This window comes from Danio aesculapii, chromosome 21, assembly GCF_903798145.1.
Source record: "Danio aesculapii chromosome 21, fDanAes4.1, whole genome shotgun sequence".
NCBI classification, from domain to species: domain Eukaryota; kingdom Metazoa; phylum Chordata; class Actinopteri; order Cypriniformes; family Danionidae; genus Danio; species Danio aesculapii.
In genome coordinates, this window is record NC_079455.1 from 36,132,162 (window position 1) to 36,201,183 (window position 69,022).

Consider the following 69,022-nt stretch of genomic DNA (forward strand, 5'->3'; position numbering starts at 1 on the left):
GCTAAGTACTAACTACCAAGTACAACTGGTGAGAACTGGTTGAAATGCGTGAGACTTGAGACCTTCGTGGTAAAAAGAAAGAATGTTAAACACTGGCTACATTTACATGGACATCGGTAATTGAACTATTTGCCTTAATCTGAATAAGACAATAATATGATTAAGGCGTTTACATGAGTTGCTTTTTGAATGTATATTCATGATTCCATTTCATGTCTTTTCAGAAGTTTCATCTTTAATTTGTCGACTTTAACAGCAGTTTGACACTTTCATTTAGGATTATTTCATGCATGTCCCCCATGACAAACGAGATATTGCATGCAAGCAGGGCTTGACATTAACTTTCTTGATCACCAGCCACTGTGGCTAGTAGTTTTCCAACTTTACTAGCCACTCACCATTTTCACTAGCCACAATTTTGTTGTTGGGGAAATAATTTTATATGCATAAATTTAACTTTACCATGCTAAAATTACTTGGTTTAAATGTTGTGTTATGTCTACATGCCTCCTCGTTAATTAAAAAAAAATGTGTGTGTTGTGACCTTGCTCAGTGAGCATGAGCAAAAGTGCTCTCAAAGTGTCACATTGCAATTAGTTTTATCTCACAGTTCACAGTTTTATTTCACAGTACACACATTTCACAATTCACTTTTTAGGGCTCAACACCTTTTTTTTCTCTGGCCACACCAAACTAATTATTTCCTTGCCACAATCTTTAAATACTGCGTAAAAACAAGCAAAATATAACTTTTTATTCAACAAAAATGTTCTTAAAAAAGCTATTTTAAAACGTATCTAAAACTATACACAATAGTCTGTCCAGGCTAAAGGTCCCAGATCACCAGTTACTTACTAGAGATAAATAGAAAGTTAATCTCCTATTAAAGCTATTAAATGTTATTGTAAAGGATGATAATTAATAATAGCAAGCAAAAGAAAGCTGGTGAAAATATTCTGTTAATGTTGGGCATATTAATAATCTGTTCAAGAAATGGTTTAAACTAAAACGGCAACTGGAAAAAAAAAGAACAATAATAAAAAAAAAAAAAAAAAAAAAAAAAAAAAATATATATATAATATATATATATAATTTTTTTTTAAATAAATAAATGTTTATTTTAAATAAAAGTATTCTTGTTATTATACAATTATTATTCTAAATAATCTTAAATGTAACTGGCAAACAATGTTTAGACACAACTGCAGTGATATGCTAAGATCATTTAAGAAATCTTTTGCATAATATTCATTTCATTAAGAGGGTGCGCGGGTTCTCTACACACACGCTGAGATGTGTCAGTTTGCTTTTTGATTAAACACATTGCTTTCACCAGCGTTGGTTCACTTGCAGATAGAGAGTAATGTCTTTATTTCGGAATTACCACTCTTAATGAATACACTTGCATATGAAGTAAATCAAATCTCAATGCATTTACAGGGGCACTGGAGATTTTTAGTGGGGCACGTGTCCCAGTAAATTAGGTCTAGCGACGCCCCTGGGTCACACTTAATTTTGATGGTCTGTTTGTGAATTTAAGTAACATTGCAACTAATTCTCATTAGATTATAAATAGACTGTTAGGTTGGGGTTAGGGTAAGTTGACATGTACTTGCTAAGTTTCTTATAGTCAGTTACTGTAAATGTCTAGCAGTAGTATCAACAGATATTAAGCAGACAGTCTACTAATATTCAAACGGACCATCAAAATAGTGTTACCAATAGTAGCAACAGAAAACATTATTTTAAACTCGACTGAATATCATTACACCGACGTTTAAAAAAATGTCCTTTACAATAAACCTCCTTTATAGATATTGAATGCATAGCCTATGCATTTGTGTATGAGGTGTTCATTGAGTGCCACCTGTCACATTTTCTTGGTTTTAGGAATTCATCTTGTCGTGTGTTTGGTTTGTTTAGACGTATTGGTCTGTTTTGCATTCACATTTAAGTCTAACTGCATTAAAAATCATTTGATTTCAAGTCCTACTTCTTGTTAGTGTTCTATGAGCAATTTGTGAAGTTTCTTTATAAACCAATTTCGAGAGGATCACGTGACTATGATTGAACACGGCTGATTCCGCATTAGCTATGTATGATCCACCAATCAGGTAATTCCTAACCCACTATAAAGATCCAGGGTTTCTCACTACAGCCATCTTCGATTTGAATAATCCCCCCCTTCCACCCCTACTTCTCCACCTTTCCTTTAGGGTGGCATGGGGGCCCAGTGGTTAGCACTGTTGCCTGACAGCAAGAACGTCACCAGTTCTAGTCCTTTAACAGGCCGGCTGTCGTTTCTGTGCATAGTTTGCATGTTTCTTCCCGTGCTCGCGTGGGTTTTCCTTGTTCTCCGGTTTCCCCCTCCCCACATTCCAAAAAACGCTCTACAAGTGAATTGATCAATCTAAATTTAGCACTACAGTCAAACTGTCATCCAGCACCATATCTCGTTATAGCAATCATTTTAGTCATCAGCTCTTATCAAAGGGGGAGTTGTCGAGATCTACCTGAGTTCAAAGCTCCCCTCTCGCCCTGCCAACGGGAGGGACCCAGGGCTCTCTCCAGGGACAGCATGCCCAATTTGCTTATAATCAATCATCTGCTAAGTGTAAACTCTTGAAATGAACATCAAGGTTTAGACTGAACGGTTCACACTTGAACCAAACAGAACAACTGCACTTTAATTCATTTAAATCTAAACAAACGTGGTTAATGTGACCATACTTTTTTTTGTGTGTGTGTGTTTGTAAAAATGATCATGTATGATAGGTAATCATTTCTTGTTTTAAAGACAAACACAGTGGAGATAAATAACTTTACAATGAACTTCTCCACATTGGGAGCATCTACAAACTCCACTACTCAATCCATTGGACCACAAGAGATTTTGGAATCCTGTTTGCAGTTCACCACATTCCTCTTTGGATTTCCTACACACTGCTATATTACCTGGCTAATCATCACAGGAACAGGGAATGGACTTTCATCAGAACTTTTTAACCTCAATCTCTCAGTTTCCGAGATAGGCAACTGTCTGAATAATTTGTTGATTGCATCAATGATTTGGTTTCCAGGTCTATTACCATTTAAAAACTTTTTAACAGGACTGACTATCACTGCCCGTCCTTTCTTCAGTGTCTGATGTGTGTTGAGCGTTACCTAGCAGTGGTTCATCCTGTAACCTTTCTGAAGTACAAACCTCTCAGATATAGAGTGATCTGCTGCATTGTGGTTTGGATGTTTACTATTGCTTCCTGTTTCGGCTGCTGGGTTATAAATACCTCAGACACAATACTATATGTGGTTCTCTTTTGTTCATTTTCTCTGCGTCCTCTTCGTCCAGTTGTTTTGTCTTGTGGCTGTTCTCAGAGCTCTGAAGCAGTCAGGACCGGGAGAGAGAAAGAGAGAGAAAGAGGAAAACCACATGAAGAAAATGCCATTTATACAATTCTAGTTACAACTGTAAACATGCTTGTCACATACATCCCCTCTGTCTCACAGGACTTTACTCCATTTTGTCAAATAATTTGTCCAGGCAGTTTGGTTTCCTTCTGTTATGTGTTTTATGCTGGCTGGCTTTTTTCATCCTCTTCCTGCACCGCACTGGAAAACTTCCCTACTCGTGTCATCATTTCCATGATTTTGTACTTAAACTTATCATGTAAACTTCAACCTGCTTGCTAGTTTTAAACAACTTTACTTCTCAATTAGTCAAATGTTGGACTTTTAGAAAATAACAGATTTTTGAAGTATTTTCCAACAGTTCAGAAGTTTGAGTCCACAGAAAGCTTAATTTGTCTTATTACATATGACTAAGTTTGTTAGTTATTTTTTTTTCCCCATTCAATCATGTAATACCAAACTTTGTTTTCAATCTCATTATTAAAATCTTGCCTTGTATGAGAAGACCAAACTCAGCATGTATTTTCCATCATATGTAAAACAATGATATGAAGTTCAAGGTCAATGGTGAATTCTAGATTTTGTGTTTACTTTTAATATTTGCATATTTTATGTGACGTGTAGCAGATGAAGTCACCTACACACTTGTGAAGTCAGTCTACAAACACAACACAACAAGAGATTTAAACACATGCACAGAAACTGGACGTCCACTCCTCAGGTGACAAAATCCTCTTTTTGATTTCTTCTTATTTCTTATTTTATTAATATTGGAAAACAAATCACTGTGTTTGCCTGATAATGTCCAGAGGTCTGGGTTGAAGATAATGCTTCAGCTTCAGTATCATAAAAATGGATGTTATTTAATCCCAACAGGCACACAATGTCATAATAAATTAATATTAGGTTAAATTTAGGTCATGATGTCAGGTGACCAGAATTCACTGCACGTTATTTTGACATCCAATAACGAAATCAAGTAACATTGATATTTGGTTGATTTTAGGTTGTGTTGAAAGTAACCAAAATCCACGTCGAGCCAATCTTAAATCAATGTTATATTGACGTCAATACTGACATTTATTTATCAGGTATGACAACCAAAATCCAACATCTGATAGACGTCATAGTGGTAACCTCCACACTGTCGAGCTATAACATCATTAGACATTGATATTTGGTTGTTTTTAGGTTGTATTGGAAAGTGACCAAAATGCAATGTCTGTCCGACGTTGGGCACTGATGCCATAGTCAGTTTTTCTAATTGTATTGCTTATGTTAAGTTGAATACTCCAGTACATTACCAGTATATTTCTCTCTTCCAGTTACAATACATTATTACAACTGAGGAAGAAATGAACTCAATCACAACAACAGCTTCAATCACTTCACGACAATGTACTGGCTAAAGGAAACTGTGCATATTCCTTTGTTTAGCATCAGTCTCTTGCTTGGTCTTCCAACACACTCATATGTTATATGGCTGATCATCACAGGAACAGCAAATGGCTTTACAGCAGAATTCTTCAACCTCAATCACTCTTTTTGTGAGATTGGTACCAGTGTGGATTTTTTCTTCTTTAATTGTCTATTTGTGTTCCAGGTCTCTTTCCATTAGCTCTGTTTTTACAAGGATTTTCTATCACCGGTCGTCCTCTGTTTCAGTGTTTGATCTGTGTTGAGCGTTACCTGGCAGTGGTTCATCCTGTAACCTTTCTGAAGTACAAACCTCTCAGATATAGACTGATCTGTGCCTCTGTGGCCTGGATAATCACTCTTGGCTCCTGTTTGTGCTGCCTGATCATATTATTTTTATCTAGCGTTGATGTGCATTCATGGTTCTTCTCGATGCAGTTTCTGCTCTATATGCCCATACAGTTGTTTTGTCTTGTGGCTGTTCTCAGAGCTCTGAAGCAGTCAGGACCAGGAGAGAGAAGAAAGAGAAAGAGGAAAACCACATGAAGAGAAGAGCGTTTTATCTCATTCTGATAACCACTGTGAGCATGGCTATAATATATCTGCCAAGTACTATCTCTGGCATGACTACCTTTCTGACAGGGCAGTATAATAGGATATTTTGGGTGCCTTCTATGCTTTGTTATGTTCTAGCAGGTTTTGTTCAGCCTGTTCTTTTTCTGCATCGGGCTGGAAAACTCTCCTGCGTCTGTTCTCCATAACATGTAAAACTGGAACCTTTTTGTTCTGGTTATTAATGAAGTATAATATTAAAACACATGCATGGTTCATTTCTGTTCACTACCTCCTCTTTTTCTCCATCCAGTTATTTTGTTTTGTTGGTGAGAACAGCAAAAGCCACATGCTATACACTCACCGGCCACTTCAGGTACAGCTGTCCAACTGCTGTTTAATGCAGATTTCTAATCAGACAATCACATGGCATTTAGGCATGTAGACATGCTCAAGACGATCTGCTGCAGTTCAAGCTGAGCATCAGAAGAGGGAAGAACGATGATTTAAGTGACTTTGAACATGCCATGGTTGTTGGTGCCAAACGTGCTGGTCTAAAGATTTCAGAAACCGCTGATCTACTGGGATTTTCACGCACAACCATCTCTAGGGTTTACAGAGAATGGTCCGAAAAAGAGAAAATATTCAGTGAGCAGCAGTTCTGTCGGCACAAATGCCTTGTTGATGACAGAGAACAATGGGCACACTGGTTGGAGCTGATAGAAAGGCAACAGTAACCACTCGTTACAATAACCACTCGTTACAACTGAGGTATGCAGAATAGCATCTCTGAATGCACAACACGTCCAGCTCTGAGGTGGATGGGCTATAGTAGCAGAAGAGCACACCGGGTGCCACTCCTGTCAGCTAAGAACAGGAAACTGGGGCTACTAATCACATAGGCTCACTAAAATTGGACAATAGAAGATTGGAAAAAAGTAGCTTAAGTCTTGATTTCTGCTGCAACATTTGGATGGTCGGGTCAGAATTTGGCATCAACAACATCAAAAGGCATGGATCCATCTTGCCTTGTATCAAAGGTTTAGGCTAGTGGTAGTGGTGTAATGGTGTGGTGGATATTTTCTTGGCACACTTTGTGCCCATTAGTACCAATAGAGCATCGCTGTAACTATTGTTGCTGACCATGTCCATCCCTTTATGACCACAGTGTACCCATCTTCTGATGGCTACTTCCAGCAGGATCCTACCAAGCACCATGTCATAAAGCATGAATCATCTCAAACTTGTTTCTTGAACATGACAATGAGTTCACAGTACTCAAATGGCCTCCACAGTCACCAGAACTCAATTCAATAGAGCACCTTTGGGATGTGGTGGAACGGGAGATTCGCATCATGGATGTGCAGATGACAAATCTGCAGCAACTAAATGATGTTATCATGTCAATATTGACCAAAATCCCTTAGGAATATTTCCAGTACCTTGTTGAATCTGTGCCATGAAGGATTAAGGCAGTTTTGAAGGCAAAAGTGGGTCCAAAACAGTACTAGTAAAGTGTCCCTAATGAAGTGGTCTTTGAGTGCACATGTAGTTTGTTTCTCTATCCAATAATTTTGAAGTTTTTTTTTATTTTAAAACTAATAATTGGCGTGAGCTTCATGCTGAAAAAAATTACAAAACCCTTGATATTACAAAAAAATGGAATGGTTTTATTGATCATAATAGGAATTGTTTTGCTTTTAATGGAAGCTGTATACTCGCTGTGAGTTTGTGTAATCTTTTGACCTATTGGATGCATGGTAAAACATTCTACTATAATAAAATATGTTCCAACATCATTAAATTGTGTTAATTTTTATTTACAGTTGATGTTTTAAGCGTTTGCTAATAAAAAAATCATACTCATTTGCAAAGGCGGATTTAGGCATCTTGCGTGGGGCAGCACGGGGAGTTGGCAGAGGGGGCACCCTTATTTTCAATGGTTTAACTGACATGGATTGAAAGTTCACCTAAAGAACAACAATGTGTGTGGGGACTCCTTCTTAATGGTGCTGTATTTAGCCTCTCTCTTTAAGAGCTCATGGCTAATGTACAGCACCGGTCGTTCCTTTCCACACCTGGGACAAGACCGCCCCCAAACCTGTCTGACGCATCAGTCTGTAAAGCAAAAGGGAGAGTAAAATTAGAAGTGTGCAATAGCGGCCCCCAACATAGTGCAGCTTTAAGTTGGGTGAAGGCCTGTTGTCGGACGGTGTAAGGTTCTTACTTTTTAATGAGGTGATTCAGCGACAAATAATCAGGCACGAAGCACCTGAAAAATCGGGCAGGCTGCAATTTCTGCAGTTTTATCAATTTGTGGCTGCACCTGCACGTGACTCAAATGAAAGCCCAGATACCTTACCTCCACTCGTGCAATCTCACACTTCTTTGGATTGCTCGGACTGGGCCGTCTCAGCGTCGCCAGCACCACACACAGATGTAGTAGATGGTGCTGTTAATCATTGGCATATATAATGATATCATCCAAATATGCAGCGCCATTCACAGAGTGCTGGTGGAGGATTTTATCCAGAAACCGATGAACATGGCTGGTGCCTCAAACAACCCAAACGGAAGTGCAAAAAATTGGTAAAATCCGAATGCCACAGTGAAGGCTGTTTTCTCTCTGGATAATGGAGTTAGAGGGATTGGCTAATATCCTGTCATTAAATCCAATGTTGAGTAAAAGCAAGCGACACCTAACTAGTTCAGCAACTCGTCAATAATACACACAGAACTGGCCAGAGCCATCTGTCATGGGGACCAAGACAATCAGGCTAGCCCAGTCGCTGTGGGATTCTTCTGCTACGCCCATATCGAGCATATTTTTTAATTCTTCCAGAATCACTTTTTTTGTGTCCAGGCAAGCTATACAGACAGGCTCTTACTACCAGCCTGGTTCTGTCTCAGTATGGTGCTGAATCAAGTTGGTTTGCCCAGGCAGGGGCTAGAACACATCTGTAAAATCTTGCTGGAGATGCCGGACGTTAGTGATCTGCGCAGCCGAGACGTGATCCCCACCTGTGGCCAACATCACCGCCTTAGGCTATCTTCTCTGTTTTAACCGAGTCACATGATAATTTGCTGTGTCCTGCCACGGTCTGTGTGCACCACTTCATAATCAAGATCATTCTCTCATTGTGTAACCCAACCTGCCCTTGCCACTAGGCTATTAATTTGGAACTAGATGAGGGCAGCAGTACAAGCACGTTTGAAGTTACGCAGCGTAGTTCCCCTTTCATAACTCCAGCGTTGTTGGTTCTGGGCCTTGAGCAAATTCTCCATTGAGAGCCACCTCAGTGTGTGGAGTTTTACTTGCAGATCCAGAACTTACTGCAATTCATTTTTACTATTCAAAGGCTCGTATTCCCATGCCCCTCACTACATCCAGGACCTCAAGGGGCGGTCTGCCATAGAGGAGCTCGAAGGGGGAAAACCCTGTGGAGACTCAGGTAAACCCCCACACAACGAGGCTCTAACCACTTATCCTAATTTAAATTATAATAAAATGTGTTAAAGGCTCTATCAAAATAAAGTAACACCATTGTTTTCTGTATTCAACAGAAGAATTAGTGTAATAAAGGTTTATAACCACTTGAGGGTGAGTAAATACATTTTCATTTTAACTATCCCTTTAAGGCACACATTTTACTAATGCATGTGCTTTCTCTCATGCTTGTTGTAGACCTATGCTTTACCAATCCAGCTACATGATTCACAAAGTTCAGCATTGATCATAGTGCATAATGAGTTTATACCACACCTATGGTTCTCTTCTCCAAAAAGTTTATTTAACTTGCTTTACATATTTTTGTCTAATCCATCTGTCTTTTGGCTTGTAACTGAAAGTCATTTATTTTTATACATTTGCATATGAAGCAGAAGCAGAAGCAGTCATCTATAAAGCTATTATTCTGACAGCTTTAAAGCCAGTCTACAAAACATCAGCAGAGATAATATAGAGTCTGAGCACTCCCATTTCAGGTGATAAACCCCTCTTTTAAACTTTATTAATTTTCTTTTATGTGCTGCTTAAGTAAAGATTATATAAGAATATCGCTGTGGTCATATAACTAATAGTTATGTTAAATGGATTTGTGGTCAACATATATAAAAAGAATATTAGTATTTATTGCAAAAAACATTGCTTATAGCCTAACATTTCCTCTTGTAATAAGAGTAGCTTATATTCTGTATTTATTTATTTTTAAATAGATTGTTTTACACATTTTACATCTCCATGTGCATTCCAAATTATTTGAGTGATGCAATCCCAGCTGTAAATGGTCGATTGAATCGTAAATATTAATGCACTTAAATATTAAAGAAGGTCTGTTTATGTTTAATAAAATAATAATATTAATAATAATAATAATAATAATGATAATAAAACAGTTTTTATTTGAGTCTGAATGCGCTGTTCATTTGTTTCTCTTCTCCCATTGTGATTATTCCAAAGAGAATGAAATGAACTCCACCACAACTTCAGCTTACACAAACTTTACAGCATACTTGCTACAAGGCAATGAGCGAATCCCTGTGTTTGGCATCAATTTCTTGTTTGGTCTTCCAACACACTCATATGTCATATGGCTTATCATCAAAGGAACAGCAAATGGATTTACAGCAGAATTTTTTAACCTCAATCAATCTTTTTGTGAGATTGGTATCAGTGTGGATTTTCTGATTTCTGTATTGACAAGTTGTGTTCCAAATGTCTTTCCGTTAGTTCTGTTTTTACAAGGACTTTCCATCACCGGCCGTCCACTGTTTCAGAGTCTGATCTGTGTTGAGCGTTACCTGGCAGTGGTTCATCCTGTAACCTTTCTGAAGTACAAACCTCTCAGATATAGAGTGATCTGCTGTGCTGTGGCCTGGATAATCACTCTTGGCTCCTGTTTGTGCTGCATGATCATATTATTTTTATCCAGCGTTGCTGTGCATTCATGGTTCTTCTCAGTGCAGTTTCTGCTCTATGTCCCCATTCAGTTGTTTTGTCTTGTGGCTGTTCTCAGAGCTCTGAAGCAGTCAGGACCAGGAGAGAGAACGAAAGAGATAGAGGAAAACCACATGAAGAGAAGAGCATTTCAGATCATTCTGATAACCACTGTGAGCACGGCTATCACATATCTACCAAGTACTGTCTCTGGAATCTATACCTTTCTGACAGGGCAGTTTAATTTGATGTCATGGGTTCTTTCTGTGCTTAGTTTTGTTTTGGCTGGATTTGTTCAGCCTTTTCTTTTTCTGCATCGGGCTGGAAAACTTTCCTGTGTTGGTTCTCCATAAAGTTCTAAGACAAATTTCTGAACTGTAATTTTTAATTTTTAAAAAGTAAAAGAATTTATCTTTCTCTTTGAGTTTTCTCTGTACAGTACTTAAGTGTTATCACAGTTTCAAAACCATAACGTTAACTTTAGTTGTATTGACACTGCTACAGCATGTAGTGATGACTGCAAAGTCAGTCTTTCAAAGTTTTTGCCACACGACATCAGTGTGTGTAATGTTTTATCCTTTTGGATTGGCCAACAAGGCTTTATTAAGGTTTTTATCTCTGCCTGTTATGCGGCATGCACTTGAAAGTGCATCACAGTACGCTTCTGTTGTCATATGGACAGAGATTTTTTTTTTCAGTCTATAATAATACCCGGTATACATGTAGACAATGGCCTAAGACTGGGGGAAAACTGTCTTCTTGTAAAAGATGAATAGCTGCTGAACAATGAGATTTCAGCTGCTGTTCTTGACAGTTTTGTGTTTGGACAGTCAATAAATAGCAGCCAATCTATGTATTCGAAGAAATTTTTCTTTGTCTCATTAAAAGTGTGCTGATATGATAGTTGCTATTTGCTTGTCTATCCAATAAATCTCTAATCCAGTGTCAATTTTTTAACCTGTCTTAATAGTTTAGATATCAGGTGGTACAGTAAATGATTGCCACCTGCACTGGCTAGTTTCAGATATACACTCTTACTAATACTGCTACTACTAATACTACTACCAGCAGCAGGGTGGATTACTGTAACGGCCTTCTCACGGACCTTCTTAAAAAGACAGTCAGACAGTTACAGCTCATCCAGAAAGCTGCTGCCAGGATTCTTACCAGAACCAGGAAATCAGAGCACATCACACCTGTCCTCAGGTCTTTACACTGGCTTCCAGTTACATTCAGAATAGATTTTAAAGTATTAATACTGGTCTATAAATCACTAAATGGCCTAGGACCTCAATACATTATAGATATGCTAACTGAATACAAACCTAACAGATCACTCAGATCTTTAGGATCATATAAACTAGAAATTCCAAGAGTTCAGTCCAAGCAGGGTGAATCGGCTTTCAGCTGCTATGACCCTCGCTGCTGGAATCAGCTTCCAGAAATGATCAGATGTGCTCCAACATTAGGCAAATTCAAATCAAGACTGAAAACACATCTGTTTAGCTGTGCCTTTACTGAATGAGCACTGTGCTACGTCCGACAGATCGCACTATTATGTTTTTCTCTTCTTTTTCATTCTTTTATAACCTGTTTTAACACATTTTAACTGTTTTTATCATTTTTTTATCATTTTTATTATTAGTTTTTTTATTTTCCTATACTTGTCTCTTTTATTCCTGTTTATGTAAAGCACTTTGAATTGCCACTGTGTATGAAATGTGCTATATAAATAAACTTGCCTTGTCTTGCCTTACTATGACGACTACTACTACTACTACTACTACTACTACTAATAATAAGATAATAAGAAAAGATTCAAAAGGGCATTTCTGGAGAACCATGGAAGAACAATCTTTGGTTCCTGAAAGATTGTTTTAGTGAACAATTTGTAAATCAATACCTTTATTCTATTATAAAAAACCTTTTGTGTCGTGGAAAGGTTAAATTGATGTTAAAGCTTTTTCATGGAACCATTGATACCAATCAAGAGACTTAATTTTTTAAATGAAAGATATTTTATATATATTATGATTCTAGATACACATTTTTGAGACTTTTGAGAAATGTTGTATAATATATGTTAGAATTATTTTTTCCTTATTTCTGTTACTGTATTGATAATAACTGTTGAGTTGACATTGTGTTGGCTGTATAATTTATATAATTTTCTGTACTGTTCAGTTATTTAATTGTGTCATTTTCAGATAATGTTATCGTCACAGAACTTTCTGACCCCAGAGCTTCACATGTCGTATATACAGATTATTGAAAGTTTAAAGTGTTGTGTTTGCTAGTTTTGTCATTTTTGTGTAGTTAGTTACGAAAAGTCACTGTCCATTGAAACAATCCCCCTTTCTCTTTTCTGCCATCCTCCTTTCTGTCTGTTCCAGCAGGGAGCACATTCGCTCATTCAGTGTGCGATTCAACATAACTACACTAATTTTAATTCAGCAATTTTTATTTATTTTTTTAAATCTACCAGTTGGCATTTCTGTGTGGTTTGCATGCTTTACGGTTTCCCCCATAATCCAAAGACATGCAGTATAGGTGAAAGAGCTACAGATGGAGACTTTTGTTTTTGTTTACCTTATAATTAAAGTTTTTACACATCCATCGGTTCCCACCTCTGAATGAGCGAGTTTTATCTACTTGAAGCATTCAGAAAAAACAAACACCCGTGAAGAAACTTGACACATAGTAACATAAAAGCCTACTGCCAGCTGGCGTTTCAGAAGTGTAATTGCATAGCAACACAGGCAGCACACAGAAGTGTAAATACACGACTACGCGCAAGGCAGGTGCAGTGGGTCATGCCGATTACTCAACGCAGAAGTATAAACCAGCCTTCAAGGTGCAGTAGGTGATTGTCTTCAGAGACATTTTTTGTTGTGCTGGTTGAAAGTCTCTTCACATTCCAATAGTAATGATTAAAGTAAATGATCTAAATGTATTTATATGTATTTTATATTCTGGGTAAGGCATAAAACTAAAAAAATGTTCATCCAATAAATATTGTCGGGCTGATAATTCCCATAATTCTGATAAGGAGCCCAAACTGTCCTGTCACAAATGTAGATTTGTAAAACTGTGCATCTCTTTTCACACCAGATCCGCCATTGCAAATGCATGTGCACACGAGACACATGAGATCACAGCGGTAAAAATCAAATGCTGAATCAAAACTTTATAAATCCTGAATCAATATTGGAGTTATTTTTGCACGCTGGAGGAAGAATGACACCATGGTTGAAGTATTTCTCTAAGACAGGTAATCTTATGTTTTAAAACTCTTTTAGATCAGTTTTGCGTGAAAGAGTTTAAAACATATGTCGATTTTGTTGTTTTACGAATGGGTTATATGCACAGAAGTGTTGTTCAGCCACTGAAATCAATGTGACTATTTTCAATTTCATTAGGGACCTTTTACAGCATCGATAATGTAGATTTTATTTAGTTTAACAACAAAACATCAGTAAATAGCGCTATTCCACCTAGCCTGCTTTACTGAGGTGAAATTGGTTTATATTAACATCACATTGGTTCATTTTTGTACAATGACAACCTCTGACGCACTCCCTATATTGTTTACCATGCTACTTTGAATCTTCATTCTGAAATAGCATGCAAGTATGGCTTAAGCCTAGTTTATACTTCTGCGTCAAGTGATCGGCGTGACCCACGGCACTTGCAATGCGCGTAGCCCTGCATTTATACAGTACCTCGCGCTGTTTCTGTTGCTCTGCAATAAACACTTCAGAAACGCTAGCTGGCAGTAAGTGTTTATGTTCCTCTGTGTCAAGGTCCTTCACTGGTGTTTTGTTTATTCTGAGTGCTACCTTAATGTACAAGTGGCTCATACTCGCTCATTTAGAGGTGGGAACCGGCGGACGTGCAACAACTTTAATCATAAGGTAAACACAAAACAACAGTCTCCATCCGGAGCTCCTTCACAGGACTCCACACTTGTAAACACTCGCTGCATCGGGCTCACGAGGCTCTCACCCTCCGCCCACACTCATCAGCACAACGAAGCTGACTACTCACAGAGCTTGCGCTATGCGTCGTTGCGACGTGTGGTTAAATTTTGGAGAGGTGTGCATGAGCGTTGCCGTCGGCCACGGCGAGGGCTATGTGTCCACACGTAGGCTGCGTCGTAGCATACGCATGTGCTTGACGCAGAAGTATAAATCGGCCTTTTGCAGTGTTGGGCAAGCTACTTGAAAAATGTAGTGAGCTAAGCTATTAGCTACTCTACTTAAAATGTAGCTTAAATACACTAAGAGCTACCCCCTGGGAAATGGAGCAAGCTAAGCTAAAAGCTACATGGCAAAAGTAGCTTAGCTACATCTAAGCTATTTTTTACAATTTTCATTTTTAAATCGAAGCAACTTAAATCCAAGTTAATTATATCCTAGTGATGAAAAAAAAATGTCAATGAAACATATGAGGCACAATAGTTCAGTTATTTACTGTAAATAATATTCAAAACAAAACAGAAACACATTATATAACAGTATATACACAATATATAACAGTTAAAACAAAAAATTCCAATAAAACCAGGTGTTACACATTTAAAATATTATAGAAATTTATAGTAAAGGGAAACATTTTGGAATAAGCATTATATTGTGTGTGTGTGTATATATATATCATATATATAATATCTATATATATATATATATATATATATATATATAAATAAATACTATAGGTGGGCATAGATAAATTTTTAATGTAGTTTAATTCTAGACATTCAGAAGGCATTCAGAATATGTGTGCTACCCAAATATTAAATCTTTGAGAATGGTTTTCTCGAGCCAGGTGGCGCATTAGACCAGGGGCTCATCTCCTATTCCAAAATGCATCACAAACTGCTTGAGAAACTGATCTACTATGATAATTGGTGATGAAAATAAATGATGTTTAATAAGATGTACTTGGCGATTAATTCCGCTGTGGCAACCCCGGATTAATAAAGGGACTAAGCCGAAAGAAAATTAATGAATGAATGAAAGATGTACTTGTGTTTACTAACTGTTTATTCAGTTAAACATGAATGTTGAAACTGTAGGCCTACATAAGCTCCAACAAGCGATATTTAATACTTGCTTTTGATGTACATACATACAGAAAATGCTGCCTCTCAAAGCCAAGGTTCACAGAGCCCTGACGGTGTGTCAAACATTGAGTATGTTTACATGGCAACAATACTTTAATACGATTTTAATATGATTAAAAGATACTCTGATTAGGAGTCTACCATGTAAACAGTGATTTTTGATTACCTTAATGCGACTAAAGTCATAACTGAACTAAACAGATACGGAATTAAGACATGTGGACTATGCATATATTGCATTACTGAAGTAAACACTGCAATCAAACTATTACCGTCATGTAGACTTTTCGCCATATTTTCCGACAAGGATCCAAGACACAGGCGGCTGTCAGTAAAGAACTGCACACAAAACACACACCCACACACACAAAAACCTGCACAAACACTCACACACACACCGCAAAATGCAGAAGTTTTTTTCTTTCCCTTTGGCGAGTGTTATTACATTCTATAACACTCACCAGTCCTTGCTCCTTATTTGTGTTCAATACCCCAGTTTGTCATGACGGCATTACTTAAATATTCATGAGTTAAAGTGAAACTGCCGAACTGCAGTTAAAGTCAGGCATCCTGCTGATTTGATTCAGAAGGGCACTTGTTTGTCAGACGGCTCACCGGTCTGGGATACATCCGCGCTAAAATATCAAAGTGAAAGTCATCATAGCTTGCGTAGAATAGACCCAGCTCCGATAACGGCCCAAGCACTAATAAATACACACATAGATAGTATATACATATTTTAACCAGAGGTGGCAGTAACGCACCAAAAACTTTGTTGTCGAACACCGTAAAACAGGAAGAAGAAGAAATCGTCCTTCTCGCCATCATATGGATTTACCTTCATCGGCTAGACACTGGCCTCACAGCTCCGTGAATGTCGTGCCGTCACTTACTGATCCGCGATCAGTAAATGTAGCTTGTGTGGACGCTACCTGCGCTACTTGACTAATAAAACAGCTTCACTACTAAAAAGCTTTTTGATTAGAAAGTAGCAACACTACCATCACACTACTGAGAAATGTAGTTAAGCTAGTAGCGTCAGTACTTGTAGCGACGCTACTAGCCCAACAACTGGCCTTTAGTAATGTGTAATTCCTGCATGCCACCGGCCAACCAATAACTACATTTCTAACTGGCGAATAACATGAACTAGTTGGTTGTCTGCTGTCATCTTTAAGGTGCTCATTCATGTTTCAGGAGGCGTGGCTTTGGACGGCAGGGGAGGGACTGTGTTTCAAAGATATTATGCTAAATGCTAGATAGTATTTTGGCACATCACCTACTGCTCTTTTAAGCCGAATGAAAATGAATGAATGAATGAATTAAACTAAAAAGCAACTCACGTTTCATTTTTAAAAAAGTAACTCAAATATTCTGAACTATTTTTTTTAAGGAAGGCATTTCTTTACTCAAAGAAAAGTAATATATTTACGTAATTTGCATTACTTACTTGCCTTCCCCCAACACTGGTCATTTGAGTGTTCCTATGAACTCCAGATGCACCTGAATAATTTCATCCTGATGAAAGCAAGTTTTGCCAAAACACATAGGTTTGGTGCACATGAGTGCTGTTATTTATTAATTAATAAATTTTTAAATAATAGCCATGGTCATAAAAGGCTTTAACAAAACAAAACTTTTCAAGTACCTCAGAGTGATGCTTTTTATATATTTGCATATTGGGTGTTTAAAGTGAAGTGGAGCAGATGCAGTCATGAACATTTATTCTTATGACAGCAGTGAAGTCGGCCTACAAAACACAGCACAGAGATTTATACACATCTAGAGATATTGCACATTCAGGTGACAAACTCCTCTTTTAAATCATTTATTATTCTTGTTCTTTTTGTACTGCTGAACAACACACATGTTGATTTGGATTTAAACGGAGAGCTGCGCAATTACTAGTATGGTCTAATAGCTGTATTTTCTTTCAATGCATACACATTGAACTGCAGGCTGAATAGGTTTACATTAATAGTTTGATTCTGTGTTCAGACTGACAGAGAAGAAATGAACTCCACCACCTCAGAAACGTACAACTCACAACTCCTTTCCGCTTGCTAGTGGGCACTTTTGAAATTAGTCTATTCAGCGTAAACGTCGTGTTTGGTTTTCCCACACACTTCTACGTTTATGGCTCATCGTCACTGGATCAAGTGGAGTCGCATCAGAGTTCCTCAACCTCAATCTGTCAGTTTGTGAGATTGGAATCTGTCTGGATCTAATGTTTTTTGCACTGTTAAATTGGGTTTCATTTTTGGGCCACTAGCACTGCTTTTCCAGGGATTTTCATCAGTGGCCGTCCTGTGTTTCAGAGTCTGATCTGTGTTGAGCGTTACCTGGCAGTGGTTCATCCTGTAACCTTTCTGAAGTACAAACCTCTCAGATATAGAGTGATCTGCTGTGCTGCGGCTTGGATATTCATTTTGGCACCTGTTTGGTCTGCCTGTTCACATTATTGTTTAATAGTGATGTACATACAATGTTCTTTTCAGTGCTGTTCTTCCTTTTCCTCTCCATCCAGTTGTTTTGTCTTGTAGCTGTACTCAGAGCTCTGAAGCAGTCAGGACCAGGAGAGAGAAAGATAGAGGAAAACCAAATGAAGAGAAGAGCGTTTCATCTCATTCTGATAACTACTGTGAATATGGTTATTGCATATGGTCCAATTATCATCTCAGGAATATTTGTACTTCTGACAAAAGGGTATAAATTAACATTTTGGGCTCCTGGTGTGATTTGTTATGTCTTGGCTGGTTTTGTTCACCCGGTTTTTTATCTGCAACGCGCTGGAAAACTCTCCTGCCTGTGTTTACTTTAGTTTGTGTACTGTTAAGTTATATTTTAAAGATTTGATGGATACAGTCAATAGTCAACCCATTTGTGTATACATTCATTTTCCTTCACCTTAGCCTCTTTATTCACTACAGTGGAATGAACCGCCAATTTATCCAGCATATATATTACACAGCGGATGCCTTTCCAGCTGCAACTCATTCACACACATACACTACAGCCAATTTAGTTTATTCAATTCACCTATACCGCATGTCTTTGGACTGTGGGGAAACCAGAGCACCTGGAGGAAACCCACACGAACATGGAGAGAACATGCAAACTCCACATGGAAAAGCCAACTGACCCAGCCAGGACTCGAACCAGTGACCTTCTTGCTGTGAGGTGACGGTGCTAACCACTGAGCCACCGTGTCACCCTTGTGTATACATTTGTGTCATTTTATGCTGTTTTTATTAGATCTAGTTATGTTTGGATTCAGACTGTTTATCCAATAAACGATCAATGACCATACGTCATCTTTTGAATCCTCAGGTTATTCGCATTTGCATGTATGAAGTGATGAATGAGTGGCACCTGTGCTGGCCAGTTTAAATATATAAATATTGAATGCAAATTGATATTCAGGTGATTAGTTATAATATGCGTTTTTTTTAGCGCAGAAGCAACATGGATTGATTCATTCTGAGTAGTTAATCATGATCCCCCACAAAGATGAGCTATGTAAATTTCACATTTGTCAAAGAAATATGAAAAACACAAGCTTTCAGGTTAATTGAAGTTCAGTGCATTTTTTTTCTTCTTTTTTTACTCTGTTCTGTACTATATGTTTAACTTTATTGTTGTTTTCTTTTAAATATTTGCATGTTTTACATTACGTAAAATATGAGGTCATGCACTGATATTCTTGTGCTGATTGTAAAGTCAGTCTACGATACAGCGCACAGAACACATACGTCTGAGGCCGGACATTAAATTCACAGGTGATACTATTTTTATTCTCTTTGATGAGCAAACAATATTTATCTAAAGATTATTCATTTAACGTAACATTTTCACTGGTATGTTTAGAATATCTCAACTGTTGCCCTGAAGTAAGAACTGTTTTTGGATGGTTCAGCTATTTTAGTTTTTATAGTAATGCGCAAAGCTGCAATTAAAAAGCGTGGCCAATGGGCGTTATGCACAGGGTTTGTTTAATTCGAAGAGCAGTTGTTGTGAATGTTTAAAAAAATGTTGCAAAAGCCTCTTAGTGCTATTTTAAAAACAGTAAAATAGCTAATAATTACAGTGTTCACACGTGGTTTTGGTATGGACCAAAATAGAAAATAATACATTTAGTTCTGACTCGCTTAGCATTTACTCTCTGTCATTTTTAAGACTGATCCTAAAGGCACAGTAAAAGAATAAAAACAGCATTTATGGCAGATATTTTGTGACAGAACAACATCCAAAACATGAGTATCTCTTGTGTGCTACAGAGAAATGTGTTACAAAGAGAACATGAATAACTCTACAGTGAACTTCACATTGACAGCATCTACAAACTCCACTACGCAAGCCTTTGTGGCACAACAGATTATGGAAATATGTATGCACATCACCAGTTTCCTCATTGGTCTTCCTACACACTGCTATGTTATCTGGCTAATCGTCACAGGAACAGGGAATGGACTTGCATCTGAATTCTTCAACCTCAATTACTCGGTTTCTGAGACTGGCAACTGTCTGAATAATTTGTGCATTGTGTTGTCCTTTTGGACTTCAAGGTTAAAAACATTAAAAGACTTTATTACAGGTTTAACTATCACCGGTCGTCCTCTGTTTCAGTTCCTGATGTGTGTTGAGCGCTACATGGCAGTGGTTCATCCTGTAACTTTCCTGAAGTACAAACCTCTCAGATATAGAGTGATCTGCTGTGCTGTGGCCTGGATTTTCATTCTTGGCGTCTGTTTGGTCTGCATGCTTTTGAGATCCTCAAACACAATGTTGTATCTGTGGTTAGTCTTCCTCCAGTTCTTCTTTCTCCTCTCTATCCAGTTGTTTTTTCTTGTGGCTGTTCTCAGAGCCCTGAAGAAGTCAGGACCAGGAGAGGGAAAGAAAGAGGAAAACCACATGAAGAGAAGAGCATTTTACCTCATTTTAATTACTACTGTGAACATGGTTATCACATACGCGCCACTCTGTCTCACAGGACTCTACTCCATTTTGTCAGAACTCTTTACTCAGGCAGTTTGGTTTCCTTCTGTGATGTGTTATATTCTGGCTGGTTTTGTTCAGCCTGTTCTTTATCTGCACCGCACCGGAAAACTCACCTGCATTTGTTCTGCATAAAACCTGCCACAGCTATTCTTTTACTTTTCAAATCAGGATATAATAAGCAAAAGTACTTATTTCAGACCACAGGGTACCTTTAAAACCTAAATTCTAAGATGAATGAGAACTGTGCATTTGTACTTCCTTAAGCTTAAAAAGCCAAATTTAGATTACACAATTTTTAATTCAGTTCCAGGCATAAGGAGGAGCCTAATCATTGATGCGTGTCAGTCAATCACATGCATAAATAAATAGCAGCCATTGCACTGTTACCAGGAAAAATGAGCAGGTAAAATGGTGAAATTTTCAGTTATGACAGTCACTTTGTCAGATTATGTGAATTTGTCTAGATAAAATCTGGATGTGTTGTGTACCAAATATGCCAGGCTACACTCACTGTTTTCATAATCAACGACACGCATTCTGTCATAAAGAAGTCACATAAACTATAAATATCTCTGTAATTGACCATTGACTGATTCGTTTACATGGTAATTCCAGTACTCACTCAACAGGCTGCAAAAGTGTCGTGGCTATCGATCGGCAACCTTTATTGTTTTATTCTGTCATGGTAGCTCCATGATCACACGTCATACAGGTGTACTGTTGCAATAACTCTACAAAGCTTACTTCCATTTCATGGAAGAAGTCCTCTCTGTTTGATTTTGCCGTTTTAAAAGCTGTGTATGAAAGAAATTATGTACTCCTATTGGTCAGTCAATGATGTGACAGAACTTGTCATAGATGATAGGGTAAAATATTAAACATGCTAGTTTTTCTGCAATGATGTTGTGAAAGTGTTGCAGACATGGCAACGGTTGTCATGCGCTATGGCACACTACACAAGAAGAAATGATCTCAGCAGGCATAGGACATCAACATGATGACAGATTGAAGTTGTTACCCCAACGTCGTGGGGACGTTGCATTTTGGGTGGAAATGAATATCGGGTTGACGTCAGAACCCAGTGTCAGACCGACTTTGGATTTTGGTCACTTTCCAATGCAAGCTAAAAACAACCAAATATCAACATCTAATGATTTTCCAGCTTGACGTTGTATGGACGTTACCACTATAACATCTATCAGACATTGGATTTTGATCACCATACCAGACAAATAAATGTCAGTATTTGATGTTAATGTGACCCTGGTTTAAGATATTGGCTTGACGTTGTATTTTGGTCATTTTCCAACACAACCTAAAATTAACCAAATATCAACGTCATTTGAAGTCATTATTGGACATCAAAATAACGTTTTCCTTGGACGCTGGCTAGTCAATGAATTTTGGTCACCCGACATCACAACCTAAATGTAACCTAATATTTACATCTTATGACATTGTGTGCCTGCTGGGTATGAATCTTCTTGACACTCTATATCATTTCAGCATCGATACCGCAATCTGTGCGTTATCAATTGTCACAGTGCAAGATACGCAATGTTGAGTTGGAATTATAGATGAACGGAACCCACAGGTCAAAACACATAAGATTTGTGGACAAACTGCAGAATTTAACATCAACAGAGTGAAAGTTTATCATCTGCATGTGTTTTTTAAGGCTTTTGATTATGAGAGTTTTTTAAGAGAGTTTAAAGCATTGTAATAGCGCATAAAGAAATTTAATAAATATATATTGTGTTCAATTATTTATATGAAGACTATCCAATAATATTTTACATTTGATAATTCAATTTCTGTACCTGAAGAAATTGCCGAAATAACCAATTTCTTTTAGACTCTCCTCAGAAATCCATAAAGCACTCTTTATTTCAGTTTAACCTTTGCTACATTGTGTTTATTAATGACTGTAATTTGTTTATCATATTTATATAATAAGTGACATAAAAACCATCCCAATCCAGCTATATTAATGACTTTCCAAATACAGCTATTCAAGTCATCTGGTGAATGTTATAAATTTATAAATTTATTATAAATGTATATCTTGCAGAGAAAAAAAAATCACAATGTCGGATATTTCCAATATCATGCAGCCCTAATGAAAAGCATCACTGTCCTATTAAATTGATGAGTCAACAAATCATGTAATGAAATACCAAGCTTGAATTCTATCTCATCATTTTTTCATTTTTGTCTAGCATGTGAAGACTGATCAACACTGTATTTATGCATCTTATGCAAGATTATGTTGCACAAATGCATAAAAACAGCTTCTTTTTTCACGTTTAATATTTGCATGTTGTATGTGACGTGCAGCAGATGAAGTCATGTTCATTTATGCTTGTAACAGCAGTGAAGTCAGTCTACAAAACAAAGTACAGAGATTAATACACACCCAGAGAGACTGAACAATCACTCTTCAGGTGACAAACTCGTATTTCTGATTTCTTATTGGTTATACCTATAATAATAATAATAATAAGTAAAACTTTGTGTTTAAGCTGACAAGTAAAATGGGATTGAGGTTTTTTTAACTCAACAAAACCACATTTTAACTGGATGTTTTTCTGGCTATTTTGAAACTCTAATGTGTTTAATGTTATTTCGAATGTTAAAAACACATTTCTTTATTCTGTGTCTTTACATTTTAGCCTACCCATCAGATTATGCTACCAACACTGTATTTAAATGGTTCTGGGGTTGGGGTTAGAGATTAGGTAGGGCAATATTACAACTATTACAACAATATCACACTACTCCACATTAAAATTTTCACTGGTTGCGAAATCTGATGGGTAGCATATTGCGTTATCAAATATGCTACCTGCTTTTTGAATGGGAGGTAGGACAATCTGACAAGGTAGGAGAGATCGACAGAACACTGTCAAAAATAAAGTCTAAAAACACTATTAATCTTTTATTCATCATCAAAGGACTTACTGTATCTGCAAAAAGACAGCTATCAAAGGCTAAATGTCAAAGAAAGAGGTTAAACTGTTTTTCACAATAGACCTAAAATCAATTTGGAGTCCACAGAAACATTTGAGAGCGTTAAGCATCACAATTGCTATAAAATGATTGGTTTACCTATAAATGATTGTGTTTTATTTTCTAATCTTGCTGTATTATATACACAGGCAAGCTGCTAAAATTGCCTGAAGCATGTGGTATCTTTTTGTACTCTTTTCCTGATAGTTGACAGCTATGTTTTCTTATTCAAATTGCAACCCATTTCTGATTTAAGGAACTCAACAGAACTAACATTTAAGTTTAAACAGATTCAAGAGAATTATCATAGAAAAAGGACATGTATATTCACATGACCACGGTGGATGAGGTACAGTCGTGTATGGAATATAAATACATGACTTTTTTTTTTTTTTCCAATGAACTTGTATAAGATTAAGGGTTTTCTAAACTACCTGACGGGTAATTTGAAGACCAGGAATAAAAAAAAAAGGGCTTATGCTGCCATTAGCATGGCTATGACACAGGACACTTTTTTTGTCATTACTTGAAATTACTCAGATTTGTAATATTCTTCAAACATTATATTCGTCAAAACATTTGGCATGATGGAAGCACATGAATCAGCAAAATATACAAAACACCGTTCTAGTTATTTACGATGCCAGCATTCTACACTACTCTCATCCCTGCCTGATTTACTGGAATGTTCCACAATTTGAAATGTTGTGGCTTTTTATTCTATCTTCTTCGTAAATGTTAAGCTGCTTTGGCATAATCTACATTGTAAAAAGCACTAAGGAAATAAAGACGATTTGAATTGAATTTTTTAATTAAAAAAATGTACATGTTGTGCTGTTAAGCGATCCCTCTCTAAAAATAATCGTCAAGAAATGGCTTAAAATGTAGCTAGTCAAAATGCAGGTTCATTTAAACACAACAAGTGGATTTTATAGATGGTCTTTTGTTTATTTACATTATGAATACGCATTAGACAAAGACTTTTCAACATGATTCACAGTGCATTTAAGGCACACATTTTACCAGTGCATGCAGGCATCCCTGCAAAAACTCATTTTATAGATGTTGTGATTGATTTTTTTTAATTGACCCTCCTGTTACCCTAAAATCTGCAAACCTTCAAAATATGATTTATTTTTTTTTTTTTTTGGCAAATGATTAGTGTCAGGCAGCAGCATTGCTAGACCCCATTTACTGGGACACGTGCCCCTGTAAAAATCGCCAGTGCCTCAGTAAATGCTTTGAGACACTATTTACTTTATATGCAATGGCAATGAAGTTTAATCAAAAAGTAAACTAGGCATGTGTGCAGAAAAAAACACCCGCGCATCTCACGCACCGCTCCTGCTTGACGCTGCGTGTTGCTCTGCTGCCGGTGCAAGTCCCGGTTGTTAACATTGCGTTGTGAAACCGGTGTAACAGTCTTTTATGTGGAGGCGTTGCTCGCAGTGAGTTTTGCAAGTCGACAAAACATTTAATATAATTATAAAATAATATGATGATGATCTTATTTTGATTAAGCATGGCTCCTGATACATTTTTTGTATGAAGCAAAAAGGAGGGATGATGAATCAGGGAGGTTAGACTTAATAAACCTAATTCTCGGCCCCGAGTCGGGTCTAAGATAACACAACAGACAATTCTCTAACACATTTTTTTGTGTTCTATAGAATTGTCTATAGAATTTCAATCTTAAATTCTTAAAGTGTTCTTAAATTATCTAAGCATCACTCCAGTTGTGTCTTATGTGTCTTTACATTGTTTTTGACCTACATTTCGGATTAATTTCTGTTATTTATTCAGAATAATAATTGTATAATAACAATAATACGGTTATTTATTCATAATTATATGTAATCTTTTTTGGTTTATTAAAAAAACTGAATAAATTTCTTTGTTGACTACTTAACAACCCCCCAACCCCACCTAACCCCCCACTTCGTGCCCCTTATACAAACAGATTACCTATTGCATTACTATAGACAAATTTACAAATCAGTATGAAAACTATATATATGTATTTTTTTTTAAATTAGTTTTGTACTTTTATTGGTATATATTTTTATTATTTATAACATTTGAAGACTGAAACCCAATTGTGTATGGGGTCAATTCGACACCAAAAAAACCCCCAAACAAACTTGGTTTGCTGAGCATGTATTGTCTAAAGGAACAGCGGCCACGAAATGGAACCAGACATTCATCCAAAGTGATGTGGGGGCCTGGATTGTAAAGAAAGGGCAATCGCTGGACCAACTTGTCCCATACATCCCGTATTGCATCGAGTTTGTCAAGCTCTCATCTGCCCTGCCTTGTTTCCTTATCATCAAAGCATATGATATGGGAGAAAACATGGAATGTCTTCAGAGACATGTTGGCTGGAAATATTGACCTTCCAGTCACAGCATTCCAAAGGCTTGCTTTTGCTTCTCCTTTGGAGTAGTACACTCCTGCCAAAATGAGCAACCCAATATAGGCTTGCAAATCAGTCACATCAAAGTTTTTCCAGCTGTCCCCATAGACCTTCCTCTCCTCTAAGTTTGTCATTTCAAGTATATCATTTTCAACTAATGGTGTAATGAAAAGCTAAAATGCTGATTTTGGAACAATTTGAATGACATTAGCCTCACTAAGTCTACCCTGTCATTCAACTGGGAACATAATTTTCCATTTTTGGAAGGTAATGTGTCTGCTGGTGGTTGAGAGACAACAGGACAGTTATAACTGTTGTATTACTACGACACAAATCGAGCTAAACGATTCATATATATTTTATATGTCTTATTTGCAGTAGTCACTGTTTTGTAAACACTCTTATGAGTTAAAATTCAGAACCTGACAAAGACCAATACAGTCAAATGCGTAGGAGGATAGATTGGAATTATACCAAAGGTAAATTAAAATGTATCTTTTGATACTTCTTTGTTTCTATTTGGAAAGACTTACCTTGTTATCTCCTGTGTGCTACAGAGAAGACATACAAAGAGAAGATGAATAACTCTACAGTGAACTTCACCACATCGGCAGCATCTACAAACTCCACAACTCAATTCATAGTGGCACAACAGATTATGGAAATATGTATGCACATCACCAGTTTCCTCATTGGTCTTCCTACACACTGCTATGTTATCTGGCTAATCGTCACAGGAACAGGGAATGGACTTGCATCTGAATTCTTTAACCTCAATTACTCACTTTCTGAGACTGGCAACTGTCTGAATAATTTGTTCGTAGTGTTGACCTTTTGGGTTTCAGGTTTAATAACATTAAAAGAGTTTATGACAGGATTGACTATCACCGGTCGTCCTCTGTTTCAGTGTCTGATGTGTGTTGAGCGCTACATGGCAGTGGTTCATCCTGTAACTTTCCTGAAGTACAAACCTCTCAGATATAGAGTGATCTGCTGCGCTGTGGCCTGGATAATCATTCTTGGCATCTGTTTGGTCTGCATGCTTGTGAAACCCTCAAACACAATGTTTTATCCATGGTTCTTTTTTATACAGTTCCTCCTCTTCTTCTCTGTGCAGTTGTTTTGTCTTGTGGCTGTTCTCGGAGCTCTGAAGCAGTCAGGACCAGGAGAGAGAAAGAAAGAGGAAAACCACATGAAGAGAAGAGCGTTTTACCTCATTTTAATTACTACTGTGAGCATGGTAATCACATACGTGCCACTCTGTCTCACAGGACTCTACTCCATTGTGTCAGAACTCTTTATTCAGGCAGTTTGGTTATTTTCTGTGATGTGTTATATTCTGGCTGGTTTTGTTCAGCCTGTTCTTTATCTGCACCGCATTGGAAAACTCTCCTGCACTTGTTCTTCATAAATCCTGCCACAGCTATCCTTGTACTTTTTAAATCCAGGATATTATATGCAAAAGTTCTCAGACGACAGAAACGCACATTTTCACTTTTCCTTTCGTAAGTTTCAGCAGTTCAGAAGGTCATAGTGAAGCTTTTCCTGCACTCATAACTATTACGTTGATGAGTAGTGCTGTGAGTTTGGTTTTGAATAAATCATGTGATGAAATACAGTGCCAAGCCTCATTTTCCATCTCATTGTTTTCAAACGTTTGTCTAGGACGAGAAGACTGAACAACACTGTATTTTGCATCATATGTAAAGTAATGTTTGTAAGTTCAAGACCATTTCCCAAACGCATAAAAATTGCTTAATGAAATATAAATTTTTGTTCTTTTTTCCCTTTTAACATTTGCATATCAAATGCTGAATATGACGTGTAGCAGATGAAGTCACACACATATATTCCTGTGACAGCAGTCAGTCTACAAAACAGCACAGAAATTTATATTCGCATCTAGAGAGACTGGAAATCCATTCTGCAGGTGACAAACTCCTTTTTTAAATTTCTTCTTGATTATACCTTTAATAATAAGCAAAACGTTTCACCTTTGTTTATCTGATAATGCCCAGAGGTCTGGGTTGAACTTAAGCTAAGTACTAACTACCAAGTACAACTGGTGAGAACTGGTTGAAATGCGTGAGACTTGAGACCTTCGTGGTAAAAAGAAAAGAATGTTAAACACTGGCTACATTTACATGGACATCGGTAATTGAACTATTTGCCTTAATCTGAATAAGACAATAATATGATTAAGGCGTTTACATGAGTTGCTTTTTGAATGTTATATTCATGATTCCATTTTCATGTCTTTTCAGAAGTTTCATCTTTAATTTGTCGACTTTAACAGCAGTTTGACACTTTCATTTAGGATTATTTCATGCATGTCCCCCATGACAAACGAGATATTGCATGCAAGCAGGGCTTGACATTAACTTTCTTGATCACCAGCCACTGTGGCTAGTAGTTTTCCAACTTTACTAGCCACTCACCATTTTCACTAGCCACAATTTTGTTGTTGGGGAAATAATTTTATATGCATAAATTTAACTTTACCATGCTAAAATTACTTGGTTTAAATGTTGTGTTATGTCTACATGCCTCCTCGTTAATTAAAAAAAAATGTGTGTGTTGTGACCTTGCTCAGTGAGCATGAGCAAAAGTGCTCTCAAAGTGTCACATTGCAATTAGTTTTATCTCACAGTTCACAGTTTTATTTCACAGTACACACATTTCACAATTCACTTTTTAGGGCTCAACACCTTTTTTTTCTCTGGCCACACCAAACTAATTATTTCCTTGCCACAATCTTTAAATACTGCGTAAAAACAAGCAAAATATAACTTTTTATTCAACAAAAATGTTCTTAAAAAAGCTATTTTAAAACGTATCTAAAACTATACACAATAGTCTGTCCAGGCTAAAGGTCCCAGATCACCAGTTACTTACTAGAGATAAATAGAAAGTTAATCTCCTATTAAAGCTATTAAATGTTATTGTAAAGGATGATAATTAATAATAGCAAGCAAAAGAAAGCTGGTGAAAATATTCTGTTAATGTTGGGCATATTAATAATCTGTTCAAGAAATGGTTTAAACTAAAACGGCAACTGGAAAAAAAAAGAACAATAATAAAAAAAAAAAAAAAAAAAAAAAAAAAAAATATATATATATATATATATATTTTTTTTTTTAAATAAACATTTATTATAAATAAAAGTATTCTTGTTATTATACAATTATTATTCTAAATAATCTTAAATGTAACTGGAAAACAATGTTTAGACATAACTGGAGTGATATGCTAAGATCATTTAAGAAATCTTTTGCATAAATATTCATTTCATTAAGAGGGGTGCGCGGGTTCTCTACACACACGCTGAGATGTGTCAGTTTGCTTTTTGATTAAACACATTGCTTTCACCAGCGTTGGTTCACTTGCAGATAGAGAGTAATGTCTTTATTTCGGAATTACCACTCTTAATGAATACACTTGCATATGAAGTAAATCAAATCTCAATGCATTTACAGGGGCACTGGAGATTTTTAGTGGGGCACGTGTCCCAGTAAATTAGGTCTAGCGACGCCCCTGGGTCACACTTAATTTTGATGGTCTGTTTGTTGAATTTAAGTAACATTGCAACTAATTCTCATTAGATTATAAATAGACTGTTAGGTTGGGGTTAGGGTAAGTTGACATGTACTTGCTAAGTTTCTTATAGTCAGTTACTGTAAATGTCTAGCAGTAGTATCAACAGATATTAAGCAGACAGTCTACTAATATTCAAACGGACCATCAAAATAGTGTTACCAATAGTAGCAACAGAAAACATTATTTTAAACTCGACTGAATATCATTACACCGACGTTTAAAAAAATGTCCTTTACAATAAACCTCCTTTATAGATATTGAATGCATAGCCTATGCATTTGTGTATGAGGTGTTCATTGAGTGCCACCTGTCACATTTTCTTGGTTTTAGGAATTCATCTTGTCGTGTGTTTGGTTTGTTTAGACGTATTGGTCTGTTTTGCATTCACATTTAAGTCTAACTGCATTAAAAATCATTTGATTTCAAGTCCTACTTCTTGTTAGTGTTCTATGAGCAATTTGTGAAGTTTCTTTATAAACCAATTTCGAGAGGATCACGTGACTATGATTGAACACGGCTGATTCCGCATTAGCTATGTATGATCCACCAATCAGGTAATTCCTAACCCACTATAAAGATCCAGGGTTTCTCACTACAGCCATCTTCGATTTGAATAATCCCCCCCTTCCACCCCTACTTCTCCACCTTTCCTTTAGGGTGGCATGGGGGCCCAGTGGTTAGCACTGTTGCCTGACAGCAAGAACGTCACCAGTTCTAGTCCTTTAACAGGCCGGCTGTCGTTTCTGTGCATAGTTTGCATGTTCTTCCCGTGCTCGCGTGGGTTTTCCTTGGGTTCTCCGGTTTCCTCCCACATTCCAAAAAACGCTCTACAAGTGAATTGATCAATCTAAATTTAGCACTACAGTCAAACTGTCATCCAGCACCATATCTCGTTATAGCAATCATTTTAGTCATCAGCTCTTATCAAAGGGGGAGTTGTCGAGATCTACCTGAGTTCAAAGCTCCCCTCTCGCCCTGCCAACGGGAGGGAGCCCAGGGCTCTCTCCAGGGACAGCATGCCCAATTTGCTTATAATCAATCATCTGCTAAGTGTAAACTCTTGAAATGAACATCAAGGTTTAGACTGAACGGTTCACACTTGAACCAAACAGAACAACTGCACTTTAATTCATTTAAATCTAAACAAACGTGGTTAATGTGACCATACTTTTTTTTGTGTGTGTGTGTTTGTAAAAATGATCATATGTATGATAGGTAATCATTTCTTTGTTTTAAAGATGACAAACACAGTGGAGATAAATAACTTTACAATGAACTTCTCCACATTGGGAGCATCTACAAACTCCACTACTCAATCCATTGGACCACAAGAGATTTTGGAATCCTGTTTGCAGTTCACCACATTCCTCTTTGGATTTCCTACACACTGCTATATTACCTGGCTAATCATCACAGGAACAGGGAATGGACTTTCATCAGAACTTTTTAACCTCAATCTCTCAGTTTCCGAGATAGGCAACTGTCTGAATAATTTGTTGATTGCATCAATGATTTGGTTTCCAGGTCTATTACCATTTAAAAACTTTTTAACAGGACTGACTATCACTGCCCGTCCTTTCTTTCAGTGTCTGATGTGTGTTGAGCGTTACCTAGCAGTGGTTCATCCTGTAACCTTTCTGAAGTACAAACCTCTCAGATATAGAGTGATCTGCTGCATTGTGGTTTGGATGTTTACTATTGCTTCCTGTTTCGGCTGCTGGGTTATAAATACCTCAGACACAATACTATATGTGTGGTTCTCTTTTGTTCATTTTCTCTGCGTCCTCTTCGTCCAGTTGTTTTGTCTTGTGGCTGTTCTCAGAGCTCTGAAGCAGTCAGGACCGGGAGAGAGAAAGAGAGAGAAAGAGGAAAACCACATGAAGAAAAATGCCATTTATACAATTCTAGTTACAACTGTAAACATGCTTGTCACATACATCCCACTCTGTCTCACAGGACTTTACTCCATTTTGTCAAATAATTTTGTCCAGGCAGTTTGGTTTCCTTCTGTTATGTGTTTTATGCTGGCTGGCTTTTTTCATCCTCTTCTTTTTCTGCACCGCACTGGAAAACTTCCCTACTCGTGTCATCATTTCCATGATTTTGTACTTAAACTTATCATGTAAACTTCAACCTGCTTGCTAGTTTTAAACAACTTTACTTCTCAAATTAGTCAAATGTTGGACTTTTAGAAAATATCAATGATTTTTTGAAGTATTTTCCAACAGTTCAGAAGTTTGAGTCCACAGAAAGCTTAATTTGTCTTATTAATCATATGACTAAGTTTGTTAGTTATTTTTTTTCCCCATTCAATCATGTAATACCAAACTTTGTTTTCAATCTCATTATTAAAATCTTGCCTTGTATGAGAAGACCAAACTCAGCATGTATTTTCCATCATATGTAAAACAATGATATGAAGTTCAAGGTCAATGGTGAATTCTAGATTTTGTGTTTACTTTTAATATTTGCATATTTTATGTGACGTGTAGCAGATGAAGTCACCTACACACTTGTGAAGTCAGTCTACAAAACACAACACAACAAGAGATTTAAACACATGCACAGAAACTGGACGTCCACTCCTCAGGTGACAAAATCCTCTTTTTGATTTCTTCTTATTTCTTATTTTATTAATATTGGAAAACAAATCACTGTGTTTGCCTGATAATGTCCAGAGGTCTGGGTTGAAGATAATGCTTCAGCTTCAGTATCATAAAAATGGATGTTATTTAATCCCAACAGGCACACAATGTCATAAGACATTAATATTAGGTTAAATTTAGGTCATGATGTCAGGTGACCAGAATTCACTGCACGTTATTTTGACATCCAATAACGAAATCAAGTAACATTGATATTTGGTTGATTTTAGGTTGTGTTGAAAAGTAACCAAAATCCAGCGTCGAGCCAATATCTTAAATCAATGTTATATTGACGTCAAATACTGACATTTATTTATCAGGTATGACAACCAAAATCCAACATCTGATAGACGTCATAGTGGTAACCTCCACACTGTCGAGCTATAACATCATTAGACATTGATATTTGGTTGTTTTTAGGTTGTATTGGAAAGTGACCAAAATGCAATGTCTGTCCGACGTTGGGCACTGATGTCGATCTGACGTTAAGTTCTGATGTCAACCTGAAGTTCAGTTCCAAGACGCAACGTTTCAAGACTTTGATGTACAACGTCAATCTGATGTTACGTTAACGTTGTGTGCCTGCTGGGATTGAACAGAACTAAAAGTTTAATCATAGTTTTACTAACCATATACTTTTGTTGTTTAATTCAGTGGTTCTCAACCACCTTCCACGGACCGGTACCAGTACCAGGCCACACAAGAAATCATTAATTATTTCCATTTTATTTATCTGAATCTGAACAATCTTTTATTTAGAAAAATCTTTTATTTTTTGAAAAATGATCGTATTATCTCTCTTACGTCTCGGTCAATTGAGCGTCCAAATTTAACCCACAAGCAGCAAAATGATAAAGGAACAGATGTCTTTGTAAAGGGAAAAAGGCCCAATGAAGGACCCATTTGTCATCAAATCAGGTGAATCCACCCTGGCTATGCAAGGAGATCAACTGCTGGAGTCTTCGCCTCTTTTCTAGAGTTCGTGCAAGTTCGTTATTACCAGTGGAGGTGCGCGCCCTGTGCGCACAAATGGCGTGACTTTTGCCTGGTGCTGCGTCACGAACCTCCGCTGACTGTGCGCGCACCTCACGAAATGGACGAGGGCTGTATACTTGATGTGTTCGCACAGGTTTGATACGCACTCGCGCATTTCAGATGCACTCAGTTGAATGAATGCCACAAGCGCACAATGAGTCACATGACAAGAAGTTACATTTTTACCAAGTGTTAACATTTTAAAAGCATTGACCGGAGATAGAAAGGTCCAGGACCACTGATTTAATTGGTTTCTCTAGTGGTTTAAATGGGCATTGGTAGAATATATCTGGATATACTGAAAATTGTTTACAGATCTGATCCATTCTTGTTGACTACAACTGCAATGATATTTTCTTTTACATACTGAACTAAGACGACAGATCCAGAGATGCATAATTCTACAGTGAACATCACCACACCTGAAGCATCATCGAACTCGACATCAATTGGGATAATGCAAAGTCTGGATATCGCTATGTACCTCATCAATTTCGTGTTTGGTCTTCCTATACACTCCTATATTATATGGCTGATCGTCACAGGAACAAGAAGTAGAGTTGCTTCAGAGTTCTTTGTCCTCAATCTGTCTCTTACTGAGATTGTTGTCTCTCTGAACTGCTTGTTCTTTGCACTTACGTATTGGTTTTCAAGTTTCCTCATATTAAGAATATTTTTTATAGGATTCTCCATCACTGCTCGTCCTCTGTTTCAGTGTCTGATGTGTGTTGAGCGTTACCTGGCAGTGGTCCATCCTGTAACCTTTCTGAAGTACAAACCTCTCAGATATAGAGCATTCTGCTGTGTTGTAACCTGGATCATCACTTTAGGCTCCTGTTTGTGCTGCAATTTTATTTTAACATCATTTGGCATTTATGCACATGCATGGTTCTACATGCCACAGTTTATACTTTATCTTTCCATCCAGTTGTTTTGTCTTGTGGCTGTTCTCAGAGCTCTGAAGCAGTCAGGACCAGGAGAGAGAAAGAGAGAGAAGGAGGAAAACCACATGAAGAGGAAAGCGTTTAATATAATTCTACTAACCACTGTGAACATGGTTATCCTTTATGTGCCGATTACTGTTTCAGCATTATTTAATAATTTGACACAACTTAATATACAGGAAGTCTGGCTTCCTGCTTTGATTTGTTATGTGCTTGCTAGTTTTTTGCAGCCTGTTCTTTATCTGCACCGGAATGGAAAATGTCTGTGCTTCCATCCACCATAAAACCTTGTGAGACTTTACCTTGTGCACCAATGTACCAGGCTTCTTATCAAATCGTATTATGTTTGTAAGATTCACTGTCTAAAACTCAAGATCAGTCCACTTTTTCCTCAAGTGTATTCATCCAAGAAAACACTCCATCAATAGTCCAGTTTCATCTTTTGTATATTAATGTTAATAATAATAATAATTTCTTACATTCTATATAGCTCTTTTCTGAGCACTCAAAGCACTTTACACAAAGGGGGGCATTGCCACAGAGAATATTCCATAATACTTGACCGACTATTATAACACTGATATTTAATTGTATTCATAAAACATTTAAATGCAATGAGTGCACTGTGCAAAATGATTTGACAAAAGGGTTTTTTTTTCTTTAATTTATTTTAAGTTAATTGGGGGTGGCATGGTAGCTCAGTGGTTGGCACTGTCACCTCACAGCAAGAAGGTTGCTGGTTCGAGTCCCGGCTGCGCTAGTTGGCATCCTCCAGGTGCTCCAGTTTCCCCCACAGTTCAAAGACATGCTATAGATGAATTGAATAAACTAAATTGGCCGTAGTGAATAAGTGTGTGTGTGAATGTCTCTCACATTCACACACACAAATACTCAATTCACTACGGCCGGTTTATGTATGGGTGTTTCCCAGTACTGGATTGCAGCTGGAAGGGCATCCGCTGTTTAAAACATATACTGAAATTGTTGGTGGTTCATTCCTCTGTGGCGACCTCTGATAAATCAGCTAAAGGAAAAGGAATGAAGGAAAAGGAATGAAGTTAATTAGGTTAATCATTTTTTTTTAAGTTATACAAAGTTTATCTTGATTTTTTTTTTATTTGATGTAAGTTAAGATGACTAGAAAAGTTCATTTGATTCAACTAAAAAACATAAAATATGTGCAAAATACATAAAATGCAATATTAAAACTTAAGGTCCATGTGAACTGGAAGTTGCTGAGACTTTTTGTTCAGTATGTTGATGTACTTATAATTGAAATTGAATATTAAGTATGGGCGGGACTTTGTTTTTGTGCATCATTCCAAGATTTCCTCGCTGCAGTCTGTAACAGTGATGACATATTGGAACAGGTCCACTACGTAGCGGACATTGTACTGCCCACTAAGGTAATGCCTGTGCTACTGTGACGGTTGGGTTCAGGGTAGTGGGAGGTGTGGGCGATCGTCCATTACGTAGTGGACCTGGTCCAGCACGTCACCAAGCTGCAGGCTGTAGCGAGGACTGTCTCCATCATTCCCTCATAGCAAACTAATGGTAAATAGGGGCATGGTTAAAATATTGTGTCCGAAGTTGTCAAACTGACATCATCAGAAAACGACCACCACTCCAAACGTGGAAGCAAATGGTCAGACTTAAATTGAAAATGGCCAAAAAAATAACAATTTCTGTGGATTACCTGAATTAATTGTTCACCTAAAGGATAACAACGTGCGCTAACAAAATAACCATTGTAAATTTAGATTTTCACTGAAATGGGATTAAAAGTTCTTGATTCTTAGAGAACAGAAGTTCATTCAAAATTGTGGGTCATATACTACATAAGGGGTTGGAATAAAGTGTGTTTAATGCATACAAACTATAACGTAACTGTTGTATATAACAGTTGTACATACTATATATACACTATAACTGTTGTATGTACTGTACTATAACCCAACTGTTGTATATAACAGTTGTATATACTGTATATACACTATAACTGTTATATATGCTGTACTATAACCCAACTGTTGTATATAACAGTTGTATATACTGTATATACACTATAACTGTTATATATGCTGTACTATAACCCAACTGTTGTATATAACAGTTGTATATACTGTATATACACTATAACTGTTATATATGCTGTACTATAACCCAACTGTTGTATATAACAGTTGTATATACTGTATATACACTATAACTGTTATATATGCTGTACTATAACCCAACTGTTGTATATAACAGTTGTATATACTATATATACACTATAACTGTTGTATATACTGTACTATAACCCAACTGTTGTACATAATGGTTGTATATACTATATATACACTATAACTGTTGTATATACTGTACTATAACTCAACTGTTGTATGTAAGTAAGGGCAATATGATAGATATGTAATGTATTTAAAATGTTTTAAATAGATAGTAGTGCGCAATTAACACTGCAAATTTGGCATTGTTTTTCTTTAAATGACTCTCCTTGCACAATTCATTACATAAATTACTACTAGCTTACACAGGGATTGATCGGTTGTTCAGACTTTTAGTCGGAAGCTGTGTATTGTTAGTGTGTATCGCTATAGATATAGAGCTGAATTAATGAAATAAGGATGAATTTGCACCTCATTGTTTTAAAATTTTCATATACCTCATAACATTTATAATGTGTCACTCATGAAGACACGCACATTTATTATTTTAACACTGCACTTGGTAAACAAAACAGCATAGAGATTTATACACACCCAGAGAGAGTGAACATCCACTTCTCAGGTGATCTCCTGTATTATCCTGTTTCTTATTTTCAGTCTTTTTATTCTATTGATCGATAAGTAACTGTTTTCAATACAAAATTTTATATACTGTGTGGTTCATATTTTAGCATCCTCAATTGTTTTGATTTTGTACATAATTTAAAAACATTATTCTCAGAAATTTGACCTCAGAGGACTTTACCGTACTGTATTCTTTCACTTATCTTTACAGTGTTGTTCTTTTCTGTTTTGTAACAGAATATTTGTCAGAGTATTTATAATTTAAGAATATTCAAACCAAGAACCAAGAGAGAGATGAATAACTCAACAGTGAACTTCACCACATCTGAAACATCTGCAAACTCCACAACTTCTTACACGGAAGTAATAGACAATCTGAACATTTGTCTCTTCAGCATCAGCTTCATATTTGGTTTTCCGACACACTCCTATGTTTTATTTCTGATTGTCAAAGGATCGAGTGGAGTAGCATCGTCCTTCCTCAACATCAATCTCTCTGTTTGTGAGATTGGGATCTGTTTCAATTGTTTTGTAAATGCAGTTTCATATTGCTTTCTAAGTTTATCAACTTTACAAGCATTTCTGGAAGGACTTACCATCACCGGTCGTCCTCTGTTTCAGTGTCTGATCTGCGTCGAGCGTTACCTGGCAGTGGTTCACCCTGTAACCTTTCTGAAGTACAAACCTCTCAGATATAGAGTGATCTGCTGTGCTGCAGCCTGGATAATCACTCTTGGCTCATGCTTGTTCTGCATGTATACTTTAAATGAAGAGAGAGGGAATTTTTATATATGGTTCTTCTCTCTGCAGTTCCTCATCGTCTTCTCCCTCCAGTTGTTTTGTCTTGTGGCTGTTCTCAGAGCTCTGAAGCAGTCAGGACCAGGAGAGAGAAAGAAAGAGGAAAACCACATGAAGAGAAGAGCATTTTTTATCATTCTAATAACCACTGCAAGCATGGCTATCATATATGGCCCTTTTACAATCGTAGGATTTGTTACCATCGTATTAGATGAGCATATTGACCAAATTTGGCTTGTTGCTTCAACTTTCTATCTGCTGGCTGGTTTTGTAGACCCTGTTCTTTATTTGCACATGACTGGAAAACTTTCCTGTTTCTGTATGTCATAATATGTGTAATTGTGGTATTGTATTGTCATTTTCAATCTATTTATCTAGTTTGAGTAGATATGTACAGGTTGACATACAAAACTGTGTTTGCATATCTATCTATCTATCCATCTATCTATCTATCTATCTATCTATCTATCTATCTATCTATCTATCTATCTATCTATCTATCTATCTATCTATCTATCTATCTATCTATCTATCTATCTATCTATCTATCTATCTATCTATCTATCTATCTAGCTTTTTTGTCAAATACCTTCATAGAAGACAAATATTCAAAATAGGATTCACAGTTTTCCACATATGCAGTGTCCACATATGCACAGAATTCAATAAAATAATTAATAAATAAAAGAAATAAAAGCAATGAAAGCACTATATTTCCACTATTCAAGGGCCCTGAAAATTACGTAAGGCCCTGCATCGCACTTCGGTCTTGAATACCATAGAAAAAAGAAAGACAGAAAGAAAAAAACACTCACATCACCAATCACTCCTTAGAATACCTGTTTACTCTGCAGAGTATGATGAAAAATATTACAGCATTTAATACAAATGATGCATTGGTCTATAGGTTTCTCATCAAAGTAATAGCCACCAGATACAGTATATAGATTTCGAATTCCTCAAGTTTTCCCTTCAAACAGTACCTGATTTCCTTTAAATGTAAAGTAGAAATCATATGTCCAATCCATAGTTTAGATGTAGAAGGCTCATTTTATTTTTCGCCAAAACAATAGCAAAGACCGCTTGGCTGTAGTTGAGCTGTAAGTGAGCAGTTTGTGTTGTGCACTTGATAATGAATGAATATGTTCAGAAAATCCCAGAATTAAAAGTATTGTATCTGTCAGTAGTTGCACCATAAAAATCTCAGAAGGCACTTCTGTTCCAATAGCTCTGTATCTTAGAACAAGAAATCAAACTATGGGGCAGATCGGCATCTACTGAATTACATTTCTTACAAAGAGGTGAGAGATTTTGGAAAATTCTATTGCATGATGATTATGATGAAGCCTTTGTTTGTCACATACACTTTTACATGTAGGGAAATTGGATGTAAATGTAGTATCTTTTTTGAATAATGTAGTCTATGAAACAGAATAAGACAACCCAGGATCATTATTGATATGTACCCTTATATACATATTGAACAGCGTGAAATACATCCCAGGAGGTATGTTTTTTTTGCAGTTTTTGTTTTCGCAAATCTTGCAGAGGCCACTGTACTCTTTTTCAGATCTCAAATTTCTCTTGCGATTGCCATTCATGCCTGCTCTTCTCCACCAGAGGCCACTGTTGACTGACTGACCAATAATCCCACCCTTCCCTAAACCCATCCGACAGTGTTTTCAAAAGCAATCCAGAAAAAGAAAAGCCCTCGTGGCTGCCTGATTTTTTTTTACCACGTTTTCAGATCTTACCACGTTGTCACCCTGTTATTTACTTTTATTTACTTACTTTTTTGCATTTTGTTTTTGTTTTACATGCTTTCTAGAACCGTTATTTGCTAGACTCGAACTCTGTCGTCATGGTTAACCCCTCTCTGCATCTCAAGATGGCCAATGTATGCGGTGAACCACTGGGTTATTCGTTAACAGCGGAAAAGCTGTCCACATGGAGGTAAGCGGTCAGCTGGTAGCGTGAAAAGAAACAGAAGCTGTCGGCAGCATCAAACCGCCCCGTAGTGTTCGTTTTAAAGATGAAATGCAGCCGTACATAGCTCTGGCTACATAATTCACGCTCTCCAGAAATGTATACAGAGGTACATTTTCACAATGTGCTTGTGTCGAAATAAGATGATGTCTAGAATTGATAGTGTTCGTTATTCTGCCACATTATTATGAAATTTCCACTCCTAGTTATTTTTACCATTCTTCCTTAAAAAAAACTTGAGGAGGGAGAAGTAATGGATTGTAATAGATCATAAATTACACGATAAACAATAAGCACTTTGGCTTCTAATGAGAATTTTACTAATGATTTCTTATCAATTTGTGTTAGTGTTGATCAGATGATGTTGATTTTGTCTAAAGTAGTTAGTAAATGTTACACAAACAAATGTTTTACAAACAGATTACATTGTTTATACTGTATGGTTGCTGTAAATGGTGATTTTGATAATCTAATAAACACCTGCTATTGATAAATCATCTTTTGCATATTACGAGTTTCCACTGTGATTTACTGAATTCTCTTGATTTACTATCATAACACACATGCTTAAAAAAATCCCTAATTTGTAAATACCCAGTCTAAGAATTTACATATGATGTGTTGAATGTTTGGCACCTGCTGGCCAGTGTCAGATGTACACAGTGGTTTATGAAAAACTAAATACTAATCGTTCTGTCACATTCAGAGAGACTGGACATTCACTCCTCAGGTGATAAACTCTTTTTTAAAATACAATTTCTTTTTTTTTTTTTTCACTGAATAAATATCAATATTGTGTAAAAATATGTTGATGGCTTGTTCAGTGCTACAGTAGCTTATAGGAAACAATGAGATGCTTTTTATTTTATTGAACAAAAGTAACAGTTAAGGATTTAATATTGAAATTAATGTTGAAAGGCACATTCTGTATGTACGATGTTTTGGTTGATGACTATTTTATGTTCATTTTCACTGTCAAGTTGCATCGTGAGACATTGATCTCAGCTCAAAAAAAATAGCTGTAGAAAAGTTTAACAAAGCGGCTTTTATTCTCTGGTGACCCATATTGCAGACTGTACCTCAACCTTGTATTTATTTGTTTCATTTTTTATTTTTTTTTTTAATTCTACACCATTTCTGTTAAGGCAGCGCAAGGCAAGTTTATTTATATAGCACATTTCATACACAATGGTAATTCAAAGTGATTTACATAAACAAGAATAAAAGAGACAAGAAAATAAAAACAAAGAATAAAATGATTAAAAACAGATTAAAATGTGTTAAAATCAGACCTAGCACAGTGCTCATTCAGTAAAGGCACAGCTAAACAGATGTGTTTTCAGTCTTGATTTGAATGTGTGTAATGTTGGAGCACATCTGATCATTTGTGGAAGCTGATTCCAGCAGCGTGGGCGTAATAGCTGAAGGCCGATTCACCCTGCTTTGACCAAACTCTTGGAATTTCTAATTTACTTGATCCTAATGATCTGAGTGATCTGTTAGGTTTGTATTCAGTGAGCATATCTGTAATGTATTGAGGTCCTAGGCCATTTAGTGACTTATAGACTAGTAATAATACTTTAAAATCTATTCTGAATCTTACTGGGAGCCAGTGTAAAGACCTGAGGACAGGTGTGATGTGCTCAGATTTTCTGGTTCTGGTCAGAATCCTGGCAGTTTCTTGGCCTATTCTTGCCTTTGGTTTTTTTGGCCTTGATTGCAATATTATTTGTAAGATGGCATGGAGCCTTGGCACCACCTATATAGGGTCAAAAAGTGAATTTACTTTTTGTTCTATTAGTAAATAACATCTGGAGGATTTTGTATGGCCTCTCATGTGGAAAAATCTGAAAGAAGTTTATCCCGAGGATGTATACATAGAAAAAAGTTTCTTTTATTGACATTTTCTAACTCAGGCTCATTCTGATTATGTATTCCTATATGCATTTCTTGAGAGAGCAAAATACGTCCCAGGAGCTATGTTTTTTTTTTTTTGCAGTTTCTGTTTTCGCGAATCCACTAGAGGCCGCTGTGTACGCCTTTTTAGATCTCAAATTTCTCTTGCGTGTGCCATTCGCGCCTGCTCTTTTCGTGTAAATCCACCAGAGGCCACTGTCGACTGACTGACCAACCGATCGATCCCCCACCCTACTCCTTCCCAAATCCCAACCAATAGCGTTTTAAAAAGCACCAACTGACCCGCCCACCCCCTTCCCTAAACCCAACCGCAGTGTTTTAAAAGGAATCCCGAAAAAGAAAAGCCCCCTGATTTTTACCACGTCCTCACCCTGTTATTTTACTTGTTTATTTAATTTTTTAGCTTTTGTTTATGTCTTACCTGCTTTCTGGAACCATTCTTCTCCGAACTCGAACTCCGTTGTCGCTGTGAGCTCTGCTCTGCATCTCAAGTCCTCCGACGTATATGTCGAGCTACTGGACAAACTGGTAACAGCAGAAAAGCCATCGATATGGAGGTAAGCAGTCAGCTGGTAAGCGGAAAAAGAAACGGCGTCATACCGCCCCGTAGCGTTCGTTTTATAAATGCAGCTATACGTAGCTCTGCTACATAATTCTCCAAAAATGTATATAGGGCTACGTTTACAGAATGAGCCTATGTTGATTGAAACAATATATATTCTGGGTTGATCATGCAAATTTCATGAGCCAGTTCTTTTTGTTTGTTTTGTTAAATGATTGTTTGATTGAAATTAAATTGATTGTTTTATCTTGAGTATAACTATTTAATTGTAATGGATTGCATGGATCTCAGATGATTTTACTGTACTGGATTTTAAGACTTTTTAGTTGATTTTCGTATCACCGCTGCAGTGTTTGTCTTATAATATTATCTTATTCCCTACAGTGAGGCAACACACAGAGTTACTTGTAAAACATCAGAAGACAAGAGATGAATAACTCAACAGTGAACTTCACCACATCTGAAACATCTAACTCCACAACTTCTTACACCATATTAATAGACAGTCTGAACATTTTTATGTACTGCATCGGTTTCATATTTGGATTTCCGACACACTCCTATGTTTTATGGCTGATCGTCACAGGATCAAGTGGAGTTGCTGCATCATTCTTCAACATTAATCTCGCTTTTTGTGAGATTGGGATCTGTTTGAATTGTTTAGTATATGCAATATCATATTGCTTTTTCAGTTTTTCAAATGTAAAACAATTTTTTGTAGGACTTACCATCACCGGTCGTCCTTTGTTTCAATGTCTGATCTGCGTGGAACGTTATTTAGCAGTGGTTCATCCTGTAACCTTTCTGAAGTACAAACCTCTCAGATATAGAGTGATCTGCTGTGCTCCAGCCTGGATAATCATTCTCGGCTCATGCTTGATCTGCATGTATACTTTGAATGAAAAGGGCAGGTATTTATATACATGGTTCTTCTCTACCCAGTTCCTCATCTTCCTCTCCATCCAGTTGTTTTGTCTCGTGGCTGTTCTCAGAGCTTTGAAGCAGTCAGGACCAGGAGAGAGAAAGAAAGAGGAAAACCACATGAAGAGAAGAGCGTTTCATCTTATTCTAATAACCACAGCAAGCATGGCCATCATATATGGCCCATTTACAATCATAGGTTTTGTTACCATCGTGGTAAATGAGCTTATTGATCCACTTTGGTTTGCTGGTTTCACTTGCTATGTGCTGGCTGGTTTTGTGCACCCTTTTCTTTATTTGCTCAGCACTGGGAAGATTTCCTGTCTCAGTTTGCCTAAATATGTCTGTTAAACTGTTATACTGTAGTAAAGGCAACAGTTTTTAATGTGTGTCTTTTGCTTGAGCAGACAAGTACACGTTGACATACACGTAGCAAACGTAGCAACATTTAATTCACTGTTGAGTTTGTCAGACCGTCAACAGTTTTAACACGCGGTTAAAGAATTTTGCCCCAATCACCATCTATTAAAATGCAGAAGTTGAACACAACAACCATGAGATGCATTCAATTCAATTCACCTTTATTTGTGTAGCGCTTTTACAATGTAGATTGTGTCAAAGCAGCTTCACATAAAAGATCATAGTAAATTGAAACAGTCAGTCCAGTTTTCAGAGTTTAAGTTCAGTTCAGTTCAGTTTAGCTCAGTTCAGTGTGGTTTAATAATCACTACTGAGTCCAAACACTGAAGAGCAAATCCAACAATGTGCAGCAAATGTGTAATCCATCGATGCATATGTGTAGAAATAGAAAGCAACTACTGTATTTAGTGCAATGGTAATGTTTGCACTTTGGCTTATAGAAAATGACTTGTGTTGTAAATTTGTGTCAGTATAGATCAGACAATTTTGCCTAGAGTTCATAAAAGTTACACAGATTTGATCTACATATTAAATTGTGTTTATAGATAGAGTTGTTGTTGTGGTTATTTTGATTACCTAATAAAACACTCCATCGATAGCCCAGATTCATCTTTTGCATTTTATGATTTTTCACCCATTAATCTTGGCTGACTATCATAACACAAATGCCTAACAATATAAAATTTCATTATAGCATATAATTTATTAAAATGCCCAGTCTAAGAATTTACACACTGTATGAGGTGTTGAATGTTTTGGCACCTGCTGGCCAGTGTCTGTGTGTTATGGAAGACTAAATATGAATTGTTCTGTTAATAATTGTAAACATTTCGTTTCCCCTTAGGGTTTCCCCTCTTTGATTTCCAGCAAACACACTCATGTTTGAGTAGAATGAACCATCAGTTACTCTGAGATATGTTTTGCACAGCGGATGTCCTTACAGCTGCAACCCAGCTCTGAGAGTGTAACCCTCAGTGCTGGGAAACACCCACACACTCTCCCATTCACATTAGTAATGGCTGCTTTTGAAGCACTGCTTCATGAAGTTTAGAAACCTTTATGGATCTTTTGTTTGAATCAGTGGTTCGGAGCATGTAACAAATTGGCATGTGATTGGCATCAAATTGGCAAGTCATGTGATTTTAGTAAATGAGGCTTGGTTACTTATCATTACTGTTACATTATGAAAATATCAATTTATTTGGAATTTTGATTACAGGGTTTCTGATGATGGGCTTAGGCAGGGCCCAGGGGTATCAATGATTGAAAAAAACAGTCAGTGTGGCTCAAAACCCCACAAAGCTGGCGAGCAGGGCTGTTAGGACTCAGACTGTGGTTATAGACCACAGATTGGAAAACATTGCGGAGAAACTTGAGTCATTGCAACGATATTTGGACAGACCTGGAGACCACGTGACGGACATTAGATATCTGCGAAACTAGCAGATATTGACGCAAATTTGGAAACCTTTTTCTCTTTTGGCTTACCTGTGACACTCCTGTTAGATGGCTTCGGCTGGAGACAAACAACTTCACCCAGAGAACAAGATAACGAGACGCTCTGAATTCCTCTTCCCTGTTCCAAGGGCATCTGTTGAGAATCTACAGGCTTACACACACACACTTACACAGCTACAGACAATCACTGCCTTTCCCGCATCTCACGCCTTCGTATGCTTATCACCCCCGGTGTGGGTAGGCAGACCTAGTGCTCTCTAGCGGCAGGACCAGATGGCTGGTACCTATATTGGACTATGTTATGTCTATGTTTTAATGTGCTTGTTGCTGGGGCTTTTTTCCCCCTGATCTCACACTGTCCTACTTCATGGATAGTCTGAGAGGGGCTTTTGTTTACCTCTCTTTTCCCTAATGTATCTTATTTCCTCTTTCTAAAGCTACATCTCATCTGACATGTCTTTCCCTATTGTGTGATGTTTGTATATGGTTGAAGGGGTCCATTTTCATTCATTCATTCATTTTATTTTCGGCTTAGTCCCTTTATTAATCAGGGGTTACCACCATGGAATGAACCGCCAACTTATCCAGCATATGTTTTACGCAGCAGATGCCCATCCGGCTACAACCCATCACTGGGAAACACCCATACACACTCATTCACACACATACACTATGGACAATTTAGCTTACCCAATTCACCTAGAGCACATGTCTTTGGACTGGTGGGGGAAACCGGAGCACCCGGAGGAAACCCACACGGACACGGGGAGAACATACAAACCTCACACAGAAATATGCCTCCTGGTGCCGGCAGCACTCAAGACGTTCTAGCTGTGAGGCAATCATGCTAACAATTTAGTCACCATAGACTGAATGCATAGACACTAAAATGTCCACTATTGTCCCATACCATTACTATGGAAGTCAGTGGTTACAGGTTTTCAGCTTTCTCTATCTATATTTCTCTATATCCTTTGCATTCAAAGGAAAAAACACAAATGTTTATAACCAGTTGAGTATGGGTAAATTGGGAGCAAATTTCAGTTTTGGTAAACTATGCCTTTAATGTGACGATCAAAGAGAATAGTTTTAAACACGTGAATGAATGTAGTGGAAATTGTGCCTTGATTGTGTCTTGAAGTGTCTTTTCAGCTCTTCCCCAGCCAGATTTTTACTCTTCATCACAATGGTAACCTTACAGATTTCAACAGAAGCAAATATTACAGCTCAACATTACATTGTATTTTAAGTCTCACTGAAAAGAAGGAATATCACTTAATTTGAAAACGTAGTTTCTTATACAGTCTGTCCCAAAGCATGCTGGGAACTTGAAATCTATTTCTAATCAATTTAAGTTCACCTTGACACAATACATTTAAAGTTCACAGCATGACTTAGGCCTATAATGAACTTCTTAAACATTTGAGTAAAAATAGCTAATATAATTTAATTGAATTAATTTTACTGTTTGGTTTTACATACAATGAACAGCGTTGTTTTAATTTTCATAGCTTATGTTTTATATGATGTAGCAGATGATGAAGTCATACACAATAATTCTTGTGACAGCTGAGCTGTTAAAAACCAAACAAAACACAGAGAGACATTCGGAGGGACAGGACATTCAATCCTCAGGTGATATTTCTTTTCATCATTTTTTTTTATTTAATCCTAAATAAAAAGCAATACAGTGTCTATCTGAAAAGTGTTTTGTTTGCATGTTCAGTGCCAGCTAATGGAAACAATGAGATGCTTTTTTATTATTGCGAAAACAATATTGTAAATAAGAATGATGTGAATTCTGAGATCAGAGCATTACAAATATTGTAGTGATGTTTAGGTTCATAAGGGTTTTATGAATATGTACACTTTCAAGTTGCATCATGAAACATTGGTCTCTACTCAGAAAAAAATTGTAAATTTAAAAATTTTTTAAAAAAATTGTAAAAGTGTCTTTTATTGACATTATTAGTAAATCGATACAATATGTTGTCTGGGTTGATCATTTAAATTACAGCTGCCATTTCTTTCTTTTTTTTTTTTGTTAAATTTAATATATTAAATATATTAGATTCAGGGTTCCAACTTAAAGCCAAATAACAATTGACTAAAACTAAAACCCCCACAACTGACTAGAAAACTTAATTTGACATGACATCTAATTAATGTAAAATCAGGCTGCTGCTGTGTATGTTATATGAATAATATTATATTTTATATACAATATAATATGTTAAAATAAATACATACTGTTAAAATTGTTTTAGCTTAAATGTAATTTTGCATGCCTGTAATAGCCATTGTGATATAACACCTTACCATAACAACAGGTGTGAATATATATTGAAGTGGAAAGTAGAATTTATAGTGACAAATCCGTGATATTACATGACTTGGACAAAAAATTTAAAAAATAAAAATCCCTGACTGTACTAGTCGGTACTTGTCCCTTTATTGTGCTAGAATTTCAGACTTTTTAGCTGATTCTTGTAACATTGCTGCAGTGATTGTCTTATAATAAAATATTTATCCCTACAGTGGAAACTTTAAAAGAGTACACAGGTTAACTTTTAAAACCTCTTGACCAAGAAGACAAGATGAATAACTCTACAGTGAACTTCACCACATCTGAAACTTCTGCAAACACCACAACTCATTACACTGGAGTAATAGATGATCTGAACATTTTTATGTACTGCATCGGTTTCATATTTGGTTTTCCGATACACTCCTATGTTTTATGGCTGATCGTCACAGGATCAAGTGGAGTTGCTGGATCATTCTTCAACATCAATCTCGCCGTTTGTGAGATTGGGATCAGTTTGAATTGCTTAGTTAATGCAATATCATCTTCCTTTTTCAGTTTCTCAACCTTAAAAACATTTTCTGAAGGAGTTACGTTCACTGGTCGTCCTCTGTTTCAGTGTCTGATATGTGTTGAGCGTTACCTGGCAGTGGTTCATCCTGTAACCTTTCTGAAGTACAAACCTCTCAGATATAGAGTGATCTGCTGTGCTCCAGCCTGGATAATCACTCTTGGCTCTTGCTTGTTCTGCATGTTCACTTTACATGAAGAGCGCAGGTATTTATTTACATGGTTCTTCTCAACCCAGTTCCTCCTCTTCCTCTGCATCCAGTTGTTTTGTCTTGTGGCTGTTCTCAGAGTTCTGAAGCAGTCAGGACCAGGAGAGAGAATGAGGGAGAAAGAGGAAAACCACATGAAGAGAAGAGCATTTCATCTCATTCTAATAACCACAGGTAGCATGTCTATCATATATGGCCCAAGTATAATTGTAGGATTTGTTACCATTATGGTAAAACAGCTGATTGACCCACTTTGGCTTATTGGTTTCACTTGCTATCTGCTGGCTGGTTTTGTGCACCCTGTTCTTTATTTGCACAGCACTGGGAAGCTCTCCAGTCTCTTCCATCACTGTTTGCCATAATATGTCTAATTGTGATCATCTTGTAATGCTTAAGAATATTAATCTTATTGCACTAACTTTGACATCTCAATCACTATTAAAAATCTATTTGACAAATAATTAGTCTCCTTAAACTTTCCATTGCCATGCCAATTATGACTTTTTTTGTGTTATTTTATTCCATACATCATAAACATAATTGCACCATGTGTATTTCTGTTAAGCCATAGTGTACCATCTGGAGCCGGACCAAATGGCAGTGTTTGGTATTGATATACATTGCACAGAGATTGAAATTGATTGATCTGCCCCAAGTTCACTGGTTGTATGTAAAGTTTTAGATGGTGTTCAGGGGAAATGTGAATTTAAAGTCTTTTAATTTGCACATTTATGCAACTGCAGTCAAAACCTGTTTATTAAAGTTGGCCCATGTTTAATATTCATGATTAATTAAGAGTGCACGCACACAAGGCTATTCCACCACACAAGGCTGTGCCCGGTCACGTTTGACCCAATTTGTTTGACTAGTGTGAGTTCTCTGTACTGAACAAGTTTATTTGGCTGGCTCTTGTCCAGATGGAAGAGGTGGGCCAATACACGGTTAGGTTGGCCTTGTGAGCGGTACGCATGAATTGTGCAAAGCATGCCCGAACGCAAAACTGAAGACGCAACATCTTTTAAGGGACTGTTTCATATGAATTTACAACACAATCTCACAGCAATTCGTAACTTTTTGATTTAGTAGCTAATTCGTGTGAATTTGTACAATCTAATTCGCACAATTTAGTACGATTTGCTCATCCCCCAATGACGGTTGGGATTAGGGGTGGGGTTAGGTGCCACGCCTCCTTTTAATTCGATTAAACTCGAATGAATTTGTACGAATTAGCCACTAAACTGACAACACGCTTTCTCATGAGATCAGGCTGGAGTGTATTATACATTTTTACAGTCAACGAACGCTAACTGTCATAATTTATAAAAGATGCAATCTCCTCATTGCACTTCAGTTGCCATCTTAAGCAAATCTCCTAACATGTGCAGCAGGATGACTTTAATGAAAATTTATGAGTTAAAAGCGGTGGATCTGTTCAGCAAAAGATTAGGCTTTGTGCCACTGCGTCCCAAATGATTCTAAATAATAAGGAGATTGCCTCTCTTCCTGTTTTGTTCTAAACAGTTGCATTGATAACACAGTAGTGATAAGGCTCGGAAGATGAAAATGCAATGTGAGTGTGGGCTGTCAGGATAATTCAATTCAATTCGCCTTGATTTGTATAGCACTTTAACAATGTAGATTGTGTCAAAGCAGCTTCACATTAAAGGTCATAGTAAATTGGAACAGGGTAGTGCTAGGCAATTGTGTCTAGGATCCGATCAAGGCCCTTGGGGTTTGTACATTGTAACTTAGAAATGTTTAGATTGCTAATTCAATAAAACTATTCATCATGACCCCATTGTCAACATTTACAAATAAATTGCAATAAATCTTACACTCAGTCATAACACAGATGTCCAGTGTATTTATTGCCTATATTTAAAATACTCAGTCTAAGTATTTACATATCAGGTGTTGAATGAGTGGCATATGTGCTATCGGGAGATAAATAACAATATTTTGGGTTGACTGAACATGCATTGTTCCTGTGATTATTATTATTTGATATATTGTGCTATATTTTATTTGATTTTAGATTATTATTATTATTATATTTCATAAATATTTTTAAATGTTTTTTTGCTTCCATTTTGAGTGATTGAGCAAAACAATAACTCCAACTGCAGTCGTGCAGCCATTAAGTGTCAGCTGAAAAATGTTAGAAAATAGGAGGAGACCAAAATAGCTTTTGTTTTAACCCTTCTCATGGGCAAGGCATGTGACTGGGGGACTTCTGTCTGTGAGACTCGAGCCCCACTCTGTGCTTCATTCAGTGACATCCAGCAGGAGATGATGAGGCTCTTCAAGTGGTCTCAAATGGCCCGTTTCCACTGAGTGGTACGGTACGGTTCGGTTTGGTACGCTTTTATGGCCGTTTCCACTGTCAAAAGGCATACCGAACCGAACGGTACCGTACCACTTTTTTGGCACCCGTTCGAAAGGGTACCAAACACGAGAAAGGGTACCAAAAGGCGGAGCTAGACGTGCAGCTGAACGCTATTGGTTTACAGAGATACGTCATTCGCTTACGCAACAAGCCAGAATGAAAACAAAAAACCTGCCATGTTTGAAAGGGGCTGTATGTGTTTATATATGTTCATTTACTTATTTAATATAATTACAGACGTTACAGTAGGCTGTTTCACACTGTCATTAATCTGCAGTTATAATCAATTCATGTTCAAAGAAAAGTTAGTAATAAACATTTCTACACAAGTATTTATGTGTGTAAAGCATCTGTTTTGTGAGAAGAGCTTCTCATATGATATGTGAGCGACCTGTACAGCTTTATTGTAGACATTTCCTCGAGCGAGAATGATGTCGACTGAAACTTTGTCATACGCCACGCCCACCAAAAGGGTACCCTTGGTAGTGGAAACGCAAGCCTGATAGAGGTGACCCGTACCGACCCGAACCCTACCGTACCAGTCAGTAGAAACGAGCCTAAAGGGTGCAGGAGGCTGCTGACTATTTAGTGCGGCTTTGCTAAGAGGTTGCTCAGTCATGTACAATGCCATCCAGTTCAAGAACCTGGTGGTCTCCTGCAACTGGAAAGAGGAAGCCTGCCAGTCCAGCTTGCTTGATTGCAATTAGGATCATCTCTTTAGGTTCTGAGGAGGGTATGCATGGAGAGGAGTGAAAGACAGCTTTCAAAACACCTGATACTGAGTACTGCCATTCGGTCTGACCAATGCTCCAGCTTTCCTCCAGGCCTTGGTTAATGATGTGCTCAGAGGCATAGTCAATCAGTTTTGTCTTTGTGAACCTTGATCATTTCTCAGGTCAGCACAACTCTTGACTTCTCATAAGGTGCTGCTGCAGTTCCTGGGGTTTCCCAAATTTAATCACTGTTTCATCTGGAACTGCAGTCAAATTGCTGCACCCTTACATTCACTCCTCTTTGGACATCCACTCTTCAGGTGATAGGCTTCTTTTTTAATATTTATGTTTTTGTTTTCACCCTAAATAAACAACAAAGTGGCTCTATCTCATAGGAAAAGTGTTCCATTAGTGATCCATCAGTCACATCAATCGCAGTTATTTGACTAGCAAATTTATCCATCTTGCAAATCAGTGATCAACTGCGGTGCATTTAACCTCAGAAAACTTTACTGTACTAGATCGTTGGACATTTCTTTAGTTGAGTCTTGTTATATTCCCGCAGATTGCATCTAATAATATAATACTTTTCCAACCGTGGGTCACAAGTTAACAGCTAAAGTTGCTGAACTGAGAAGACACTTAAAAAGATGAATAACTCTACAGTGAACTTTACCATACCTGAAACATCTACAAACTCCACATCTTATTACACCAGTGTAATGAAGAGTCTGAACATGTGTCTCTGCGCCATCAGTTTTATATTTGGTTTTCCTGCACACTCCTATGTTTTATGGCTCATCGTCACAGGAGCGGAAAGAAGTGTCGCTTCAGCGTTCTTCAACATCAATCTTTCCGTTTGTGAGATTTGTAGCTCTTTGGCTTTTTTGTTCTCTCTGATTAAACATATTTGGTTTTCACATCTCACTACAGTTTTTGGATTCTCACAGTTTTTCATTGGATTAGGTGTCACTGGTCGTCCTCTTTTTCAATGTCTGATCTGTGTTGAGCGTTACCTGGCAGTGGTTCATCCTGTAACCTTTCTGAAGTACAAACCTCTCAGATATAGACTGATCTGCTGCGCTGTGGCCTGGATTATTGTCCTTGGCTTCTGTATGTGTGGCATGTATGGTTTACTTGAAGAGGACAGGTATTTTTATTCATGGTTCCTCTCAATCCAGTTCCTCCTATTCCTCTCCCTCCAGTTGTTTTGTCTTGTGGCTGTTCTCAGAGCTCTGAAGCAGTCAGGACCAGGAGAGAGAAAGAAAGAGGAAAACTACATGAAGAGAAGAGCATTTCATCTCATTCTAATAACCACCGCAAGCATGGCTGTCATATATGGCCCATATACAATCATAGGATTTGTTACCTTAAAGTTAAAACGGCTCAGAGATTTACTTTGGGTTGTTGGTTTAACTTGCTATGTGTTTGCTGGTTTTTCGCAACCTGTTCTCCATTTGCACAGTGCTAGAAAAGTCTCCTGTCACTGTTTCAATAACATTTTATTGTGATAATTTAAAAATTGTTGAGATTATGAACTTTAGTGCTCTAATTGTTTTTTTTTATTTCTCTGAATTACAGTTTAACATCTCGACCACTATACATTTGTCAGGTTACAGTACCATCCTTTGTATTTTTGTCTTATTAACCAGTGTAGGTCATTTTTGAGAATAAAATGGCTTCCTTTTGACATTTTTACTCGGTTAAGTGGCGATGCAGTGGCGCAGTAGGTAGTGCTGTCGCCTCACAGCAAGAAGGTCACTGGTTCGAGCCTCGGCTAGGTCAGTTGGCGTTTCTGTGTGGAGTTTGCATGTTCTCCCTGCGTTCGCATGGGTTTCCTCCGAGTGCTTCGGTTTCCCCCACAGTCCAAAGACATGCGGTACAGGTGAATTGGGAAGGCTAAATTGTCCGAAGTGTATAAGTGTGAGTGAGTGTGTATGGATGTTTCCCAGAGATGGGTTGCAGCTGGAAGGGCATCCGCTGTGTAAAACATGTGCTGGATAAGTTGCCAGTTCATCCCTGGATTAATAAAGGGACTAAGCCAAAAAGAAAATGACTGACTGACTTGGTTAATTAGCGCTGAGGGTTTTTGGGTATTAGATTATGTGGTTTTAATTTTATGTATTTGATTTGGGACCACTCCAGTTCCTTTTCTCAAGATAAATCTTTTATTTTATTTTATTTTATTTGCATTGTACAGTGGCTGAGAGAGCTTAACACGCTGCAATTTAAGATTAAAGTTTTAAGAAAACTCCAGCATATTAAGAAACGATCTTCATCAGTTTGACAGCACACGTTTTGCAAATTCTCACAACACAAACAAGTGAAAAAACGCACTGCATTTTGTCACAACACTTGCAAATATCCATGTAACACAACGGAAATGTTTCAAGGGGACCCAAAAACATGAAGGACCCTGATGAGATATGGATGTGTTATTATGCCGTGACTGATGCTCAGTGAAGTTGTTGGTCTTTTAAAGCTGAGCTCTTTCTTGTTTATTTTAATATCCTGATTAAACGATTTTGTAAATTATTAGCTAAAATTAACTGATGGTTAAATGGGAAACGTTGTTTTAATAGTACGCAGCGCGTTTAATAAATGCAGCGCGTTTTTTCAGTTCTTGGTGTTGTGACTAAATGCAATGCGTTTCTTCAGTTGTTTGTGTTGTGAGACTTTGCAACACGTGTGCTGTCAAACTGATGAAAATTGTTTCTTAATTTGCTGGTGGTTTTGTAATTGCATGTGTTCTCTTAAATTGCAGAGCGTTAGGCTCTCTCGGCCTACAGCATTGTAAAAAAAAGCTCAATCACACATGCTGATTAAATGTTTTCAATTAAAGAAACAAATGCTATTAAATACCAACTAATGCTATTTCTTACATCTCTTTGGTTCTTATCCATCAAATATAGTCTCAAATACATTAATTCCATTGGCTGTTGTGGTTGTTGACACTGTCAGACTGTTTAAAGACATTTGGACACAATCACGATGTTCACGACCCTGGATGAGATGCTTGTAGTATGGAAACTATTTGGTTGTGGAATTTGTGTGTTATTAATCTATCAACCTGGTATCTTTTAAAAGCAAAAACTTCTCTGCAAAGTATTCAGTATGTGCTCTTGGACTTCTAAATGCTATGATTTGACCTTGAAAATACTTAAACATCTGTGTCAGCATAGAACAGGCAACTTGTCAACCATTTTTAGGAAATGTTACACCCATTTAACACGTAGATTAAATTGTGTTCATAGAATTGTTGTAAGTGGTTGCTATTTTGATTATGCAATAAAACACTTCATCGATGACCCAGTGTTATCTTTTGCAAATTGAGGCCTCGTTTACACTAATACGTTTTCATTTTAAAACAGCATTTTATTACGAAAACAATCCACGTCCACACTGGCGTTTTATCTATCATTTCTGAAAAGCTCTCCGTCCACACTACACCACTGAAAACGCACATCACATGACCACACACACACTGGCATGCACTGAAAGCTGCTTCAGCGTATTCTCGTGTCTGAGCTCCAGGCAGTCAGTGGGAGCTCTGAGCATATCTGCCTGGCTAAGAGCAGCCAGACATCGGCCAGTCCATCCCGGGTCTGCCACCGGAGCTCATCTCTCTTTAGTTATAAAGCACAATCAATAATTCGTCTTGTGTAGGCTAGAATTATATATAACAAGTCTGTCTTTTAAATCTATTAGCCTACTTGTTCTCAGGTAACGTGTTTTGGCTGAGCGCAAAGATAAGTTGATATACCTATTAATTTATGTAAACACGTACACTGATTCCGCACGTTTGACCGATTGCTTGCCTTTATTTTATATATAATATAAAATTATTGTACTTTATACTTTTAGAATTATTGTTCATTATTAAAATGATAGCTTACTCATTATTATATTCAGCAAAAGAGACGGCTATTTCCCCATGCATTTCTTCTGAAAATCTTTATTGTGTGCATATAGCCTGAGATTAAGCACATATTGCCAAAACCACTCAGTGAGCCTAATGTTTCATATTTTTCTGTGAAAATTAAAGGAGGCAGTTATTAGGCTCAGTTTTGTTATAAACTTGCATACAGTGAAGATGACGGTCATATCAAAATGTACATGATGCCTTAACATTTTTGGGGTCTGTTAGGTTTGATATTGAGGAAAAAGCCCCAATCAGGTAGCGAGAAGGTCTGTAGCCACACCTTCGTTTTCAGGAATCTCCGTTTTCCCCCAGCCATACTGACAAAGAGCAGCAGCATTTTAAAATGAAAACAGCTTCTTCAGCGTTTCCAAAACAATTCCATTTTCGGGGCTCGAAAACTCTAGAGTAGTGTGGACAGAAGGCATAAGCATAGCAAAAAACTAAAACGTATTAATGTAAACAGGGCCTGAGTTTCCACAGATATAATTAAATGTGCAATTTAATGATTTGCATGTGGGGTGTTAAATTAACGGGACCTACTGGCCAGTGTCAGATGTATAAAGAATTTTGGCAAGTGTTTGAATAAAAGTTTGCGCTAAATGAAAAAACGGTAAATAAGTAAATAAAACCAGAAACAATAATCCAGCTAGTACTCTATGTGAAATAAAGGTGAGATGAAATATATTTTGAAGTATTTACATGGACATTAATAATGTGCAATTTAGACCACCAAGTAAGTAATTTGCATATTGCAAAAAGTTTGTGACATGAAGCATACACATTTATTCTTGTAAGAGCTGTGAAGTCACGCTACAAAACATCACAGTGATTCATTCACATTCAGGAAGACTGGGCATTCACTACTCAGGTAATAAACTTCTTTTTTAGCCAATTTCTTGTTTTTACTCTCAGTAAACAACAATATGTGGTCTGATAGTGTTATGAGGGCACGTTCAATGCTTTAGCTGTTGGGAAATAATGAAATGCTCTTTCATATTTAACCAATGTAACAATTTGGAAATGTAATTTCAAAACCCATGCAAGGCAAAAAAGATTCATCTGTGTTTTCTTGCTCATATAAAGGACCATTAATGAGCTTCCAGTACTTTTTCCTGTAACACTCCAAAAGAAATATTTAGGCCTAAGAAATAAGATTTATGTATTCTGATTGCATATAAAATTTCCATCCATTTGGATTACATACTTTTAACATCATCGATTTAATACACTTTCTGTGATTGATGTTTGTTAGTTAACCATGAATGAAACAAACAAGAACAAGATTTATGCAATAATATCAATAAATCCAACATGCTTTAAATGCTTCTTATAAATTCATCTACTGTCTGGAGTATGGTGCTGCATCAATTTTACCCTGGATATTAAGTAAACCAATCTCATAGAATTGAACTAATTGGATCTGGCTTTTTCTACAGCTAGATAGATGAATATGGTGTAAATATTAGATTGAGAGTATTAGATTGATTCCAAGAGATCTGACAACATATTAAAAAACTGACAAATTAAATGACAGATTACAAACAGTTAATGATAAACTTAATCATGATTACGTTTTTTAATATAATTACAAAACATTCATAATGTTATGTGTTGTTAACTGTATATTAGTCAAAAAAATCATTTGTTAAACGGAGTTATATTTTTAACATCAAAGGATTCTCAAGCAGAGATCAAGAGTTCAGTAAGCTTGAGCTCTAATTTAAAACAGGTATTGTTACAAAATATTACACTTTGAATGTACTGAACTGTTTCCCAGTACTGGGCTGTGGCTGGAAGGGCGTAAAACATATGCTGGAATAGTTGGTGGTACATTCCACTCTGGCGACCTCTGAAAAATCAGAGACTAAACAAAGGAAAATAATGAATGAATGAATGAATGAATGAACTGAGCCTTTACACAACTCTCTGGAATACCTGATCCATTAGTCAATCTCAGTCACTCTCTCAATTTCTTATAAAATTTTTGCAATTTTCCTTCAACTTGTGCTTAACTGCAGCGCATTTAACCTAAGAAGACTTTATTGTTCTAGATCTGTGGACTTTTCTTTAGTTGTTTCTTTTGTTCTATTCCTGCAGACTCCATCTTATAATAAAATATTTTCCCCACCGTAGGCCACGGGTTAACTTTTAAAGTTGCTGAACTGAGAAGATACTTAAAAGAAATGAATAACTCTACAGTAAACTTCATCACACCGGAAGCATCTATAAACTCCACAACTAATTACACCGGAGTAATAGACAGTCTGAACATGTGTCTCTTCAGCATCAGTTTCATAATTGGTTTTCCTGCACACTCCCATGTTTTATGGCTCATGGTCACCGGAGAAGAAAGAAGTGTCGCTTCAGCGTTCTTCAACATCAATCTTTCCATTTGTGAGATTTGCAGCTCTCTGAATTTTTTGTTCTCTGTACTTAAACAAATTTGGTTTTCACATCTGACAGCATTAACACTGTTTTTCATCGGATTAGGTGTCACGGGTCGTCCTCTGTTTCAGTGTCTGATCTGTGTTGAGCGTTACCTGGCAGTGGTTCATCCTGTAACCTTTCTGAAGTACAAACCTTTCAGATATAGACTGATCTGCTGCGCTGTGGCCTGGATTATTGTCCTTGGCTTCTGTTTGTGTGGCATGTATGGTTTACTTGAAGAGGACAGGTATTTTTATTCATGGTTCTTCTCAATCCAGTTCCTCCTCTTCCTCTCCCTCCAGTTGTTTTGTCTCGTGGCTGTTCTCAAAGCTCTGAAGCAGTCAGGACCAGGAGAGAGAAAGAGGGAGAAAGAGGACAACCACATGAAAAGAAGAGCATTTCACCTCATTCTAATAACTACTGCAAGCATGGCTGTCATATACGGTCCATTTATGATCATAGGATTTATTACTATAAAGTTAAAACAGCTCCGAGATCTACTTTGGCTTGTTGGTTTCACTTGTTATGTGATTGCTGGTTTTGTGCACCCTGTTCTTCATTTGCACAGAGCTGGAAAACTCTCATGTCTCTGTTTGCAATAACATGTCTTATTGTGATCATTTATTATTGCAATTATGAACTTTTATTTGTGAAAATCTAACAATTGAAGACTGCACTGAATTGTTCAAAAGAGCTTGCAGTTACATTTTTGGAGAAAGGGGAACAAGTAAGGTCATTCTGCCTGTATGCAGTGTTAAGGCCCCTGCAGATGTAGTGCTAGGCTTTTCGAGCTAGGCGTGGACAGGGAGGTGCTGGGGGGTTTGGTTTGTTGTGGACGAAAGTGAAGAGCGGGGAGGGTGGGGTGGTGGGTGTGTTGGTTTGGTTGAGTAGTGGACGAAAATAAAGAGGAGGGGGGGGGGGGTGGGATTGTGGGTTGTGCCCCCTAATATTAACTCTGGGCACCCCAAAAGTGCGTGGGCCCTTAGAATCGTTCTAACTCCCCCTCCCCCTCAGCAGTGCCCCTGGATACTTTAAACGAAATAAAAAAGAATTAAAATGACGGCATTTTGAACAAATTCAGCCAAAACAAAGTTCTTTTTGACTTTGTTTTCAGCAGTTTGAAACAGTCCACCAAAGCAACCTTTTTGGGGAGTTTGTTTTGGTCCTAAACACCTTTAAGCTGCCATTGGTCCGTGATGACTACGCAATTGTTGGGTGTGTCTTGGAACTCCGCCTTCTTTTTTCATGTTTGTATTCACACAGTTTAGACAGGAGAAAAACATCCAGCACAACAAGTTAGCAACATGAATAAACTGGAGGCTCGAGTAGCAGAGCTGGTACAGATATATCCGCACCTGAACTATCGCTCACTGAGAGATTTTAAAGACTCACAGTCCCACACCAGACACAACTGCACAATGCCATGTCAGATCAGTTTCTAAAACCTTGTTCTATTCAGTGTATGTTCGTGACAAAATAAAATCCTATGTGGTCTGCCATGGTGGCACTTCTCACTGGAGAAGGCTGTTTGCCTTATATGCAACTGCTCTTATCTTACAGCCTCCATTGTTGTGTTTAGGAGTCCACTTGAATGGCGTGACACATTTACAACCCTGCCTACTGAAGCGCGGGGATATCAGAAGGTTTGAAAACCTTCTGTGTACCATCACTCAGCCATTTTGAAATTCTTTTTGGATCAAACAGAGAACAAAAAAGAATCGTGTTCAAAGTTTACTGGGGCTTTAAGACACACTAGGCAATGGGATGAGTGTCATCCTTTGTATTTTTGTCGAAGATTCCTGCTTCCTTTTCACATATCTGTTTGTTTAGTTAGCTTAGAGGGATTTTGAGTATTAGACTGTGTAGTTTTTGTTTTTCTTTTATTTACTTTGGCCTCGTTCTAGTTTCTTTTCTCCTTTCAATGCGAGCCACCAGATCCAACAATGCAGAAAAGCTAAAGGGTGCTGTAAGAGTGTCTATTACACTAAAACCAAAACTGAATTCTGTGTTTTCATTAGCTGTAAGCCAGAATAATTAAAATTAAAAGAAATAAACACTTGGTATACATTTCTGTGTGTAATGAATGTAAATATGAGTTTCAATTTTCAGTTGTAATCAACTTTTTCTAATTTGTTGAGATGCATCTGTATATGTAAACATCTGTTATGTGAAATAGCTATAAAAAAGTGCATTGTCAGAGTCAGAGAATCACTAACTGCCACTTATATAATTGGCAATTACAGTTTAATTAATGTCTAAATGTCGGCACCAGTGGTGTAGTGGTTAGTGCGTCGACACATGCACTCCGGTGTGCTCACGGCAACCCGAGTTCGATTCCTGGCTTGTGGTCCTATGCTGATCCTTTCCCTCTCTCTGCTCCCCACACTTTCCTGACAATACTCTCTCCTGTCCTATCAATTAAGGGTGAAAACCCTGAAAAAATAATAATAAAAACAATGTCTAAGTAAAATAAATGTAATGAAATAAATAGATTTCAATTAAAAAATGAATGCTTTTTAGATATAACTGTAATTTGATTGCTCATTTATAATGTAACTGAAATACAGTTAGTTTGATTTTAGATATTAAATACATAATTAGGTTACAATAGGTTATTCTGTTACTCTCTAAGCCTGATTATATTATTGCCTGATTATTATGTATTGATTTGGTGGCAGGTGTGTTGGCTAATGTGAATAATACAGATATTTATGTCAGAGATCAATGGACTATTTGATTTTCATGACTGAAAAATAACCGAATTAAAAAAAATGACAATTTATTTTACTTAAATAATAAAAAATGTCAACATTTATTTGTTTGCATCACCACACTTCAACATTTTCCAATCAATTTCAATAAAATATTACAAGCTTTCAATGCATTTTCTGTGCAAATTCCCAATCAGATGTGTGTTTCCCCTTAATCATTTTAAAATGTAAATATTTGTACAGTATGTCAGGTGTTTCATGCACATATTCTTGTGACGGCAGTAAGGTCAGTCTACAACACACAGCACATAGATTTTTACACATCCGGACAGACTGGACATTCACTCTTCAGGTGAAACTCTGATTTAGTTTCTTATTTTAAAACAGCAACAAAATTCAACAGTTAATTCGATGAATAGTCAAAGAGCACGTATTTGCTGTTATTTATTGTAGCTATTTTAAGTCTGGTTACTTGAAAATGGAAACTTTGCAGAATTACCTGTTGGTTTATTTACACGTCTCATTCTTGCCTTATAGATTGATTAAAAATCACTTGTACTGTGAGCTGCTGAACTTAGACAAAGATGAACTTCATACCTGAATCCTCTACAAACTCCACGACTCAGTCCTTGAAGCTGATAGACTATCTGGAAATCTCTATGTACAGCATCAACCTGTTCTGTGGCTTTCCTACCCACTCATATGTTTTATGGCTGATTGTCACAGGATCAAGTGAAGTTGCTTCAGAGTTCTTCAACCTCAATCTCTGTGTTTGCGAAATGGGTATCTGTCTGAATAGTTTGGTCTTTGTAATATCAATGTGGTTTGTCAGTCTCTCAAAATTTGAAGCATTTTTAGTCGGATTCTCTGCCGCTGCCCGTCCCCTGTTTCAGTGTCTGATGTGTGTTGAGCGTTACCTCGCAGTGGTTCATCCTGTAATCTTTCTGAAGTATAAACCTCTCAGATATAGAGTGTTCTGCTGCACTGTGGTCTGGATAATGACCCTTGCTGCCTGTGTTTTCTGTATATTTCAACTAGATTGGCAAAATGGAAATATACATGCATGGCTGTTGCCATTGCAAATGTTCTTCTTTCTCTTCATCCAGTTGTTTTGTCTTGTGGCTGTTCTCAGAGCTCTGAAGCAGTCAGGACCGGGAGAGAGAATAAGAGAGAAAGAGGAAAACCACACGAAGAGAAGAGCGTTTCAAATCATTATAATAACTACAGTAAACACAGTCTTAATGTATGCCCCAAAAGCAATCACAGGATTCTATGAGACTGTAACAGGATACAAAACTCAACCCAATATGTTTCCAGCCTTGACTTGTTTTACTCTTGCTGGTTTTCTTCATCCTGTTCTTTATCTGCACCGCAATGGAAAACCTTCCTGCTCTTGTTTTGGATAGAATTTGCTGTTGTGCTTTTGCACTCGATTAAGTTACTCAATTACAGGTATATCATTTGTCAGAAAGTAAACATAAAATGGAAAAGCATTTTTTTACTGTGAATAACTTTTGTGCAACAGTAAAAAAAAAATATATATATATAAATTATATATATATAGTTGAAGTAAGAATTATTAGCCCCCCTTGTGAATTTTTTTTCTTTTTTAAATATTTCCCAAATGATGTTTAACAGAGCAAGGAAATTTTTACAGTATGTGCGATAATATTTTTTCTTCTGAATAAAGTTTTATTTGTTTTATTTTGGCTAGAATAAAAGCAGTTTTTATTTTTTTAAAAAGCATTTTAAGGTCAAAATGATTAGCCCCTTTAAGCCATATATTTTTTCAACTGTCTACAGAACAAACCATCGTTATACAATGACTTCCCTAATTACCCTAACCTTCTTAGTTAACCTAATTAACCTAGTTAAGCCTTTGGTTGTCACTTTAAAATGTATAGAAGTGACTTGAAGAATATCGTGTAAAATATTATTCACTGTCATCATGGCAAAGATAAGATAAATCAGTTATTAGAAATGAGTTATTAAAGATAGTTAGATAGGTAGGTAGGTAGGTAGGTAGGTAAGTATGTGTGGAAGCATAAGAGGAAGAAAAGGAATCAGAAGACCACAATTACCAAAACTTAATTTCTAGTACAAATATGGGAAAAATTCTGAAATCAACAATCATTTTCTAAGGGAAATATATTCTGTTTTCAGAATTACAAGTCTTTTAATTAATTATTCTTTCAAACAAGCAAAATAATCTTGTTTTCAGTATGGAATACAATTATATTACTTACCCCAATTGTAGATATTAACCCATTTTGATTTTTAGTTTCTAAGAATAAATTCATATGTTTTGTTTTGTTTTGACTTTTCTAAAAATGTTTTTTTGAATTCAGTCTTTTTATATATTTGGTCTACTGAAATATTTACAATTGAGTAATTGTTACTTAAGACAATATATTGTTGTGTCACTATTTTGATTTTTTTTTTTACTGATTTCAAATAAATTGACTAGTAAATCATTATTATTTGTCCTTATTTGTCATTCAAAATGTATTTTCATTAAATCATTATTAGTGAATATGTAAGGTTAAATTGTATGGGTTCTAGTACATAATTCACCCAGGTTAAGATTGTGTTTGAAGCCTATACAGGTTGATTGAACCTAAATTATTTTGGAAAATGTATGGAAACATGTTGCAAAAAAAAAAAAAAAAAAAAACGAATTAATTAAAAAACATTTCAAGTTTATTTTAAATTTGATTTAAACTCTTTTACAGGGCAACGCATTTTCTTATTTCTTTTAGTTTTAAAAGTCTATTATAAGGAGAAATATGTTTAAGCATGTAGTATGTTGTACTATATTTTTGAGTATTATTATTATTGTGTTGCTCTCTCACTTCTTCACTCTGCTTGCTTTGCAGTTAATTAGCCACACCTGATGCTTGTAAAGAGTGTGCTACAAAAGAGCAGAGCGAACACTGTTTGGAGAGGTTCTCCTCCCGTTTGTTATTTTGGCTAATGCCCTCTCTTGAAGAGTTAAAGCTTAAACTTTCTGAAAGAGAAAAGTTAATAAAATACTGTTGCTAAGCTGCAACTAATTGTTGCTACAATTCTGGGGCAGAGTATTGAAGGGACTCATCAATGTTACTTTTAATATTTTTTTTTCCATTAATACTCTCCTCTTACTGGTTTTCCAACTCCAGACTGGGAGAAACGTAATGAAGAAGTCTGTTTTTGTTACTTTATTTTAATAAGTTAATCTGGTTTCAACAAAATTTAAGTTGTACCAAGTTATTTTATTTATTTTTTTTAAACCATGCAGTGTTTAGCAGATAGGTTCCACATCCTATTTTTGAGATATGTGGATGCTGAAAGGACACAATTTTTTTTTTCTTTAACTAAGTCAATTAGTTAATTTAATTCAATTCAAAGTCAATACATTAATTAGTAAAGTAATTGTCATTAAGTTAGTAAAGTAGTCATTAAGTGTAGGGTCAGCCAAGATACACGCATGAACACCGCAAATAAGGAGATCGAGATATACCAGTAATGAGTTTCAAAAAGTTATGTTCTGTGTTACAAATCTTACCACCAAGAATTCTTACAATCTCAGCTCACAGACAGTCAACCGTGAACACAGACTGTACTCTGTAGCTTTTGTTTCCATCCACCTATTTTCAAGAGTTCGCACTTAGCTGATAATCGATTATACAGCATATACATGCTGTCCCAGGAGAGAGCCCTGAGCTCATAAGATAACAACCCCCCCCCCACACACACACACACACACACACACACAACTGAGCAAGAGACTTTTTTTTTTTTCCCGATAAGAAAGAAATGTGCATGAACTATGATTTCCTTTTATTTATTTTTTTTTCATATCAACATCATGAGATTGCATTACCAGACAATCCAGCAAACCAACCACATTTTAAAATCTCTGAAACATTTTAAAACATCTGAAATGTTGTTTTGCTCATTCTAAAATCTAACCATCTAAGTGGTTCAATATTATTATTATTATTATTATTATTATTATTATTATTATAGACACTAAAACTGCATCGGAAATAAGTCACATGTTCACAGTATTTTCCTTAGGAAGGACAGGATGTAGTTCGCTATATACAGTAAATGATACACGATGTAAATATGCTTTCTGTTGGGGAAAATAAAGTGTAGTGTTACATAATTTATCAATATGTCTTGCCCTGTCTTCCTGTTTCAGTGAAAATGATTTCAGCACATTGAATTAAACTGCGTTTTATAGCACTTCAAGAGACTTTCAACGATAAACATAATGGACACATTTCACTAATAATTCTTGGTTGGACTGGATGAGATTAAGGTAATACACTTATTTAATTACATTATTTTTTTACCATAACAATGCTGAACCAATGTCACTTTGTTTTTTTGGCAAGTTATAATAATTTAACTGAAGCGATTAAGTAATCTAATTCTGGTGTGATTATTTAGCATTTTAATTCTAAATATTTTCCACATTTAATAATGAGACACTCTGGTTGTGTGGATTTAAATTTTAACTATGAAAGCTAATTTTCTGGTTTTGTTTTTTTGTGAGCAGCTGAACTCATCTATGTGTATATCTATAATCTATATGCATGACATCACTAAAGTCTTGCATGTTAAAATGCCCTTATTGTGTAAATGAATGCTTAAAATGCATATTAAACCCCTAAATCAGCTGTTTCTGCAAGTCAAATTAACATTAAACACAAAGCATCTTAAAACCCTGCAAAATAACCATCTTGACTTTATTTTCATTTTAGACCAACTTTAGCACTTTAATGCTGGGATCTGTGGATTAGCAAAGCACCATGAGTTCTGAGAAATTAATTTGTTGGTTCTATCCATGCTTAATTATGCATTTGTTTTAATTAGATGACTAATTCTCATTTGAGCCTTTCCTAGCCTTAATCTGTTGTTTTTTGCTGTTTCTATCAATTTGGCTTGTGCTAGGTGAAATGAAATCTGTGTGAAAACATAAAATGATTATTATTCATCTCTATGGTTCATAACTTATTTTGTTCAGTAGGTTATTAAATAGGGGTTTCATTGACAACACTGAGTTGCAATTATGGAGGCCTTTTTCACCGAGTTTGTTGTATTAAAGCTGAAATCATTATGATAAACATAATTAAGAAGTTTTCCTTTTTGTTAATCTTTCATTTTGAAATGGTTGATATGGCAAGTTACATATTAGTTGGAGTGACAGGTGCTTTGGTTAGTGTCAGAAATACAGATTTATTTGTATAAATACAGATTTATTGAATTTATTTTATTATGGAAGACTGAAATTACTTTTCAGGTGATTTTAAAGGACCTTTTTTGATTCAGTATGTTGCTGTTGCACAAAGTATGTTGCTGTTAATTTAATGGAGGTAACTTGTTAAGAGGTTCAGCAGTGGAACCACACCTCACTTTTGTCTCCTTAAAGGTGCTGTATGTAAGTTTTTGACTCCTCTAAAGCATAAAAATACCATGTTTGCAGATATTTAAGAAACATGCGAAACAAGTGAAAATACTTGTTCTAAAAAACAATGCTATAGTCAGATATTCTGCTTTGAAAACGTGTTTTCCATGTCTGAACACTGTCTTTTTTTTGGTCACCTGCTCAATGCCAGTTTAGCCAATTATATTTCAGCACCTAGTGTTGCCTTGGTGGAAATCCGCGTATTTCATTCATTCTTTCAGAAAGGCTCTGAAAGCGTGTCCATGACCGAAATGTGTCCTCCGGTGAACAGTAGCAGAGTCCGAAATGATTCAGTTCCACATGAGGTTAATTAATTAGCAAATGATATAAATATTATGAACGCAAACATTAGGTGAGCAGGTTACATTGTAACCCCGTGTCCTAACAACATGCTTCGTGACGAGATACGCAGTGATGAGCAATTTGGCTGTTTGCAACAGATGAAACACGACAGAAATTTAAATACAGTCTTTCGGAAGCACAGAATATGGACTCACTCGTGAAATTGTAAGGTTTATAATCTATTAATCTATTATTTTATTTTCAAGATCTGTGGTGAACTATCTGCTGCTGCTTTCAGTATATGGCAATAAATGTCATGTAAAATAGCATTCAAACTCGCATTGTTAGTATTTAACACTGAATAAAGCACATGAGGTTTACCTGAGGTGATCATTGTCATCGTTTTCTGTTGTTCACCTGTGAGAAATAGAAGCCGTTTCTAATATATCAATTCCAGGTGTTGGTTAGGACAAAAACTCCTAATATGAAAAACATTTCTTCTATCGGGTGCTGTTGCTTTTATTTAGAACACGGTTTATATCACTTGTTCCTGTCCTCAATCTGGCAACCTGCGCTTGTTTGTTTTTATCCAGGAGTGCGATACCTAGTTCAACCACTAGGTGTCTAACTTACATTCTGCTCCTTTAACCAATCACCTACTCCCAAAACTTATTTAAGGTAGACCAACCCTCTACCACTGTTCGTCTCGTTCTATCAAACCACTCTTTCTCCCTCTCTTTCCTTGCGTCCCATCAACAATCCTATAACTCTCTCTTCCCTCCTAGGTTGAATTGGGGGGTCCATTCAGTCTACCAAAATATTACAGAGACTGTACCCCTACTCTGAGCCTCTGGGCATCATCGTAGGACACCCGATCAACCTACCTACCTGTTCACTGTTTATCCTCTTACTTCCCTTCTCACACCATGCATCCCTACAATAAAGTGTAGCTCGAAGTGGGACTTGGTCTATGCTGGTGAAACGAATATTCAAAGATCAAAGTGTTTTTAGGAGAGTTTTTGCTGTTTTAGTTATTTGGGTTTAAATTGGAAACTAAATTGGGTTTAAATTGGAAACTTTTCATAAATACTAGTTTATTTACAGTACAATTCTCTCTTTCTTTCCATGTAGATCAGAGTTGAAAAGTTTTGTGATTTGTATGCTGCTGAATGATGACAATGATGAATAACTCCACAGTGAACTTCACACATGAAGCTTCTGTAAACTCAACTGCAATATTGGGGCTGATGGACTATCGGCAGATCTCTCTGTACAGCATCAACCTCTTCTTTGGTTTTCCTACTCACCTTTATGTTTTTCGGCTGATCGTCACAGGAACAAATGGAGTTACTTCAGAGTTCTTCAACCTCAATCTCTGTGTCTGTGAATTTGGCATCTGTCTGGACAGTTTGGTCTTAATATTGTCAATGTGGTTTGCCAGTCTCTCAAAATTTGGACTATTTTTATATGGATTCTCCATCACCGGTCGTCCACTGTTTCAGTGTCTGATGTGTGTTGAGCGTTACCTGGCAGTGGTTCATCCTGTAGCGTTTCTGAAGTACAAACCTCTCAGATATAGAGTGATCTGCTGCGCTGTGGTCTGGATGCTCATTCTTTTCTCTTGTGTTTTCGTCATGATTTATTTAATCTCTCAAATCACATATATATGCACAATTTGGTTGACTTTACAGATGATTCTGGTCGTCTCCATACAGGTGTTTTGTCTTGTAGCTGTTCTTACAGCTCTAAAGCAATTAGGACCAGGAGAGAGAAAGAAAAAGAGAAACCACATGAAGAGAAGAGCATTTCAAATAATTCTAATAACTACAGTGAACGCAATTTTCATGTATGTCCCCAAAGCAATCACAGGATTCTATGAAATCCTGTCAGGAGACACAAATAATTCAAATATGTTCACAGGTTTCACTTTTTTCATTCTGACTGGTTTTGTACAACCCGTTCTTTATCTGCACCGCACTGTAAAACTTCCCTGCTCCTGTTTGTCATGATTATGGTAGGCTGAGGAAATGTGTGAATACACTGTAAAAAATATCAGTAAATTGAATTGCTTTCCGTATTCCGATTTAACATTAATTTATCATATTTTTATATTCTGGGTAAGGCATAAAACTATAAAAAATAAAATGTTCATCCAATTAAATATTGTCAGACAGACAATTCCAATAATTCTGATAAGTAGCCCAAACTTTGTCAACAAATGTAGATTTGTACAGCTTTGCACTTGTTTATGCAGATCTGCCATTTGCACGTATACATGCAATGTGCATTCATGTCTCGAGATGAGAGAAAGAGAGAGCGAGATAGAGCAGTAAAAACAAATGCTGAATCAACTTTTTAAAATCCTGAATCAATATTGGAGTTACTTTTGCATTCGCAGGTATGATGACACCTTGGCTGAATTGTTTCTTTTAGACAGGTTATGTTATGTTTTAGTCATGCAAAGCTGATGTAGATTGTGTATTGTATTATGAATGGGTTATATGCACAGAAGTGTTCAGCCACTGAAATCTTCCGCCGAAAGATGTAACTTTTCAGTTTCACAAGGGACCTTTTACAGCCTCGATAATGTAGATTTTTATTTAATTTAACAACAAAACATAAGTAAATAGCACTATTCCACCAAGCCTGCTTTTATTGAGGTGAAGTTGGTTTTATATTCACATCACATTGGTTCATTTTTGAACAATGATAACCTGACTTGCTCCCTATATTGTTTACCATGCTACTTTGAATATTCGGTCTGAAATAGCATATAAGTATGGCTTAGTAATAAGTGTAATTCCTGCACGCCGCCGGCCAACCACTAAGAAGAGTCGCTTAAGGACAGCATGTGACAGGGTTGTCTGCTGTCATCTTTATGGAGCTCGTGTTTCAGGAGGCGTGGCTTTGGATGGCATGGAAGGGGCTGTGTTTCTAAGATATTATGCTAACCTCTTAGCATTGTGGCAGATCACCTACTGCACCTTTTAAAGAGAATGTGAGATGACTCTGATTTGTGTAATGCACGTTATGGTCAAAACACACCCATAACTCATTAAGAGAATAAGCACAACCCTGCTAGAGCATGCGCCAGGGCACAAAGCTTATTT

General features: G+C 36.8%; 9 protein-coding genes across 9 annotated transcripts; all 9 read left to right on the forward strand.

Annotated features, from left to right (window-relative positions):
* Positions 1-19,736: 19,736 nt before the first annotated feature.
* Positions 19,737-20,567, forward strand: LOC130215066 (uracil nucleotide/cysteinyl leukotriene receptor-like). The gene has a single exon (XM_056446951.1). It carries the CDS (start codon positions 19,737-19,739, stop codon positions 20,565-20,567), a length of 831 nt encoding a protein of 276 aa, XP_056302926.1.
* A 5,867-nt stretch (positions 20,568-26,434) lies between these two features.
* LOC130215067 (uracil nucleotide/cysteinyl leukotriene receptor-like) lies at positions 26,435-27,268 on the forward strand. The gene has a single exon (XM_056446952.1). It carries the CDS (start codon positions 26,435-26,437, stop codon positions 27,266-27,268), a length of 834 nt encoding a protein of 277 aa, XP_056302927.1.
* A 3,424-nt stretch (positions 27,269-30,692) lies between these two features.
* Positions 30,693-31,580, forward strand: LOC130215068 (G-protein coupled receptor 4-like). Its single transcript, XM_056446953.1, has one exon. The coding sequence runs from the start codon at positions 30,693-30,695 to the stop codon at positions 31,578-31,580; it is 888 nt and encodes a 295-aa protein (XP_056302928.1).
* Positions 31,581-33,525: 1,945 nt separating this feature from the next.
* On the forward strand, positions 33,526-34,362 carry LOC130215071 (C-C chemokine receptor type 8-like). The gene has a single exon (XM_056446955.1). The coding sequence runs from the start codon at positions 33,526-33,528 to the stop codon at positions 34,360-34,362; it is 837 nt and encodes a 278-aa protein (XP_056302930.1).
* Positions 34,363-37,164: 2,802 nt separating this feature from the next.
* LOC130215072 (uracil nucleotide/cysteinyl leukotriene receptor-like) lies at positions 37,165-37,998 on the forward strand. Its single transcript, XM_056446956.1, has one exon. The coding sequence runs from the start codon at positions 37,165-37,167 to the stop codon at positions 37,996-37,998; it is 834 nt and encodes a 277-aa protein (XP_056302931.1).
* A 4,564-nt stretch (positions 37,999-42,562) lies between these two features.
* Positions 42,563-43,405, forward strand: LOC130215073 (uracil nucleotide/cysteinyl leukotriene receptor-like). Its single transcript, XM_056446957.1, has one exon. The coding sequence runs from the start codon at positions 42,563-42,565 to the stop codon at positions 43,403-43,405; it is 843 nt and encodes a 280-aa protein (XP_056302932.1).
* Positions 43,406-47,529: 4,124 nt separating this feature from the next.
* Positions 47,530-48,661, forward strand: LOC130215074 (uracil nucleotide/cysteinyl leukotriene receptor-like). The gene is made up of 2 exons (XM_056446958.1): positions 47,530-48,190; positions 48,588-48,661. Exons 1-2 carry the CDS (start codon positions 47,530-47,532, stop codon positions 48,659-48,661), a joined length of 735 nt encoding a protein of 244 aa, XP_056302933.1.
* A 3,104-nt stretch (positions 48,662-51,765) lies between these two features.
* LOC130214248 (P2Y purinoceptor 8-like) lies at positions 51,766-53,887 on the forward strand. Its single transcript, XM_056445845.1, has 2 exons — positions 51,766-52,438; positions 53,880-53,887. Exons 1-2 carry the CDS (start codon positions 51,766-51,768, stop codon positions 53,885-53,887), a joined length of 681 nt encoding a protein of 226 aa, XP_056301820.1.
* A 3,333-nt stretch (positions 53,888-57,220) lies between these two features.
* On the forward strand, positions 57,221-59,147 carry LOC130214249 (proteinase-activated receptor 3-like). The gene is made up of 2 exons (XM_056445846.1): positions 57,221-57,886; positions 59,025-59,147. Exons 1-2 carry the CDS (start codon positions 57,221-57,223, stop codon positions 59,145-59,147), a joined length of 789 nt encoding a protein of 262 aa, XP_056301821.1.
* Positions 59,148-69,022: the final 9,875 nt, after the last annotated feature.

Bases quoted from the DNA above. Each gene is read 5' to 3' on its own strand.
- LOC130215066 (XM_056446951.1), top strand. From the start codon at position 19,737: ATGAATAACTCTACAGTGAACTTCACATTGACAGCATCTACAAACTCC.
- LOC130215067 (XM_056446952.1), top strand. From the start codon at position 26,435: ATGAATAACTCTACAGTGAACTTCACCACATCGGCAGCATCTACAAAC.
- LOC130215068 (XM_056446953.1), top strand. From the start codon at position 30,693: ATGACAAACACAGTGGAGATAAATAACTTTACAATGAACTTCTCCACA.
- LOC130215071 (XM_056446955.1), top strand. From the start codon at position 33,526: ATGCATAATTCTACAGTGAACATCACCACACCTGAAGCATCATCGAAC.
- LOC130215072 (XM_056446956.1), top strand. From the start codon at position 37,165: ATGAATAACTCAACAGTGAACTTCACCACATCTGAAACATCTGCAAAC.
- LOC130215073 (XM_056446957.1), top strand. From the start codon at position 42,563: ATGAATAACTCAACAGTGAACTTCACCACATCTGAAACATCTAACTCC.
- LOC130215074 (XM_056446958.1), top strand. From the start codon at position 47,530: ATGAATAACTCTACAGTGAACTTCACCACATCTGAAACTTCTGCAAAC. The intron at 48,191-48,587 runs GTAGCATGTCTA...GTTAAGCCATAG, and splicing joins TCTCATTCTAATAACCACAG to TGTACCATCTGGAGCCGGAC.
- LOC130214248 (XM_056445845.1), top strand. From the start codon at position 51,766: ATGAATAACTCTACAGTGAACTTTACCATACCTGAAACATCTACAAAC.
- LOC130214249 (XM_056445846.1), top strand. From the start codon at position 57,221: ATGAATAACTCTACAGTAAACTTCATCACACCGGAAGCATCTATAAAC. The intron at 57,887-59,024 runs GCAAGCATGGCT...CTTATCTTACAG, and splicing joins ACCTCATTCTAATAACTACT to CCTCCATTGTTGTGTTTAGG.